This window comes from Buteo buteo, chromosome 12 (genome assembly GCF_964188355.1).
Source record: "Buteo buteo chromosome 12, bButBut1.hap1.1, whole genome shotgun sequence".
Classification (NCBI taxonomy): Eukaryota; Metazoa; Chordata; class Aves; order Accipitriformes; family Accipitridae; genus Buteo; species Buteo buteo.
In genome coordinates, this window is record NC_134182.1 from 34,091,117 (window position 1) to 34,146,090 (window position 54,974).

At 43.6% G+C, this 54,974-nt stretch overlaps 1 protein-coding gene across 1 annotated transcript; it reads right to left on the reverse strand.

Annotated features, from left to right (window-relative positions):
• Positions 1 to 10,262: 10,262 nt before the first annotated feature.
• TSNAX (translin associated factor X) lies at positions 10,263 to 33,562 on the reverse strand. Its single transcript, XM_075043291.1, has 6 exons — positions 33,487 to 33,562; positions 31,746 to 31,853; positions 28,635 to 28,749; positions 26,839 to 26,969; positions 12,574 to 12,701; positions 10,263 to 10,907 (listed from the first exon to the last, which is right to left on the reverse strand). Exons 1-6 carry the CDS (start codon positions 33,500 to 33,502, stop codon positions 10,533 to 10,535), a joined length of 873 nt encoding a protein of 290 aa, XP_074899392.1. The 5' UTR covers positions 33,503 to 33,562; the 3' UTR covers positions 10,263 to 10,532.
• Positions 33,563 to 54,974: the final 21,412 nt, after the last annotated feature.

The following is a 54,974-nucleotide window of genomic DNA, read 5'->3' on the forward strand; positions in this document are numbered from 1 at the left end:
CAGCGCAGGGGGACGGGGAATGGGGTTTACGGTCAGTTCATCACACGTTATTTCTGCTGCTTCATCCTCCAGGGGGAGGACTCATCACACTCTTCCCCTGCTCAAGCGTGGGGTCCCTCCCACGGGAGACAGTCCTCAACGAACTTCTCCAATGTGGGTCCTTCCCACGGGCTGCAGGGGAATCTCTGCTCCGGTGCCTGGAGCACCTCCTCCTCTCCTTCTGCACTGACCTGGGGGTCTGCAGGGTTGTTTCTCTTACATGTTTGCACTCCTCTCTCCGGCTGTCGTTTCTGTGTGCCCTGCAACTTTTTTCCTTCTTAAATCTGTTATCCCAGAGGTGCTACCACCATCACTGATGGGCTCGGCCTTGGCCAGCGGTGGGTCAGCCTTGGAGCCAGCTGGTATTGGCTCTGTCAGACATGGGGGAAGCTTCCAGCAGCTTCTCACAGAAGCCACCCCTGTAGCCCAACCCCCCCACAAACCTTGCCACTGCAAAGCCAATACATTAGGGAAAAGACCTGTGAAGGCAGATTCACTTGGCAGAAGCTCAGGTGGCTGGTTCAGAGGCAGGCAGGAAAGACTTTACGCAGATACAGTGGTTTCTTCCCATTGACATGATAAGGGCACAAAAGATTTAATGACCAAGGGCTAATCCCACCCTTGCTCTTATCTGAATGAAGAAATTCAACAGTGGCTGCTTCTGGACCAGTCCTCCTCTCAGGTTTCACTTGTGGGGGCAGGTCCCTGCTGTTGGCAGGAGCTGGGCTTATTTGCATTCTTCTATCTGAATTTTTATAAAAAATGAAGACAAACTTTTTTCCATTGCCAAAAATGTGGAAAATTTAGCAGGCTGGGAAGTGAACAAAAATTAGAAAATCTTGCCAAAAAATGGAAATTTTCCATGCTTTACACTTGGATTTAATCCAAAATCCATTTGGAGTAAAAGTACTTGCCAAATTATTATCAGAAAAGAGAGAGTTAGTGAAGAGATCTACCAGGATTCAGAAGGAGCCCAAGTTAGTGGAAAATTATCACATTTGGGGACCATTTACTAGAATAGTAACACTTATGATCTTATATTTAAAACAACAGCTTGGCCTCAGCTGTCTAAAAAAGCTCATTGCATTACTGCCAAGTCATTAGCTTACAAAGCTCCAGGCCCTGTCTACACACAAGCCTGCCATCAGTTTAACTAAAATCACTATTTAATCCATTTAGAGCAATCAGCACAACCCTTTTTGGGGGGGTAACCAAATTAATCTAAATCAATACAAGCCTGTTACAGAGACAAACAATTTAAGGACATCGACATCAAAACCTGCGTTAGCTCAAGCGGTGCGAGTTTTGCGGCGAGGCGAGAGCTCAGGGCAAGCGCGGGGGATGCTGCCACGGTCCCGTTTGCACCGCAGAGCTGTGCCTGAAGCACGTCCAGCAGTAGCTTTGCATCGAGGTGCCCAAAGTGATCTCTCCTGGATCCCCACCGCTTCCCCAGGGCCGTGCTCTGCGTGAGGAACCCAACCGCTTTGCTGGGGGAGCTTGAGGTGAAAGGCGTTAAGGCATAGCTGGCTCTGGTAGAAAGCATTTGGCTTCGATGACCCAGGAAACCTTGTTTAAACTCTGTTCTCCTGTGCCGAAACACACGAGAGCCTAAGGATGGCCACAGCAGTCTATGCCAGCATCCTCCCTCCCCATGTTTGTGGGTGCCTCGGCACAAGGGAGACCTCCTGCATCCCCCCCTGGGAAGGAGAAGGCGAACACCAGCAGCTGGCCCAGAGCACGGGCTCTTTTCCCCCCGGGGTGTTGCACGGTCCCCGTTGCTGTGGCTGTGTTCAGCCGCTGTGGGGGCTGCCCAAAGCCGTGCAGCGCTCGCCCACGGTGGGACGGGGGGGGCAAAGCTCCCAGAAAGGAGAATCTCCAGCCCAAAGCAGCGCTCGCCTGAAAGGAGCCTGGGCTCAAAAGGGGCTCAGGGGTTTCCTCGGCTCGGTTCAGTTTGCTGAGTCAGTAACCCGCAGGGGCTCTCACGCTCTCCAAGTGCTCGCCCAGCCTCCCCTTGAGCCCGCTTCAGCTTTTGCCCCACGCAGCATCCACGGGTGAGGGGTTCCCCGGGTCTCACCCGCTGCGGGAGGCACCAGCCTCTGGTGCTCGCTCTGAGCCTGGCTATGGCCAGCTGCGGCTGATGGTCTCTAATTCTTCTCTTGGCACAGACAGTGAGCGGTTGCTCCAAACCCACCTTCTTTATGTCACACGTAACTCTGTAGACCTCTGTTATACCCTCCCTCGTGTCATTTTTTTCCAAGCTGAAGGATTTCAGCCCACTGGACTTCCATAGTTGCCTTTCATAGAGAAAAAATTCCCTACCTTTGGTCATCCTTTCTGCCCTTCTCCGGACCTTTCCCTGGTCTGCTATATCCTTTTTGAGATAAGGGATCAGAGTCACACTCAAAAGCAGGTGACCCAGAGATTTATATGGTGACATTTATACAGCATATCCTTGTCTTTATTTCTAGTCTTTTCCTAATAATTCCTAACATTTGACTGGCTTTTTTGCTTGCTGATAAGCATTGAGTTGATATTTTCATGGAAAAAAATCCCAATATTTTGATCTCAAAGGGGCTACACAGAGATTGTTTTTCCCTATGTGTATGGCACCACATCTATCTACACTCAATCTGTTTCCCCATCCTGTCACTCCGCAGTCTCATAATGCTCCTCTGCATTTTTTCAGTCAACTGTTGTTTTTACTACAGCAGATATCTCATCATGAGAAAACTCTCACCTCCTTTTCCATGTCTTTACAGGTATGCTCCGTGTGTGTGCACAGGGCAGTGGGGAGGAAAGTGCGCAGGAAATAAGGCAGAAACACGAGTGTGTACTCATATACCAGTTGTTCTATTTTCAGGTGCTGCATCAGCAAACCCCCATGGTAACACCCTACAGCAAAATGCAATTCCCAAAAGCGAAGGAGCCCAGAATCAGAAAAGCAGCAGGGCCACAGGCAGGCCAGGGAAGGGCTGCTGAAGTGCAGAGACACCTTCACAGTTGCCCCTCTCCAGGTTTTCCTGCTGCATCGCGTTCAGCTCAGAGCTCCTGATGACTTCAGGAGGCAGAGCTGCAGGATGTAGCTGCTGAGTTTCGGCAGGTGCGGGATGCCACTAACTTCCCCGCCAGAGCTAGGGATATTGAAGTGTTTTTTTCTGAAGACACCAGCTGGAATCTCAGCTGAGTTTATCCAAAAGACTGAGAGGACTCCAACTCTCTCCGACTTTTATACACAGTGCAAGTTGGGTCCTATACGTTCAGAGGTTCGTATGGAATCTCAGACTTTGTTAAGCTGTGGTGGAAAAAGGACGGAAATCCCTCTGAAACCTGTGATCTTCCACAGGCGAAGGAACTGTTCTAAAACAAACTAGCATCTCCTTCCTCCTGTGGCTGTCATCCAGCAAGCAGTTCATGTTAATGGGGTATCTGGCGCCCAGCTAAGCTACAAAAAGCCGAAGATCCTTAGATACGACTGACAATATAATGTAAAACAGGGCTAATTTTGTATTGCAGAGTGCCTGGGTAGCAATAGATGTCTGTAGCCCTGTGTCCAGACACACCAGCCTTGCCCAACCGCTTCCAGTGTGCCAGCCCACCACCCTGGAGCTGGGTGTAGGACAAGCAGGAACCGTGGGTGTAAGAACAGGAGATGTGCGCTGTTCAATGGCTTTCAGTCCCAGGGCAGGTATCGTGCAGAAGGTACTCAGTAAGGAATGGGCCCTGTAGGAGAAGGACCCTTAAATTACCCTTGAACGACCTTCAGAAGAACAAATAAATCTCTATAGTGGCAGTGCCACCATTTCTAAGTCTATTGATGCAATTTTATGACTGTTACCGGTGCCTTTCCGCCGAGGCAGCCCAAGTAACAACTCCGGTTGTGTTATCCCCCCTAAAAGCCCACGGCGGTGTCTCACCACCCCTCTGCTGTAGGGCATGCCAGGTCCCCCCCGGCCCAGGGCAGTCCTGAGCAGCACAGGGCAAGGGAGAGCTGACGGACCAGGGCGAGGAGAGGGACCGACTCACCTTTAGCATCAACTGGGCAATGTGCCGGGGCTCAAACACCAACCCCAGCCCCGTTCTGTTCACAGAGCACGGCAGAGCTGCTACGGACACAGTCTCGTGGGTTTGAAGGCACTTGTGCTTTCTACCTGAGGGTTTTCTGTGGCAACCACGGTCACGGCAGGGAAGTACACAGGCACATTCGCGCATGCAGAAGCATTTGATTTTATACCAGGAATTCAAGAGCTAAAAAAGACTTGCATTTTCTTGTACGGGTAGCATGATTATAATATAAATTAAGGAATTTAGGACTCCAGTCTACGAATCCTTATTAGCACTGGTACTCCTTAAAAGTGCTAGTTCAAAGAAGAGTATTTGTATAATCCACAAGTCTGCAAAAACACGTCTAGCCAAAGTTTCTCATGGCTTTTTATTTGTCTTCAAAACACCATACACACATATGATGAGATATAAAATCAACATATGCTATTCCCTGGTGCTCCCAAAATTTCCAAATAGTAGAAGGAGCCGAGTATAATTTACTACTATCAGAGGCCTACCTAAGTCTAATAATGAAGCTTACACCGCACCGCTAATTGTGTTTATAAGAACTTAAAGAGAAAACAAGAAGTAACTTGTAACTCAAAAACCCCAAAAAGCTTGTTTTGAGTATTTCTAAAGCTGGACACTAGGTGGCAGAACAAATATATGTTCTCTAATAATTGACAAATACACATCCTTTTAGTAAGAAGGCAGGCCCAGAGAAGTTAAAGTATAGCATGTATCTAAAATAAATTGAAAGCTTATAGCTGCCCTGCTTTTCCTGATCAGTTCTTGTAGAGCACAGGCCCTCTAAAGGTTGTGTGTAAACCTTTTATGTTCTTTACAAAAAGCGTTACAATTTAGTCACAAACTCCGGTCTCTCACCACAAATGCCCATGGCCCTCCTTTCCCCATACAACATATTTTCAAAGTAGGACCCAGGCAAACTCTACCCCAACATTTAATAGACAACAGAAGTTTTTATAGAGGTAAGAATCTCAAATAAGCTCAAGTGATTTAGGAACATTGGTGTAACTGCAAGTTGGTAGGACACTGCAGAGGTAGCTCAAATGAAGACAGAAGAATCTAAATTATTTGCTAATTATCGCTTTGCTCCTGTAAAGCAACATTTCCTCAACAGCCTATCAACTAGGAGCCACTGTGAGTAAAGGCTGAGCTGAAAAGGCTGGAAAAAAAGTCTGGGAAGAAGGGAAAGGAAATATTTTGTACCACGAGGTGTCAGCACACAGCCGGCCTGGCTGCCTGCGCACTGCCGGAGCTCAGTAAATGGGGAAAATATTAGAAAAACTGGTACTCTTAAATTTGCTATTTGATCTTGCACTGCTCCATCTTACTCATTTTCCTTCACAGCCCTGGCATCTCCTGTCTGTCACCTCTCCCTTTAGGGGTGATGTACGCAAAGCAAAACATACCTACCAACAGCCCTTGCTGCAAGGAGAGAAACAACCCCCACTCCCTCCTAAAATGAGACTGCCAGCGCTTAATAATATTCCTGTGACATCAAAACACCCAGGACTGCCTCTTCAAGTGCGTCCTTCGCCCATCTGGCTCCTGTCCCCACGCATGCAAAAGCTCATTTTAACAAAAACCTGGGCTACTTCCAGATGAGTTTTGTCAGCTCTTCTTGGTTGGGCCATCAGAGGAGAGGGCCTTGAGGACAAATTAAATAGAAGGACCCTTCTGGCTTAAAAGGGACTTGCAAGCCTGCAAGGAAGCACAGGGCTGTGGGAGAAGTGCCTGAAGATAGATGATGTCCTATGAAACCTGCACTGCACCAGTAGCCAAGAAAGAGTTTTTGATGGGGTCAAGAAGTCATCTGACCTGTTGTGGCAGTGGAGGAGCAGAGCACATACAACAGCTTCTTTCTCTGGGAGGAACGAACATCTGCGTGACAGGAAAACACCACCACTAGGGGACAAAAAAAAAAAAAAGAGGATGAACACCCATGTCACTGGTCTGCAAAATCCAATAGTGGAAGCTCAGAGTTCAGCCACCCTGGGTGGCCAGATGGACACGCGAGCCAGCCGGCCCGGCCTGTGGGAGGAGTTGAGAAAGGAGCCATCACATCGCTTCTGGCCAGCGTTCAGGAAGGCACCGACTGGCTCCAGAAGAAGTCATAGGGAAGTCTCTCCTGCTACAGTTCTGCAAACAGGCCTTTCACAGGGATAACGGGTCAGGTAAACAGAGGTAGAGTTGGTGGGCGCTAATACTCCTGAAAGACAAACTTCCTCAGAAGTGGAGAAGAAACTTCTTTCATGTTTGTAGGCAATTTACCTTGGCTCGTGATGATTGCAAACCACAGAATAACTAAGGTTTGCACACCTGAGAAAGCAACACGAGATGCGCCCACCCACCCATCCCGACACAGGGCACCATGGCTGCCATGGGACGCACGCACCAGACCTCTCCCCTCACAGCCAGAGCACGTTTCCCCACGCGGAGGTGCAAGTAGACAAACCTTCCTAAGAAACCGATTCCTCTTCCTGCACGGAGACGTTTTACACCAGGATTCCAGCTAAACACGGAAAGGACCGAACCACTGGATGGACACGGGCAATGGCTCAAAAGAACGGTGCAGCCTAAGAAAGGATAAGTAAAGAAAAGGGAAGAAACCGAGAGGGGGTTGAAGCAGCAGTGACAGCGAAACGGACACGTAAACAGCACACAAGGGGAAAACAGTGGTCACCGTAAGCATTCCTTTACGTTAAAACCTGTATCTAACCATGTCTCTAACAGCTGCAGATGGTGGTAGTTCACGCATCGAGGTTTGTGGCTACCAAGATGGGCGTGAAGGGAACGTGCCGGGGAAGTCGGGTGGTACGGGAACTAAGGGCTTCTTGTTGATTTGCGCCAGCACGGCTGGAAACGCGCAAACCCTGCTCGGTCCAGGGCCCGCAGGTTCTCAGCTGCTCAGAAAATCAAGTTCCCCTGATTTAGGACCCCAAGGATAGAGAGATGCTTTGGGGACCTCGTGGTCCTTTTAAACTCCGTTCCTACGATCAACTCCAAGTCATTTTTATAGCTGAGTCACCTGGTTTCGAAGCGTTGTTTCCAGCTCCTGGCAGGGCTGTCTTCCTGTCCCACGTCCTCCCCAGTCCCACCCTACTCACATGCGCACCCGCTGTCCCGCTCTTCCTCCATGCTGTCCCGCTCCTCGCCACTCTTCCCCCCTTTGTCTCTACCTCACTTCCTTCCATTCTGCCTCTCCACTGCCTTCACCCTTGCCAACTAACCCTTTACTGTCACAGTCTGGACTTTCTGAAGGTTTGACAAGTTTCTTTTCCGAAATGGGAAGTGGTAAACCAACCTACTACCACACACAGCCTTCTGGTAAAAATCCTGTCATTTCGCCTCCCTCCCTTTCTACCACCTTCCCTTTGTTTGTCTTGGCTACTCTTTTGCCTACTCTTAACTTGCAAACTTTTGAGGGCAGCGCCAGAATCCGGTCCACAAAATTCCATAAGGCACCTAATATGCTAAATATTATAAAAGGCCCTATTTTAATTTTCATGCTTTTTATTTTCAATAAACTCACTGAAAATCCAAGTAAGCAGGACTCTAAGTAGACAGACATACGTGTCCTGTCAACAGGAAGTTTCTCTTGCATAACTTCTCTGGCAGTTCTGGAAAGCTAAATGCGGTTGGGTTTATTTTCCTCACTGCAAATTAACAGCCAGGACAAAAGTGAACCCGTAAAGAAAAATCATTTCTGAGAAAAGAGATTCTAGAAAGGCAGATGATTTTTAGCACGCAGAGCTGCCCTCGTGAAACATCTGCTATGACGTAGTCCTGTTCTGGCCGTAGACCAAGCGTATCAATAGCTCCACAGAGTAATGGGATAAGAAATGGGAAAATTGCCATTGCTTGTTTAGCGGCTTGTTTTGCTGATAAATGTCTGTCACTTTTCAAATAGCTACAGTGTAATTGTTTTTTGGGGAAAATATTTCCTTGAGCAGGAGGTTTGCAGGCCATTAGCTATTTCCCATATGTGCTGGTGTTTTAATACACCACACATACACTTTGCTCCCTATTAGAAGTTACTCACAGCTTTTGATTATGGGCAGGCAGCCTGAAGTTTAGAAATCACGTCTGTCATTAAAAAGTTTTCTCTTGCCTTACAGAAAATTTGAATCTCAAAACAGAACCAATATGTATTTTTTCAAAGAACCTCTACTTATAAAGTTCGCTAGAAAAAAAGTACTCTTTTTAGACACCTGTCATTTTAAAATAATGAATGACTGTACAAAAGCAAGAGCTGTTTGACTAAAGCAGTGGCCACTGTGTGCTCGTTCCATGGCTAGAGGCAGAAGATCCCTCGGCCAAGCACTGCCATGTACTGGAGTTCATCTCATCCCTTTTCAAACTATGCCATGAAAATTTTTAAATTCCACCTGATAACTGCTAGGTCAGACAAGAGACAGACCTCTGTTTAGTATCACACAATACCTCTAATAATATCTGCTTTCACTTCACACACAAACACTCAACAAGCAATTACTTGCAGTAAATGTAGCGGTGTCAAAAGACACAGAACTATACTCTTACCTGCATCAACTGAAATACTAGATGCATTCATATGGGGGGGATCCATTCCTTATTAATAAGTATCCTTCTCCTTTCTTTCCCCTCCTCCCATCAGAAAAAAAAAGCAGAGAAAAAACAAGGAGAGATGTAAAAATGCAGGTACCATTGCCGATTTATTCCAGCGATAAACTTGTTTTGTGAATTAAAAAAATGCAATGCATTCAGATGATGAGGATCACACGAAGTTTCTCTCCTAACTAGATTTTTGACTTCACAGAATAAAGTTAAGGGAGAAAGAGAAGAGAGATTCAAGATTAGAAAGTGCCCCTCAAAGTATGAATATAGGAACGGAACAAAACTTCCAAGTCAAGTCCTGCACAGTGGGAAACTTGCACCATTATTTATCGCTGGGACCGACAGGCAAAAGGACCAATGTACAGGCAGTGACTGCTTTTCAGAATTTATTGTAAAAAATAGTATTAAACAATAGGAAAAAAGCCACTCCTTGTTCAGCCGACCACATATTGCTTTATGTGGAAACAATGGAAAAATGTGACAGAAACGTATTTACCCATTCCTATCCATATATCAGATTATCCCGTCTACTCAGGACATGCTCATGGGAAAAATATTGGCAGTATCACAGCATATGGAAGTGGAAATAAAAAACATGCAGTATTTTCAATTGCAGTTGGGAGGCCTATTTCCTGGAGTCTAAAGATCATGTTGTTTTATCTGTTTTCCTTTAGCATAATGTACATTATCAGACTTTCATAACTTCAGACACCGGCAGAAAGCCCTGATTTTTTGCCAGTGGTGACATACCCACCTCAAAGATAAATGTGGAAGTCAGAATGTCTGCCTTACTTCTGTTTGCAGCTTCCTTTCCATAGGAACATGCAGATGATATAGTTCCTGCTAACAGATATTCAAAGCTTGGCTAGCCCTTTTTCACTTCTACCAGTTCAACCCCACTGGAGGTCCTCAGGGCAGCACAAACAATGGAGAACAGACTTCCAACACCACACTGCATTTGTTTTGGCCAAAACCTGCTTATCCTAACACCAAATTATTCATGTTAAACACACTCGGTAGGTCTTCCGCTTTTGTCTACAAACAGAAGGATGTCAAATTCTGCATTAAACTGTATTACAAAAAATGTAAACCAATACATTCCACAATTTTTTTTGGTGTGGATTTTCTAGCTCATGTCAGAACTGTGAAGTACCAGTGTTAACTTGAACAGAGCTCAATTTAAACGGGGCCCCAAAATAACAAGTGCGCAGTAGTATTTACCTGGTGCAATTAGCTTCACTATCAATTGGCAAAAAAGTTGACTTGGCTTCAGTTTCATGCTCAAAAGCATTAATCAGAGAAAACTTAGGTTACACGGCACCTTTGAGACCACCTCAGTTTCAAGTCAAGGGAAGAACTTACACATACATAACTGCATTGTTTTAGGTATGACATGAGTATAGAACCCAAATACTCAGAAAATGGGTCAGCAGAAACCTATGGATAATGCTAAATAACAGTACCTAACCACTTTTTTTCCAGTGCTGTGCTTGCAGAAAACTGGTAACAGCAACCACAACAGTTTGAGGTGACTCACACAACTGACAGACACTGGTGTAGGGTGCAGTGGAAATTTTGGTCATTCTGAAAGAAGATACAATGGAGCAATGCAGGAAATTCCATACCGAGGGGACAAATTCAAACATTTGTTCTCTTGCACATCATAAAAATTATTTCTGGTTACAAATTACCACTGCAAACAATCTTCTCATAGATAAAACTAAAAATGTCTCTACCTAGAAAGTTTTGAGAAGGGTCAAAACCCCACAAACCATAACAAAAATCTTTCTCTTAAGTCCTCTTCCCTTCCGAGTTGCAACAGTCTCCTTATTTTAAGAAAGGCCCTCCTCTTGGTCAATCAGTTCCGTTTTGGTGGAGAACACATCAGCCAGCATGTGCTTTGGGATTTCAGACCCCCGAACTTTTAACGTGTAGCAGGCATTCTCTACTTTTGCCAGACTCTGTTTCAAGGTATACAGCTTCTTAGATACTTCGTAAGGTCCAGTGTTGCCAATGAAAGTAAAACCATCATAAATCTGACGTAAGAACTGGCTCAGTTCGAAAGGCGTGTCTATGTCACCATTTCCGACACTGCTGATGCACAGCCGCATCAGCTCTCCAGTTAGATCAGCCACTCCCAGCAGGTAATCTACAGGTGTTACCTTCAGGCTCCAAGTGTGTGGTTGTTTATCGTGGGAATTGGAGGTCTGAGGATAGAACAGAACAAAGTCCAGTAGAATGAACTACGAAAAACGGTTCAAATACACACTAACTTATCTAACATAACTGGTAATTAAAAACATTCTGGAAAATTAAATTGCATGGCACTTCTACACAGTCTGATTTCAGAAGTACTAATCTCTTTCCAGCACACCAGAAGGTATGAAAGCATCATTTCGACTTGAGATGTGATTTCCATTCTAGCATGCATGATAAACATACCCTGCTTCTAGCATCTCTATGTGCAAACAGAACTATCATGTCTTTGTACCAACATTTATTTGCAGTTGCTTTTTTTTTTTGCCTGACAGATCTCAGCCTAATAGATTTAAATTTTCCCTAAAAAGTCTGTCCAAAGCTACCAAAGCAATCAAGAATCAAAGAGTCTGCATTATGAAAACAAATTGTATCATTTTGTATTAGTATCTTGAATTTCAAAATATATTTTCTACAAGAAGCTGATAGGTTTAGTTCTCAGATCCATTTTATATCAACTGAACTCATAAAAATAGCTAAAAAAATACTTCATGAAGAAAACTCATCACAAAGTTACAAGTTTCCTCCTATATCCAAGTTTCCAATACTTTTTATTGCTAAAATACTGGTAATGTGGGAGACAACACAGGTTTCTGTTCCCTTGTTCCCATAACATGCTATCCACCCAAATTCACAAATCTGGTCAGAGGTGTGTATGCAGGAGTTAACAACTTCACAATTTGTTAAAACAAGTGTGCCACAATGGGTTTGCCTCTGGTAAGAGCAAACAAACTTATGCTAAAAACTTGGCTTCTTTGCAAATACCTTACCAAGAGGATGAAGAAAGAAGTGCTTTACAGCAGAATCTCTTCAACAGAAGCAGACTCAGGAATTCATCTGAAGCAGCAGTGCTGTGCATTACTGGACATTGCAAGTGTACTGCATGTGCATTTCTGCACATTACTACAAAATCGCCTTATGTCCCATCAACAATCAAACTGTAGTCAGTTTACTGTGGCTGGTGGCAGTAGTTCATCCCTATGCAAATAGGTCTGTGTAGCGCACGGTAGGACTATGGGCAAGTCAAGAAACAGCAGGTATGGTATTAGGGCTAAGGTATGATGGGACACAAGCTTGTCCTCTGAAGGGAAGCACCAAGATCAATCCCAGGAAAGTTACAAATGATCAAGCTAAGACACAGGCAGAGTGCATTTTAACAGAAGGTGAATACAGTGCCTCCTGTGACTGGTTCAGTGCCAGCAGTAAGATTTCATTCATGGTGTTCATCCTGCCTTGGATTCATTTATCTCCCCCAACTTTTGCTACATCACTATACAGCAGTAGGCCTTGCAGGCAGTCCCAGACATTAAAAACCCCTCCTCTACATTTGTTTGCTAGTATTTCACTGTCTTGGATCTTTCCCCCTACCAGAAGGAGTTCAGTTTGCTCTGAATAAAAAGAATGTGAAATTTATAAACTTGTATTCCACAGATTCGGTTTACCACTTGTCAGAATAAAAAGCATTTTTTGAACAAGTCAGTCAAAGCCCACATGTATATCTAATACCATACCGCTAACTGGCCTTATTTAATCAGATGCCAAAAATGTAGCTAAGCCTACTCATTGCATTTCCATCCCAGAAAGATGTTTGTCACATGAGAAAAGAAGAACTTTTACCATGTTTGTTGTTTCTTCTCTGTCTTCTGCTGTAAATATTAGTTGTTTGTTGATCTCTTCAACACTAATCAAAGATCGTGTTCTGATAAAATACTGAAATGAGACTGCCTCAACATATTCTTGAAGTCCTGCAAAAATAGCAGAAGAATTAACCTAATGATTCAAACTTTCCAGCAATGATCCATGCTCACAATTATTTATTTTTTTTAGAAATCTTTTAAGTGAGACTATTTTAAGGTTACTAGCAAAAAGTGCAAACTCAGATAATCCTGAAATAACACTGAAACATAATCTAACAGCACGCTTTGAAGTATGAAAACCAGACCAAGAACACAGCAGATAAACATTTTCAAGTTCTTACTCCAACTGCATTTTTCATTCAGAACCTTCTCTAATATCAGTATGAACCATCATGTTACTCTCAGAAACACACTGAACAGCAGCTCCCCATCATGTCCCTCAGGGGTCCGTACTGGGACCAGTACTGTTTAATATCTTTATCAATGACGTAGACAGTGGGATCGAGTGCACCCTCAGCAAATTTGCAGATGACACCAAGCTGAGTGGTGCAGTGGACGTGCCTGAGGGACGGGATGCCATCCAGAAAGACCTGGACAAGCTTGAGAAGTGGGCCCATGTGAGCCTCATGACACGCGACAAGGCCAAGTGCAAGGTCTTGCACCTGGGTCAGGACAACCCCCAGTATCAGTACAGGCTGGGGGATGAAGGGATTGAGAGCAGCCCTGTGGAGGAGGGCTTGGGGGTACTGGTGGATGAAAAGCCAGATATGATCCAGCAATGTGCGTTTGCAGCCCAGAAAGCCAACCGTATCCTAGGCTGCATCAACAGCAGGGTGGCCAGCAGGTCAAGGGAGAGGATTCTCCCCCTCTACTCTGCTCTGGTGAGACCCCACCTGCAGTACTGCCTTCAGCTCTGGGGTCCTCAGCACAGGAAAGACATGGACCTGCTCCAGCACGTCCAGAGGAGGGCCATCAGGGGCTGGAGCACCTCTCCTGCGAGGACAGGCTGAGAAAGTTGGGCTTGTTCAGCCTGGAGAAGGCTCCAGGGAGACCTTATTGCGGTCTTTCAATATTTAAAGGAGGCTTATAAGAAAGATGGGGACAAACTTTTTAGTACGGCCTGTTGCAACAGGACATGGGGTAATGGTTTTAAACTAAAAGAGGGTAGATTTAGACTAGATGTAAGGAAGAAATTTTTTACAATGAGGGCGGTGAAACACTGGCACACGTTGCCCAGAGAGGTGGTCGATGCCCCATCACTGGAAACATTCAAGGTCAGGTTAGACAGGGCTCTGAGCAACCTGATGTAGTTGAAGATGTCCCTGCTCATTGCAGGGGCGTCGGACTAGATGACCTTTAAAGGTCCCTTCCAACCCAAACCATTCTATGATAAAGGAGCTTTTAAAATAAGGCATTTGTATGATGGAGAGTTCAGATTACTATTTCACAAGTTCACAAAGACACAGGACACAATGCAGAGAAAAAGACTGCAAATAAATCAAAAGCAAGGTGGCTCTCCTACAAAAAAAAAAGAAGTTTCCTTTGTTTCATCTTATTAGCAACAGTAGATACTTCTTTAAGACTGAATTTTCCACTTCTCTATTTTGTGGGAATTAGTGAACAGGCTCCTTAAAACATGCAGGTCAGGTGAAATTCACGTTCGGGACAAAGCATCTGCTGTTACAGATCACTCCATCCCTCCGCCCCCCCCCACCCCCAATCAACCAGAAAGGGCTGTGATGTCCAATAAGAGGAATATACTGAACAACAGCTCTGTCCAAAAGAACTTATATTCTAAAAACAAGGCATGCAGGAGGACAAAAGGAGGTGGCATGTTGGCAAGGAAATAAAAGACGGGATAACAAATGTAGCTTGTACCAGATTTGTATGCCACCTGCAGCCACCTGCCACAACTTCCTCTTGCTACCTACTTAGCAGATGGTGATTTTCTGTATGCATTATAGCAAAGGTGAGATCTAAAAAAGAGCTTGAATGTCCAGACAGTGATTTCACAGGTTCTGTCAGTTCTTCCTTATGTGCAGAGAGCAGATTTGAGGAAAGCATGTGGGAAAACTTCATAAGCAGAAAGCTGAAGTTGGCAGTGTCAGTGGAAAAAAAGCAGAAACAAACCTGGAACAAATAGCCATGGCAGGACCAAGCTAAAAAAAGTTTTGAAGACAAAATCAATGCATGTGTATATCTGACCTATGGACAGAGAAAGCGCCAAAGGATGACATTAAAGGAAGAGACTGTAACATAACAGAGATGGTTCTTGCAGAGCCATTCTGAGCCATTTTAAGGGGATGGTTTCACTTCAAAGAGAAGCAAAGAGGTGACACTGCTGTATCACACTGCAAGGGGGTCAGGATTAGACAATAGTTTTGCCAGTGCATAAAGTGAGAGAATGTGGAGGTACCCAAGAGTACCAGAAGTAGAATCCCAGTTTCATTAGAATACTCTTAAAATCCTCAGCTGACCTCTTCAGCGCCAGGACCTCAGCCTACAGAGATATGCAGGAAGCAGCAAATTTAGACTTCATCTGGATCAAAGAAAAAGTCTAAATCAAAAAGAACAGAACATAGATTTGAATAATAGATGAGAGTGGAAATACCCCCAAAAAACTAGCAGTAACCTCAAGGGAAAATTCACTTGTAGAAGGCTTTCCACATTACAATCACAAAAGCATGATGAGTGAGCTACGTTTTTTTCCTTTTAAATATGTATTTGCAAGATCAGTGGAGGCAATTCAGAATGGCAATTCAACCTGCACCCTTTATGCTTCTGTACAGCAGCAGTGGGAAAGGCAGAAGAACCATGCAGCAAGCAAAGCCACACTCAGCACTGCTGTTCACAAATCAGAACACACACAGGGAGCTGCAAGGCCAATTAAATACAATAATTTCATCAACTGAATTCAGGTAAAGCATTCTGGGCACAAGCAATAGAAGAATACTAGATAAAAGCTACTCAGGATCTTCTAAGATAACTTCAGAAGTTGCAGAGAGGTAGATTTCATCACCCATTCTTTTCCTGACTTACCCTCTGATGTAACATGGCCAGTAATCCATTACGAAATTTGGGCTTTTTCTGTGGATAAGCTGTAAGCTACCAGATATAGCAGCACTCAACATGACAACATCTGTGAGAATCATTCTCTGCTATCTGTGGAGAAGACTATCACATAGGAAGAATCAACTTGGCATTTTCTGCGAGTTCTCGGAGATCAAATCAGCTCTCAGACTTTCTGGTAAACAGTCTTCTTGATCAATCGTAACTTCCAGTTTCAGCTCACTCCACTTTACTATTTCTCCACACATGTTTTGTCCTTTTCCAGGATAAGTGTTTGGCTCCTCAGTTCATTTATTTTTATGTATTTTTTTTTTATATAGGCATACTTATATGTATGTATACACACACACATTTTTGCTTCCTCTCATCCCACAACAGCCGACATGTTCCACTCTTCTCCTCGCTCCTTCTGTTTAACACCACCATGCAAACGTTGCGCAAACTGTCTGGTTTGTCATTTACTGTCACCCTTTCACAATTCAGGAATCTATCTCCCACTATTTACAAGGAAGCCTTACAAAACCTCATTTAAAGTTGTTACCATTACAAATAGACTGGTAACAAATCCTGGTAACAACTACTTTGCAAAAAATAGTAATGTTTGACTTTTTCTTTTTTTTTAAAGTCCTTCTTCCAAAAGTAGCTACAACATGACACTTCAGTGACCCAAGACCTTGAAATAAGGTGTTTCCATGTGCAGGTAGAAGGATGTTTAAACATGTTATGTTTTAGCTTAATGGTAGGACATCCGCTATTTTCAGCAAATAATCCCCAAGGTGAAAAACCCCATCCCATTTCATTACACCATCCAACAATACCTTTCCCCTTATGCTTTTGTTTTGGATTTATTCCAAAATTGGCTTATTTACAGACTGAGCTGCCAGTAATGGAATAGTTTGTAAGACTGCCTTTTATGTAATTTTTTTTTCTAGTACACATACCGAAAATCCCAATTAAAAGCACTGTATTATTTCTACTAGCACTTCTTCAAATTACCGAAGGTAACAAAATACTGAAGTATTTTGGTATTTTATTACATTTACTCAATATAAATAGCTTGTACTAGTGACAAGTTACAGTGACCCAGTATAACAGCTTCCTCCTATATTTTGAAAATTTATTTTCTACATAAGAACTAGAAAGTTACACTGAGATATCTTCTGAGCAAATATTATCTATAAAGGAGGAGATTTTGTGCCTGAATGTTAGTGCGCTTTTTTTGCCAGCTCTATCAGCTGATATTCAAGACATTTATCCTTATCTACACATGCAAACTCTGAGAAAGAGCTGTTAAGCAGTTTCTCTAAGAAACTTAGCAAGAAATCAGGTTTCTTCAAAAACCAAGTCACTGGAGCACTCAATCCAAGTGTCAAAAGAATGCATAAGGGGTAGGAAAAGATAGTGCTATTTAAAAAATGAGTAAAGAATAGAAATTCCTTAATTGCAGGAGTCAGGTTAGGGTAAACAGAATCTAATTCCACCCGAGATGTATATGCATGCATGGACAGAAGTTTTAACCCAGAATGACAGATCAAACAAGAGGTGAGAGTTTCCTCCTAAAATTTTGTTTACTTCATTTCCTCCTCTAAATATCTGTTCAACAGTTAAAAAATGGGTTAAAATGGATTTCATGCCTCTCAGTTCTTAAGGTTAGCAATGCCAGTGCTACCTGCCATCTCCCCAAATAAGCTTCTTCTCTCCCTATTTCTTCTCCAACTCATTTTCCTTCTATCCCTTCATCCTCTTTCTTTCCTCTTACCCTGTATCTTTTTGTTCACAGAGCAGCCTGGGCTGATGGTTAGGACACAAGCAGATGACAGCCTGTCTTCTCTGACCCAGCTCCTCCCCTAAACTGTGCAGCAGCAATCACAGGCCAATAGCAGCCACTAGAAAGATGGTAGGAAAATACACACAGCAAGTTTCTTCCAGGATCACTATATGAAGGGTGGGGCACATTATTTACAGGGCAGGTCATGTGAAACTACCCACTTGCAAATTCATTACAAAATCAAAACAGCAGAGCCACAGCTCTATCTTAACATCATGTTTAGGCTGGCAAGTTACATTCTCATTAAAAAACAAAACAAAACAAACCCAAACAAACAAACAAAAACACCAAAACCCACACAACCCAGAAAAAAAATGGAGTCATATTCTTGTGGAAATCCCAAACAGAGAAAAAACAAAGTTAAACTGGAGAATCCTTATTACTAAGCTCTGCCAAATATGGGGAGGCTGGTAAACTTAAAGAACCCACTTCTACAAGCATATTGATCAATGAAGGGAAGAACTGGTAAAATAAGCAAATAATTAACCAGGTACATCAACTGAAACAAGTACAAGCAATAAATTTAAAAGTATTAATACACAAATTAAACCATTTTGCTTCAGAGTCAGCATCCTATTGAGATGAAACTGACAATTCACAGCTCAGTCTTTTCCACTGAAGTGCTTTCCAGACTTGGCAATGATTCCTTAGACTCACAGGTCTCTTTGCATGCACGAGTGATAAAAACTTAAGTAATTAAACCAAAACAGGCTGTGAAACAATCCAACTGCTTTGTTGATTGTAAGCGTGAAGTCAAAGGTTAATTTTATAACAGTACTCTGAAAGAGCATAAAGCCAGCTATCCTCTGAGACTGGCATGCTCTGGACATCCTGTTGTGAAAATGGCTTAAAAGAATAATTCCACTCAGGGATGGATTTTATAAAATGGGACCAACTAACAAATACAAGCACTAAAACAAATGTCCATAAAATCTTACAAATGTGAGGGGAAAAAAAATAAATCTGTTTCTATTCACTGAGTAATACGTCAAAAGCTGCGTCATTATGGCAGGTAGGGCTACAAGTAGTCTGAATTTTTAAGGGAACTGGGGAGAGAAAAAACATAGCTAAGTCCACATCCACATAAACAAACTGCTCCATTTTATCAGTCCAGTTTTGAAATTACTTTAGTAATCAGTACAAACCCAGATGTGAATATTTGTCAGAAAAACTTATTTTAAATAACCTTGAACTGACTACTAATGGAATATAAATAATGTATATTACATCTAGCAGTGATTTGTCTAAACTGATTTACTGTTATATCAATAATTAAATTGATGCAAATTTCTCCTATTAAGTACTGAATGCTTTGTTGATTAGCCAATTGCTACTTGACACATCTATGATCACCAAGAAGTTCTGTTCCCTTCTAGCTGCACGTGGTGATGTATTCCAGATACTGAAGTGTTAACATTGTTTGCACTTTCGTTTAAAGTTGAATACACACCAACTGTAAGGAAAAGGTAATCCCAAGATTAGTCTGTTTTCCCAATAACTACAGAAACAAATACAGGTTCCCTATTTAGTAGGCACAGGTGCCTGTGAGAGTTAAATTATTTCCCCAAACAGGCACAAAAACCCCACAGAGAACTGCAAAGAATATTTTAATCTCTCATTGCAGAGAACAGTTTAATCAAGCCTTTTTGTTATCGTTATTAGAAACACGTGTACATATGACAAATGCTAGGTTTTTTGCAGATGACTCATCATGGCTGAGAAATTCACAAGCTTTCATTTTGCTCCTACTTGAAGACCTGAGGAATGTACTGTGGTTACTTTTGTAACCAAGTTTTTTGTTCTGAAGGGTTGGAGGTTTTTTGTTTAATTCTCCCCCCCCCAAACGTAGTAATTCTGAAGAGCAGCCAAAGTTCTACATGAGTTCTTAAAAAACAAACAAAAAAAGCCCAAACTATTCCTGTGACAAGTAGTCTTCCTGATCTAGTTGACTACCTCCAATTGCTTTGATAACTGATACACAGTTTTAAAAGTCATTCAGTTAGATGACAAATTCTATACTACTAACAGCCCTGAGGGCAAGTGTTCAAGATACCAAGGAAGGGAAGCTCTGACTCAGTCAGGATGTTCAATGATCAAAGAAGGAAGAGCACCTAACACAACACAGCTTCTTCACTTCAAACCCCAGTGAAAGTTCTCAAGGTGATGTTGTTTCCATGAGGAGCCCCAACTCACTACCATGTCAGAAGTACCGATGGTGGCCGTTTATCCTCATAAATACAGAATAGTAAAAAAGGTACATCAACACTCACCAACCCCTCTTTCTCACCACATGACTGCAAAACAAAAAACTAATCACGATGCGCTATACTAGCTGTTTCCTGGAATGGAGTTCCTCTATGACACATTCTCCTGTGTAATTTTAAACAAACAAACAAAAAAGGTTCATAGATCTTTCTTGCTCTTCTCTCATGTTCCACCTGCACTTGGTTCCTATAAAGGCTGGAGAGCTCTGGTCTGTGAATGACTGATGTTAACAGCTGCAGGGTCAAAAAAAAATGCTGAGCCAGAGCACAAGGTCTCCTCCATTTGCTAGCTATAAACTGAATTAAAAGACAAACAACATCACTAGTTTCAGATTGTCATGTAAATAACCGCAGTATTTGCCACTGCAGGACTTTTGGACAGTTAGGTCCTAAGTTAGAACTAGGAAAGGACAATCTTTATTTGGCCTGATCCACAGCACGCATCTTTAAAAGACCATATATAGCTTCTCTTACAGACTTATGCTGCCCTCAACAGCTCCTGCTGAATTTACGGCTTATGCTGAACTCAACAGCTCATTCAGGGATCAGCTGATAATCAATGCTCACATACTGCATGCCCTGTTTGGTCACGTCTGAATTCACATTCATTTTCCAGGGTTTGTTTTTAGTTTTTGTGTATGGACATACAAACCCTGCAGCAGAAAGTAAAAAAGTGAGAAGCTTTGCAGTTGCTGATTTTTCACTTTCCCTGGAAGAACCTAGGAAAAAGGCATGAACAAGAAATAATCAAAGGGTAGTAAACCACAACAAACTGAAGGTATCAAGTTTCAAATAAGCAACTTGCAGTGTGAAAAAAATCAGTTTGACAAACTTTGTTGGCATACTTGGTGATGTGAGAACATCAGAGAAACAGAGAAAATAACAAAACAGAGAAACAAATTAACAAAATTAGATCTGATAAATATTAGCTTATTCACTGTAAATTCTGCTAATTTTCCAGTATAATCAGGAAACTTTGTTTCCATTTCTGGCCTTTTACCTCTCACCCACAACAGCAAAGACATTAACTTTAATTCTTCAGTTACATCCTGTTCCTGTGTTATTATGTTTTCCTACCATCTTGCAGAAACCTGATTGCTTCCTTCATGGATAGCTTTCCTTTCAAGTTTTAGGTGTATTCAAGCCTCTTCCTGGGTGAGACATTTACAATTCATGATATCTTCCTCATGCAGTAAAAAGCTTTTCCTTTGTATTGCCAACCTACAATTACAATTTTATTACAGTTTCTATACTTTCTTAAGAAGAAGAAAATGTCCTATTTCTACTGTTCCTGATGTGCAGAATAGTTCTTTATCTTGCTATTATTTTAGAAATGCCTAGGTGTCTACAAATACAAACATAGCTAGCACAGCTCAAGTATGAGTTGTTCTTTCCATATTATGAATGAAAAAGTTACGAACAAAAAAACAGGTAACACAGAAATCATTACGTGGACAGTTCCTTTAGTGCGTGTTCTAATCCAAATCCTTCATACAATACCAAAAAAATCCAGTATTACTTAAATAATCAGTAATCTAAATCTGGCCTGCTTGGATGGACCTCACTCAACTCCATAGCATTTCTTACAGCATCATGTCTGGTGGTCCTACATACTGCAGTTAAAAAACAGTATTCTAGCACCATTAAAAGTATTTCCTTTCCATCCACGCAGACTTAACTGACTTTGTCCAATCCAGCAATGCAGCTTGTTGCAGTACGATTACACACCTAAGTGACTCTAAACAGCACAAGGCAGGAGACAGAAATAAATTCCATTATATCATTCTCTCAGAACACAAATAGTGCCTGCACAAGATAAATTATGCGTTAGACTGCGTCAATGCTGAACTTTTACACAGAATTTCCCACACGATCATCAGCAGAAGCAGTCACAGAGCAATAGTTTTGACAAGGTGCTGACATTTTACAGCCTCGTCATCTAATCCTATTGAGAGCAAGTGCAGACATGATAAAGAGCTAATGAGCTTCTCTGTGCACACCACTCCACTCACCACTGCTGCTAGCACAAGCACACAGCAAACAGAAAGGTCAGCCAACAATGCTCCAGTTGCATCCATCATCATCGCTCTATGCCACACTACTGAAGAAGCCCCAGAAGAATTATGGGCTCCTCATTCCATATTTTGTCTTATGTATGGCTATCAGCTGTGAAGATAATACCACACCTATACTTGCTCCTAGCAGAATCTAATGACCTCATTCTAAAAACATCAACATGTAGTTAAAACTATCACTCCAAGAGGTTTTTCAGTCAAGCTGCCCTACAGAAAATAATTTAACACCTCAAAAGCCTTACAATTCTCTCACACGCTCTTATTGTTAAGGCACAAAAAATTGAGTAAGTCTTCAAATAGCTAGGTATTTCATTTAACAAAATCACGTTAAAAAGGTCATCAATTCAATCCCACACAATGCCAACCTATCGAGCAACTCAGTTTCCCTCTGCACTACACAAGTTTTGCATTTATGCAGAGTACATTTCAAACATGCTTAGAATAATTCCATAAATCCTAACGTGTTGCAGAGCACCCTCTTTCTTGTCTTTAAGGCTTGTACAGGTCTTTCTTGTATGCTATTGAAATTGTCTTTAGTATTTTAGAGTTAAATATATATATATACACCCAAAGACACATATATACATATAGAAAATCCTGAAAAATTTCTTCCTCCCCTTCATAAATTCATATAATCTTTTTCAGTCCTTTTCTTGCACAGTGTCTCACAATTATTTTAAAGAAACAGTACACATTTCCTCACAGGATATATAAGGTATACACTGCAAAGTGGGGCAAAGGAGCAGGAATTCTATATTACAAATAGTAAAGCTTTAAAAATATCAACAAAGCAGAACATTCTAACATAACAAATGAAGACCTCTACATTAAAAAAAGACTTCATTATTTCAGTATCTCTCTGTTTGCTTATTTAATTATCCCCTGGGACAATCTGTACTGTTAAGAAACGTGTAGAAAACAGTCATCAGTTTTTGTTGTTGTTCAATTAGTGCTATACTCAGTGCTTGAGCTCATGCAAGTGTCCTTTGGGGAAACGTCCTGCGTGCCATTAGCACTATTCTTAATGAGGGAAAGCATGAAACTCCTTTAGTGCTCTGCCAGAATTGTTTTATCTTCAAGTCAAAAGAACAACTGCTTGGAGTAACCCCAAAAAAAGCATCTAACAATTACAAGTGGCAAACAATATTCCCAAGCATTATACTCATAGCACTCTTCTATTTATAGGCTAACAGTTATTATACTGAATAAAATATGTATTAGGCAGCTTTATTATGCAGACAGTCATGATTCCCCAGTTAAGGCTGCTACGAAGGTTTCCATTATAAGCCCAGTTTTGATCCCTTCTACTTTTTCTGTGAGAGGTAGGGTGGGGAACAGGAGGATGTTTCATGTTTGGTTTCAAGACAAAGGAGAATATTTTTAGGAAGTTTGAGGTTAATTGGACATGCTGCTTTTGAGATATGGGACAGAGGCGTTTCTTTATTCTTTTTTGAAGAAAAAAGCAGTTTAATGGCAATGTTTTTGTTCATAAAAAGCTTTTTAACTAGTTCTCCAGAATTTCTTTAAAATACAAAATCAGAACTGAAAACTACATGAAAGGAAGGTCAAGACTTACAGCTCTAGGAAATACTTAAAGACAAAAGATCTAGCACTTTTCCTAGCTACATTTATTTTCAAAAAGGCATGCAAGCTTTTTCCACTGTGAAAAAAAGCAGAGCAACAATTAAAGAACACTAGACTTAAAAACAAAAATAAAAGCAACATTCTTAACTCTTAGCACTGTTTCCCTCCCAATTACAGTTCTTCATAAACAGTGGGAGGCAGGGGGAATGTAGCATTCCCTCTCACAGTTGCTCTTTATCTAACTGTCCCCTCATTCTTCATGTCTCTAGGTTTTCTATCTCAGCTTCATAATCCTAGCATCAAGCATCTTCACATCTCTGACACCTCCTTAATCCTAGCTTCAGCACGATCAAGATCTACAAGTCTTTAAGCCTGCATATTCCTTTTTCTGCCATCCCAATGACTAACTGGAGAGTGGAGGATTTAATAAACAAGGTAAGAGTAAAGGTCTGGCTAAAAGTCTGCATTTCATACTTGTCATACACTTGAGCTCATTTAAACAATGCCTAAAAGCATTCCCTGTCTTCTCAGTGACATATTCTAACATGCACCCTTACAAAACATGCACAATGGACACCAGCTGGCACAAACTCCCCTCACAGAGAAGCATCATGTAGAAGAGCTAGAATTTAAGTAGGCGCTGTGGATGACCTACAGAAATGGAATGAAGGCAACTTATTTCAGTTGGATTTTTTATATAGTCTTCTGAATGAGGCAAGAACTGCCTAATTACAGAAACTGTTCTAACGGTTTCCCAGTCCTAACTCCAGAAATGCAGTGGGAGGCTGTGTGTTTCTGTCTTTTAGTTCTGTCCACAAAACCACGAAGTTCAGGCATTTCAGAGACTGCACACCTGATTGCTGGAAAGATGGACAGCAGAGTCTACTTCTTCTCCCCCTATTATTTAGTGTACTAATACCTCTTTGCCATCCTTTCTTTTTACCTAGAGAAGTCAGTAAGATTCATTCTCTTAAGTTGTCTCAAGACTGTAGTAAGAAAATTCCTTAATTTCATGACAATTCACCCACGTCCCATGTAAGCGTTCGGGATCTGCTGTTGCATATATAACTGTGCAGTTCCGGGCACCACAATTTAAGAAGGATGTCAAGGTCCTTGAATGCATCCAGAGAAGGGCAACAAAGCTGGTGATGGGGCTGGAAAGAATGTCCTGTGAAGAAGGCTAAGGACTTTGGGCTTGTCTAGTTTGGAGAAAAGGAGGCTGAGGGGTGACCTCATGGCTCTCTACAGCTTCCTGAGGAGGGGACGTGGAGAGGGAGGTGCTGAGCTCTTCTCCCTGGGATCCAGCAATAGGACGCGTGGGAATGGTTCAAAGCTGCGCCAGGGGAGGTTCAGACTGAACATTAGGAAGCATTTCTTTACCAAGAGGGTAGTCAAACACTGGAACAGGCTTCCTAGAGAGTTGGTTGATGCCCCAAGCCTGTCAGTGTTTAAGAGGCTTTTAGGCAATGCTCTTAACAACATGCTTTAACTTTTGGTCAGCTCTGAAGTGGTCAGGCAGTTGGACTCAGATGATCTTGTACATCCCTTCCAACTGAAATATTCTATGCTATTCTAAAAGCTTTGCAGCTGTGGATACGTTTGAGTCATCATACACATGCAGCAGGCCTCTAACTTCCTCTACGAGAGGTCTAATTTGGCCTGCTCTACAATGAACAAATACATCTTAGTCATTTTAAGAGGCTGAGATTTAAAATACTGGGGAAAAGTTTTAGAAATGCTGACTTGCTTCTGATAGCATATTTTCAGTTGTTTTCTAAAGAGTTTATTCAGGTCCATTTTGATATTAACAGATATCTTTATGCAAGTCAGAAATTGATTATGCAGGAGAATCAACATAGCTGACTGTGTGTGAGTATTTACCAAATATACAAAGCAAACCTGAACTGAATTTTTTTCATTAATTTCTTTATTTTCAGGTTGCTATGGCTAGCTTAAGTTTACATATCTTTCATATAAAAAAATCTAACTTTTCAGGTTGGAAAATATGTATTTTTTAAAAACCGAAACCAGTGATTTTTTTTTACTCAGAGGAGAGAATCTGGAAGTAGAAACCTAGCGTCAGGTTTTCAGCTTTTTTAAGCAGTAGTTAAAATGAAACTCTAAACACATTTTCAGCATGTCAAGATACTCTGACTAGTATTGTTCACAGTTAGAGGTCATCTGTAGTTTCAGAGTTTTGAATTATCTCTTTCTTTTCATTGCCTCATTACAGTATGAAGCTATAAATAGCAGCAAGGCGCACACAGATTAATTGGTTCTTTAAGAATAACTACTTATATTTAATTGGAACAACCCAATGCACCACAGGTAAGAAGACTGTGGAATTGAATTAGAGCCATTGAAGATTAGCAAGGCAAGCTCCTTCTGGTTCAAAAGTGCCAAACTGAGCTTTCACTGAAGAGCTGGCTCACTCTTAACAAACTTAAGTTTGTGCAAGACATAAGTACAAGTTAACCTGTGCACTGTTTGTCTTGTAAAGTACATTGATGTATTTGGTGCTGATTTATCAAATCAATCCCATGGATATTTTTAAACAATTAAATCATTCAGGGCAAAACTTCAGCTCTCCTCAGCTGATGAAGTCTTACCTGAACAAGGAAAGATATACAGGATTACAGGGTTCCAATGTGTTTAAAAGAAGATTGATAAACACGAGACGCTTTTATGCCATGACCAAGATGTCAAAGAAGCAGTTACATATTTTACTCATGTGTTGCCACAAACAAGGTGTAACAATTTTAGGTAAGATTCAGATTGTCAGCAAAGATTCAGCAAAGAAATACAATTTGACAGCAAGAGTCATGAAAGCACTGGGACTTAGTATCTCAAGGATGTTAGTAAAGACTGCTATTTACAGAGAGCAGCAGAAAAAGATGCAATTGAAACAGATATAAACGCTGATTTAATGCTTGTAACACAGAGGCAGAAGCACATTCTGAGTCTTTGGAAGAACCAAAATGCTAATCTAAGGGTTTTAATTTATTAACTTTATCAACTCAAAATGGGATCATTTCACAAGACAGTCGCTCCCCCTCTCCTCCCAGAAATTATAACCCTTCAGGTGGAGTAAATGAGTGTGTTGCACATACTCCTCTCAGTCACAGAAGACTAGCCAGTACATTTGTTAGAACTACTCCCAACTTCAGTTTAGGTCAGGGTCCAAATTCTTCCAGTTGTAAATTTAAATCTTTGTTTAACTGCAACGATAAGAATACTGTAGGGCAATAGCCCCTCTAATACCAGAGCTAACTTTGCCAACAACAAAGATTAATCTGAGTCCTGATTTATAACAATAGAAATATGACAAAATTCAGACCTGCAGCATGAAGAGGAACCACTGCTACATAAAGACAAACTGAGCTTAGTGCAAAACAGCATACTTTCCCTATTTTAAAATAATTTACCTGGAGATATAGCTCTGTGGAACTGATACATGTCTTCTCCAATCAGTTCTTGTGCAACCTGCTTAATCTTCCGTCGGACAGCATCTAGCTTGACTTCAGATTCATTTAGTATTTCTTCCCCATTGGGAGCACTGCAATCATAAAACAGAAACTGAAAGAGCAGCTTTCAGAACATGAGCAAACAATTAAAAAAACATTACACATTTTCTTTTACTAACCGATATATTTTCAACGGCTTCAGGAAAAAGCAAAGCTGATACTGGAATGAGAAACAGTTTAACTTTCATTGACACCTACTGTAGATTCTGAAATTCTGTAGATTCTTACCATGAAAATTATCAACCGGCCAAACACAGTTCTGGTAGCATGATGCTTATGCCAGACTAGAATTTTAATTATTGCTTAAGTAAGAACAATGAGAAACACATGCAAAGGCTTCAAAAAAAGTATTCTGGAAAACTAGTAGTATTTGCAGAAGTCCTTCAACTTCTTTAAAAAAAAAAAAAATCAATATTTTGCAATACATTACAGTATTGCAAAATACAATTCATGATCTACTTCTATGTGTGATTTTTTTTTTTTTTTTAGGAAGTAATTACGCTATTCAGGAACAGCTGAAATATCTGATTCACAACCACAATATATACTTGGCATTTAAAGTTTAGTTTATCTAATTTCCTTCAAACTTCCCCCTCCCCCACCCCCAAATAATCTATATGCTGTATTAGTTTACAGTCTATTTAAGGAAATACTGATAGGCTGGTCTTGAGAAAACATTTAAAAGCAAACAGATTTCTGAAAGTAAAGCCACAATAATAGTGAAAAAGCAAAGGAGAAGGAAATAAAAATACAGCATGGAAAGCTTCCACTCTCACAAAAACAGGAATGTCTTACAAAACAGGAATCTAAAATTCGGAGTAAAGAGGAGTTTTTTGTTGTTCTTTCCTCTACCAGTTCCCGGCTATCTAGCCCCTGCAGTGGGAGTAGCTATTTACAGTCAAGGCTGTAGCTGTTACTAGAATTATCACAATGCCTCTCTGCAGAAGACAACCAAGTTAAAAAGAGCAACTTCATAATCCCTATTTATAACTGTTACTGTGGTAACTATAAATAGTTACTACTACAGCAGAAATGCATTGATAAGCAACAAAAAATAAATTAAATTAAAAATAAAAAGAACAGAGAGCTGTGACAACCATAACATGCAAGACCACTGTTTGACACACACAGTAGACATTTTAGACAACAGGCTATGCAAAGCTTCAAATTTTCCCGTTATTCTTCTAGTTCAACTGTGGCTTCCAAAGATTGCTTGAAGGCTCATAAGAACACAAAACATGTAGAAGCTCAAAACTTCACACAAAAGCCTCGTAAGTTGCAGTATGTACTGAAGTAAACAGAACCCAGGCCACCTCCTCTTTGCATTGATGACCTAGGGTGGGGCTGTAAAAACCAAAATGGTGAAGTAACTGCAGAGGCAACTAACCTGAAGGAAGGGTGCACGCTCTTCTCTCCCAGCTTGCTGAAAGCTGGAAAACTCTCATCTGCTGTTATACTCTACTACTCTGATCCTGTTTAATACATCAGCAAAACCAACTGAGAAACCTGAACCAGCACCTTTTAATTCTCTAACTCAAGTGTGCATTCATTAGCTCACATCCACCCTAAAGGATGTTTATGCAAAGTTAATTAAATTCCTCTCAACAGAACATTGTAGCTATTAATCACAAACACAGGGAACACTGCAAGGCAGCTTCTAGGTTTCTATGAAGACTTCCATGCTCAATGTGACTCACCTGGTAAACCTGTGGAGCAGAAATATTGTTCTTTTGCTTTCGATAGTTATATCACGACTGAGCTTCACAAGCCGTTCATATTTATCATGCCTGGTGTCAAGCTCCAGCTGAAACGCTGCAGAATCATTCATTACAATAAGCATGGTTATCACATGTACAGAGCGTAGGGGAAGAGTAGAGAGCCTGTGCTACAGTAACTGCTCATGGGCCCCAGCCCCACCAGCCTCTTCCCTGGGGTGCCTTTTCCTAAGGTGGGCCCTGCATGGGGCACGGCTGCGGAGGCCACCACTGCCTACCACCCGCCAGAGCTGCAAAATTAATCATTAATACTACTTTTGTTTATTAAGTCAGGTTTAAATATAGATCAACGCTGATGATGCTTTAAGGCAGTCCAAACAATTTTAAGGTAAAATACATGTTTTAACTAGTAAAATCTATTCTGCAATACTGCTGTTCAGGAAGCTGACTTATAATTTCACCCAAATTCAGCAAGATAAATTAAAAAATAAAACCCTACAATCATTAGTAAGGAAGATTCACCAGTCTCTAAAACAAAACAAATACAATTGACTAAGGCACATATACTGTTAAAAATGCAACATTTAGCAAAAAGAACAGTTGCATTTCACATCCCAACTAGACTTGGCCGAACGTCAAGTATTTTAATATCCTAAGAACTAGAAGTACTAAAGCAAAGTGAGATCAATTACTTAAAATAAGATTTCTGACTTACTGATGTAAATTGTCTTTGTTTAACTACAATGAACACAAAGAAGAGAGGATGTGTATCCGGTTATCACAGTCAAACATTATGAATGTTTCACAAATACCATTAACATTTTATAGACCATTATTCCACTAAATAAACCATTAATAGGTACTTATAAGAAATCCAACACATTTCCTGCATAACTGTTGGAGGTGTTAAAGTGTCCGTGTGAGAAGATGGTGAAAATAAGCTAAGAGGTTACAGTTTTAAAGGGTCTGAGAAGTGAATATCCTTTAGAAAAGCATAGCAGAAAGGTCAGATGAAGCTACAAAAATAACTGTATTTCTCATCACCTTGATAAAAACTTGGTTGCTCCTATTTTGTTCTGTTTTCCCCAATCTTCTGAAACTCTAAGATAAGTCACAAATGCTCCTACTCATCTTTTAAATCTTTCATATGTCCGATCAGTGTGTCTCTTCCAAATTTTGAGAGTCAAGTCCCCCACTGAATTTTCATCAAGAAGAAATCTTCCCTCAGATCATAGTGACAGGAACTTGAGGGAGGGTGACTGGTACATTCCTTCATAGGATGCCATATATGACATTTCCAATGACCATTCACAAATTTCATTTACCAGGAAATTCACTATTCTGAAGATATTAGCAATGCCCCAAATCTCCTCTGGATGGTTGTGGCTTTTAGACTTTTACGTTAGATTTTAGACCTGTTAGGGACTACTAAGAAGTGTTTTGTGACCTGAAGTAAAACATGGACAAATACAGTAATCTTTAGCCTAGAAGGATGCAAGAAAACCTACTGTACTGTTGCCTAAAATTGCAAAGGATTAGAACTCAGGGGATTCTCCAGGCTAACGCATCGAGACCACACAGCCATATCCTCCACACATTCCACGTTAATGTCCAATCTATCACTGAAAGCAAAGACTCAAACTATTGATTTTGGTGGTGTAGAATCAGACCATTAATAATGACACTTAATAAATCTCAACCTTACAAACCAAGATACTATCCACTCTTTGTATCACTGAGCTGCCATATTTAAAATGTATTAAGCAAAAAAAGGTGTAACCGAATACTCCTTGGTTTTTGATTAATTATTATTATAGAAGACAATTTCTCCTTAATTTTTTTAGAAATCTTTGGTGCCAACCAGATAACGATGTCAATTCAAGTACAACATTCTTCCAAAGAGATGAAAAAGAGCAAAGTGTGTATAGCCGTTTAATTTCACACATTAAGTTGTTTGGATACAGGCAACATACATAGAAACAGTGCACCACTCCGTTTCACCTTACACAGCTTGCTCAGTTATAAGCCACCTGGAGCACACCTTTTCTTAATGCTTGTGTCTGACATGGGAGACAAAGACCACCAGTGTCTCCATCTGGGGCTTATAAGCACTAGTGCAGCACAAAGAGGGGATCTTTAATAAACCATGTCACTTACATCCCTTCTGAAATTAACCAAACACTGCTGACTGGATCTCATGGGAAAGGAGGGAAACAAGTGTTGTTTTGAATTTGAATTAATGGCAACCTTATGATAAACTGATAAGCTTAAGGGTGAAAAATTAAAGTTGAAAGTACAGCTGCACTACTCCTGTCACAGCTTCTCATTTCTGAAGCTCAACTTTGCCTTTTTAGGGCTTGTCTAATGAAAAAGTTCAACTAAATTTACTGAAGTTTAAATCTGGTTTTGTGCAAAATCCTATAAAAACAATTTGCTTGGAAAGAAGTTTACGCTTGCTTATTTAAAGAAACAAAAATATAAGCTAACTTTAAAAAAGCACTGAAACTGAAATAAGCATCTACATACAGGCCTATATTAGTTAGCTAAACTCTTATTTTTAAAAAGTGCATGTATAAGCAGCTACCAACTCACAAATCAATGCATCCAGATTTACACTGAAATAGCTTAGTCATCTATGCACCAGAGCTAAGGTCAACAGCTAAGAGCCTTCTCAGTCTCCCCAAAGGTAGCCATCTCTTCCTCTTATCCCCATGGCTCAGATTCTGCATTACACCTCTGCAGATCTTGCCATTTTCTGCCACCAAAGGGCTTGCTCACCTTTTGTCTGGCTGAACACTTAGGCAGTTTGCTTAGCATCAGGTTCAGCACAAGCAGGGTGGGGATGGAAAACAGCAGGTAGGATGAAAAAGGAAGCAAGTCTGAGTCAGGTGGAGCTATGTGAAATCCCACTCTTAGGACTTTATTGCACAGAAAGCAAAACACCAAGCTCTAGTTGTATGAAGCATGAGTCCAACTAGTTTCAAGTTTCTCCCCCAGAGAAAGCTGGTTTAGTCCATCACTAAATACTAGTAATTTCCTAGCAATTTCTACACTACACGTTTTTATAATCTGGCTTTCCAAATGCTTACTTACATTTAAAAGACGTCATCAAAGCTGAAGATGGATTAACATTTTCTTTTTCCTCTCTTCTTTGACCATGTGGAAAATTGTCATGCTTCCGTTTTCTGAATCCACCCGATCCTATTAATAGAAGATACACATGAAAAAATACATTTCAAAATAAAGTAGTTTTGCCAGATCATGAGCAGCGTCAGAATGCTGTCTTCAGAGCATTCTTGACTGTAGCCATATTTTACAGGACAGAGTAAGGTAACTGGATGAACCTTATTACCAGCTGACATCATGTTAGCATGCCACTTTTTCCACGACATTCCTAGTGAAAATTAGAAAAAAAATCCTAGAAAAAAATTTCAATGGATGAGTGTGGTAGGAACCTAAGTCCTTTTTTTTTTTCTTCTTGTAAGGTCTTCACACCCTTTTATGTTTCCTTTCTGTAAGGGAACGGCTGCATGGAAATTCTTGTGTGAGCAACGGCCTACAGGATTAGACCTTCCCCCCCCCCCTTTTTTTTAAATTATTTTAAATATTCAGCTTGACAGGAGTCATTAAAACTACAAGTTTTTCATTACTGTAATTATTCATCATGGGTCTTCAGTAATCAGAAAAAGCAGCAAGGCATAATTTAAGTAGACTACCATTATCCAGGTACGCAGGTTTAGCTCCTGCAGCGTAGCATCTTAGGTCCTTACACTCTGCCCATTAACCAGTTTCTTTTTTCACCCAATATAGCTGTTCCCTTCAACTGGCCTTATATGTCTCTTCCTTAGCCTCCCTTTTCAAACCCTCGCCCAGAACTCATCTCTCTTGGACTGTGTTTTACTCCTGATTTACACTTTGTACTGTTTCTTCCTTTTGTCCTTCCTTCACCTAGGACTGACTCATTGTCATTCATGTTTTAACCATTCCTCCCTCTCACTACCTCCTTTTTGTGACAGCTGTACATTTTGTGTTCCTAAGAGAGACCAAAATTTGGCACATTCTTACATACAAGCATACGTTTTTGAATATGTGGAGTTCTCTCAATTTCCTTCAAAGAAGAACAATAGGAAGCTACTTAAAAGTTACAGAAGAACACTGGATTTTTAAATGTTTCCGTTTAATTGTTTATTATCCCAAACCAAAACCAGAAGTGGGCGTAGTTACTTTCTAAAAGAGGAAACTGAAAATCATTTTTTTCTTCTTTTCTGTTAGGACACAAGTTCAGGGTTTTGTTCTTCCTGTAGCAGCTGAAAACATTACAAGCACAACCCCTGAAATAGTGCAGAGAATTAAACTCTCTACAATATTCCAAAAGTTGGGAACACTATAATGACCTACCGGAAAAAACAGGCCCTCCTGAAGTGGGGGTGGTGGGGTGGGGTAGAGAGAGAATTATAGACAGAAGAGGTTCCACTGAATAACCAACAATTTGAATCTCAGAAGACCACAGACTGCAATAACAGTAACTTAGCCTTAATTTTAAATAAAAATAAAAAAGCCAGCTTCCTTGTCCTAGAGCCTACTTTCTGGCTGAAGGGAGGTCTGCGTGACAGCCTAGGCTAAACCCACCGACCCACAGGCCTCAAAGCAAGCGCTGCGTTACTGAAAGTTGAGTTTTACCCCTACGAGCCCTTTACAGGCCTAACACACACTCAGCGTTTGGCTGCAGCAACTCCTTTTTTTTTACTACCAAGGATGAAGATTTCTAAAACTACATTCACAGACACATCTGTAAAGCCCAGAGGAGAGGAGGTACGCGCCCCGCCACCATCACCTTCCTTGCCGCTCATCTCGGTGCCGCCGCCGAGCCAGGCCGCGTCCCCCCGGCAACCCGCTCCCGAGGACCCCTCGCCCCCGCCCCAACGGCGCCGCGGCAGGGCGCCCGCGCCGGTGCCTGACGGCAAGAAGCCACACAGGCGGAAGGCGCCGGCTCGTCGCCCGCGGCGTGGGAGGCGGGGTGCGGAGCTGTGCCCGAGCGGAGGGTGATATCGGGCCTCGCTCCAGCCAAATCGGGGGAGGGCCGAGGGCGGTTCAGCGCTTTCGAGCAGGCGGCTGCCAGGGCAGCTAGTCTGCGATCCCGCCGCGGGGGCCTCCCGCGCCCGAGGCACGACGGGACATGTAGTGCTGGGGCGGGGATGGCGGCGTTGTCAGGCCGGGGCCGGCTGGCGGGGCTGCGGCCGGCGGGGAAGCCCCGGTGTTACCGGCCCGCCGTCCCCGCTGACAGCCGGCGTGTCCCGCCACCGCCCTGCCCGACCAGCTGAGCGGGGGGCGTTGGTCCCACCGACTTTCCTCAGCCTGGACCCGCAGAAAGTGGCTGTCGTGTCGCCTTCCCCTCACCCCCCCTCTCAGGCCCTCTGTCTCCTTACTGCCCTTTTCTTCCCTGGCGTATCAGGGCCACGGTGCTTTCCTTCCACGCGAGGTGAATTAGAGCACGTCAACAGCCCAGCATAGCCAGTGCCCAGCAGGGAGAGGGCCCCCCAGCACCCAGCCACGAGGTGTACTGGGTGAAGGAGGCCAAAGAGGATGCTAAGTGGCAGTGGGACGGGACCTGGAAACTGGAGACACTAACTGTACACCGAAAAGATCTGATAGTGAAGCCACCTGATGCCTGGAAAAGAAATCCAAGAAGCAGCAGACGTAGCTGGCAGGTGCTGCCACAGGGGAGGCAGTGGCCACAGCAGGAGAATAGAGGTCCCTGGCCTGCAGGGAGGGAGAGAGGGGCATAAGGGGGCTGTGGTTTGCTAATCTGACCTGGCTTGGGACTGCTAATTCCTGAACCCTGGTTATTTGCATCCTCTGTTTTGTCAGGCCTGGTAAAAATAGTGTTTTCTCTGCTAGGGATTTAGTGTGAGTGTGCATAGGAGACATCACAGGATTGAGCAGAAGGGAGACCAATGCACACAGTAAATATCTCCCTGCACAGAGGGCACTTCATATTTCAGTTCTTACGGCTATGGGCTACAAAAAGTCTGCTTGCTCCACTGGATTGTTGATGCTTTTCTTTCCTATACGTGCATCCTGATGTGTTCCCCCAACATGTTTAAAAAAGGGATGGGTCTTGCAAATCCCAAAACCAAAAGGCTTGTGAATCATCAGTCTTGTTGCTCTGCCGCTAGATTTCATTTCTTGTCACAGCTGTTGCCTGTTTTAGTAGCTGGATTCCCAAGGAAACAGCCCATATGAGCACAAAGGCAGAGTGCTCACAACCTTTGTCTGTGGGGGTGTGTGCGTGTCTGTCCTTCCTCCCCACCCTTAATAATTTTTTAATCTGTTGGTCAATTGGTCGATCCGATTTGACAGAGAGAAAGAGCCTCCAGGAGTGATTATAAACATCCTGACCAGGGCAAAAATTTTGGGTGGAACTTGCACCTTGCTAGAACCCAGATAAGCCCAGCTGTGAGATGTGAATGCTTCAGAATCCAACGTTAGCAGAGCCTGGCCTTTGGGAGTTAGCAGAGCCTGGCCTTTGGGAGTTCTCGCAGAGCAGGGACACCAGCCCTGGCTCAGGCCTCTGTGTTTAACAAATAAACAAATACAGCTATTAGCAAACTTGAATACCAGGTGAATCTGTCAACAGATTCAGGAGGACAATAAATCCCCTAAGTCAGATAATAGAGGAGTAAAGCTTTGACGATGAGCTTTTATACAGTCTCTAGGCAGCCAAGCAGGAGTTGCTAAAACCTGCTATTTCCAAATATCTAGAACACATGACTCTGTCATGCAGTGTTCAAAATTACTCAGAAGCATAATATAAAACCTCTCTCCAATTTCCTAATCTAAGAAAACAGATGTTAATCACACTTGAAAAAAACAGAGTACAAAGAGGATCCCGGCAGAACTTCCTCGGGCCTGATCTGCATATTATGTTGTGCAACAGCTTGTATGCTGCCCTACCAGCTGCGCAGGAGCTTTCTATGTAGCAAAATCAGAACGTGAAATGATTTGCATCAGTGTTATCACTGCACAAATTTAAGCACAGCCTTTTGTTTTAGAAGATGTACAAAACTGCTCCCAGTAGTGGAGAATTTTCAGCCAGTTGTGGGGAGTGGAGGTTTGGTCTTCCACTGATTTCTGTTGGACTCAGTGACACTTCACACGTGCCCAGATGTAACTCAACAGCTTGCTTGACTTCCCTGAGATGTTGTCATGAATAAGAACTGGGGTTTTTTTCTGAGACAATCCATTTAAATGTGGCAGTGTTAAACTTCTTCGGCAACAGGTTATTTGCAGCATCTTTGCCTTTCTTCTAGCTGATAAAGGTATAACCTTTCCCTCTCCCCTTCTGGTAATGTTTCCTTTATGCCTGAAGAGAATGACACCTGCAACTGCACAAATGTGAAGGAGGAATAGCAACATTTTGAAGGAGTAAATGGTAACAGAAAGGAGGTGGGTAGACTTAGGGTAGAGCAAAAAACCCAAACAAACTAACAACCCAAACAAAAGACCAAAGAGGTTTTCTCAGAGACTTGAGGTTACACGGAGATGTTGCATATGGGTTGCATATGACTGTGCTCCAGATCCTAAGACAAGGTCAGTAACTCAGCTTTCATACGGAAAAAAAGTGGGTTTTAAGACTCACGGTTGTTAGGACAGAGCATGAGTAGGTGGACCAGATATGATCTGTGCCTTTCTGAGTGGGCAAACCAACTGAAAACAACCACTGCAGGAGGTAGGAACTTCTTCATTCATTATATGCCTGAAGTCTGCTGCTTTGGGCAATGACCTACTTTAATAACACTCCTGCAGAATACTTTTCAGCGAGGCTTTTGCTCTGCTGCAATATTGTCAGCAGAGACCACCTTGAAATGATGCTCAAGGGAGTGGAGAATGAATCTTTCCTTCTCTGGAAAAGCCCAAGTCTTAATATCGACTCAGCTGAACACTGTGAAGGGTAGACACAGGAGTGGTGGCAGGTTCAACTCGAGGACCACACTAGTGAAGCTGCTTCAACACCTGCAGCTTCAAGTAGTGGAGTTGTACAGAGGTAGGGCCCAAGCGATTTGGCAGACACATAAGATCACCGTATCTGTATACCTGCAATCATTTCAGTGTAGCTCTTTGGAAACTGTTTAGGATCTCTGGGTTTACTGGCAGAGCTCACAGTGGACTCTTCATGGACCCGTATGGCTGGTATAGCTTTAGAGACAAATACTATCTTTGTGATGCTCTCCCATATTTAAATAACCAGCCTGGGAATGTCTCCTGAAGCCTTTGATAAAGCAATAGCACTATGGATAGTTAGAAGTTAGAGCTGGAATTATTTCTGCGTATCCTTTTGATTTTTGTTTTATCTCATGACATGACTTACTCTTAGAGCAAGGTTGTGAGGTTGCCTTGGAGATGGAGGGCTTAACCATAGGGCTATCTGTCATACTGAAACGTTCACATTAGCCAATGTAACTGTGAATGCTTTCAACAAACAATTGAGTGAAGTGACAAAAAGCTTACGAAACGGTCACAGGGGAATTGCATAAACTGGGGTCAGATGTTCAATTTGAGACTGTTACATGACCGAGGAGTTTTGCAGCTGGTTGACAAAAGGAAGCTGGAGGTCAGCTGGTCTCTAGTTGTTATAACAACAACCTGTTATGTTTCTCAGGCAACAGAGATGCCCATAGTCTTTTGGCAGGATGGATCAGGAGGATGATTTCCTCTTTTCCTGGAATAATGTTTGAAAGCTGCGAATGTTTTTCAGCCGGTTGAATTTGGGATTTCTCTTGGAAGTGGCAGGATCCTCCCAAGTGCTAATACACCATGGTGCAGCCTTTGAGTGGATCAGCAGGAAGACTTTGGGAATGCACCATCGATGTAGCCAACTTGTAAATGATTGAGTGGAAAAGAGGAGGACAGAGAGAACCTACAGTTTTGCTGCAACATCCAGCTGGGGGAAAAAAAGAGACCCAACTGTGCATTGCCTTTATCCCTAATGTTTAGTTTACATCTTGCAAGGGAAAACTGGCAAGTGACCAGCTATGAATAATGTACCCATGGGGAAAGTTTGTTTCTAAACATGAACAGTTAGTGCCTGGCTTATGTCTGGGTGGGTGTGCTGGCTATTTCATAAAGATTTCATTCTACTGAGGCAACCACATGAAAGAATTGCTTTGGAGGAATTCAAGGTGAGAATATCTTTATTCTGCATCTACATCAACACCAACACCCTTAATGCAGCAGAAGCAAAGTGCAGAGACTAGCCTTTCTCCCTCATCTCTCCCATGCCCCTCTCTGTGGCTGAGCCCCTTGCAAATTATAACTGAAGTGGTATGATCCTTTATATTTCTAGCTGCTTCAGTTTGGCCCACTCAATGAAATGCTGGGCTTTTCTGCCATAGTGGCAGGACAAAGAAAAGGTATGGGCTCATGTTATAGTTTGTAGTAGTTTAGGAGAAGATGCTGGTGGAGTTAAGAGCTGCAAACAAAGCAAAACCAAAACATTTCCTTCAGCTATGGGAGTCACAAAAGTGAGGGAGCCTGAAGGTGCAGTTCTCATCAGAAATGGTAAATCTGATCACATAATAGCAGAGTTTGCTTTGGTTTTGTTTACACATACCTAAGTCTCTCATCTGAACCCTACCAACCTTAAGGAGTCTCAGATGCTCTTCAGTACCTATGGTCCTCAGTCCCCCCTGGATAAGCAATGCCAAATACATATTCTCCTTTGCCCTCTTGGTCCTCTTCAGTGTTGCAGTTTGAAGGTAATGGCTCTTAGCAGAAGAGTTTATCATCTGATTCATCTGCAGTTAACCTTCTCTAAGGAGTCTGAGAATGGTGTTTGTGTCTACATGTGAGAGAGGCAAAATATTACATTATATATGGAAAACCCTCATTCATGCCAATGTAAATCAGTAATAATTCTGTTTAAATTAGGTGCCATTGAGATGACTATCAGGTCTTGAGAATTCCCAATGTACGGAATATTTTATGCTGCGGTATAGGTAGGGCCAAAAAAACACAGCAAGGCTCAAGTAGTTAGAGAAACACTTTCCTAACAATTCCCACCAAAAAGTTCTGTTAAAAAGCAGTTAAGGTTGCTGCAGGGCAAAACACACCCACACAAGAAATGACAGGTTAGGGGAACCTTCTTCCCATAAGCTATCGTGCACGCCTCATACTAACCACTCCCAGTGACAGACTCCAAACCCCAACAAGAAGCTTCCCTTGTTCTGCAGGATAAAGAAACAAACTAAATACCCATCCCTCCTACACAATTCAGTGCAAAACCCTCTGGCTTCTGTAATACTAACATTAGCAGCTCGTGCATGCATAGAGGCTATGGTGATTATGGGAAAAAAATTGAGATTAACAAGTGTCCCCCTGAGCATGCACTCTGCTGGTACTGCTGGTCTCAGGGACCTTCTCTGACTTGGTCAGATTCTCTTTTCTCTGTGGTTGACCACTCCACTCAGTAGACCCCTTCCACAACGCAGAGCTGAAGAGCCGTCTGTTGCTTTTTATTAGATTGGAGAATGAGTTATTTGTTATATTTACACCAGAGTAAATCTGGTTCCCTTGCTGCAAAAATACCTATACCTGCACCAGATATTTGTATGGGACTTCTTCTAGATGATTTATTCCCAGCTGGCCCAGGAGAGATTTTACGTGAAAAGGGTTTTGTCACCCAACACTACAGAGATTCTGGGCAGAATGATGACGCCACTAAGTTGTAGTTAAAATTAAAGCTTTATTTTTTTAACAGAATTTTATGATCGCCATAGCATACAATTTTATGACCAGAATAGCACAAGACTTTTATAATCAGAATCAGAGTACCACAATTTTATAAGCAGCATAGCACATTTGTAGCACAGGTTAGCTTACGGTTCATAATCACCTGGACCCTCTGCAGATCAGGTCAAATCTTGATATTTGGCTTGCACTATCAATATAACAATCATAATATAGACTCAAAACATGTAAAAGAATACGAGTCACTCAATCCTTGGAGGAAGCAGATGGTGGAGGCATCCCTGACCATTGGGTGATCATGGGTTTTGCTGTCCAGCAGCAGTTGTGGTCCAAGTCCCCCTCAGGACTTGTAACTGCTTGATTTTACAGACAGTGCTCTGTGTGCTGCTACGCTTCCTGTTCTCTGATGGGGTCATCACAACCTGGTTGGCCGGGTGCCTGGGACCTTCAAGGCTGGTAAGGAGGGGAGTAGTCAGCCCAGTGCCCAGGAACATGGAGGCTAATGCGGACGGGGAGAAGAAATCTGCCTGGTGTGCAGGACCTTCCAGGCCTGATGAGAAGGGGAAAGGGAACTGGTACACAGCCAGCTTGGTCACAGAGAATGGCCATCTGCCTTATAAAATGGCATTAGTTATGCTAACCATATTACAAGGGGTCAGTAGCAGGGAGTACCAGTTACAGATTTGCCTTGAAGAAGCCTTTGCTTCAAAGTGTGTTGGTGGTCTTCCATCTACCTTCCCACATAGCTTTATACCTTCCCACACCTAGCTGCTACTTTCATCCAAGTTTCTTCTGCTCCACAAGGTCACGGTGACCAGTACTGACCAGGTTTCATGTTGTTGTTCAAATGCTAATACAGAGTTAGTTCTGCCTTTTTGTACCCAGGTGCTCTAGGAACAATGTCTTGGCATCACACTAACAGAATTTACCCGCTACCTCTGTGCTACTGGGGGCTCAAGAGTCTTCTCATACTCTGCAGAAAGATAAAGGTGTGTTGGTCCAGGCACAGAAGCCAGGTTTATGTTGGGCCTCAGGGGAGGGTTTTGATGCCGCTCCTATACAAAGCTGTATCAAAACAAAGAATTAAAGACAAGTAGATGAAGTACAGTAGTGCTGCAGACCTTTGTCCATTGAAAATGAGCTGGAGAAGACTTTGTGAAGATGTATTAGTCTAAGAATGTAATTTCGTGTCATGGGTGATGACCTTGAAGATGCTGAGGACGGTAAGACTGAAAACCTCCTCGACGAAGCTACTGTACATATGCCAATGCTGTGACCTGGGCATAGTCTGTTACTTGATCAGGTGTCTCCAAAATTCTGGCCCGGTTCTCCCTGGCTGCTGTGCTGTGTGATCAGATCTGATCTGGAAAACTGAAATCATAATAAAACTCTGCTCATTATGGACTGAACATTTTATAGTTCTGTCACAGTGCAAAGATCCCAGAGGGCAAACTAATAAAGGTTTGATATGCATTTATAACCTCACCTTTAAAAAGTCAGCGTGAAGTTTTTATTTTCCTGTTCCCCAGGAAAAACTATTTATATCAACAAATCCCAGAGAATCAATAATCATTTAGAAAACTGTAATAACTGAAACATTAATCCTAATGCCTTTTTAGTGTTAAATGCCTTTATTAATGGTTTCTAACTTTACCATGGTCTATGTAAGGGTAATACCCAACATAAACTAAGCTTGGAGCAGGGGGCCTTTGAGGATACCTATACATGACACACACGTCTCTTTTCACTCGTCTAAGAATATGATATCAAAACGGGTGGAATCTTCTCTTTGTTTCCATGACAAGAATACATCCCATATGGAAGTCATCAGCATCAATGCTAAGCTTCCCTGTAAGCTCTTTTGAGCCACCGTTATTAAAAATACATTACACATACACCTGTACAAGTCGAAGTCTTGGAAGAACATGTCTATTCCCCAGAAATCAAAGTGCTTTCAGTGCGGATGCCTGAGGGGGACAGTGATCATAAAGCAGCCAGAGAGCAAAAGGAATGCTGAGATTTCAGAGCCTGCGTGATTACCCACAGCTGTACAAACAGTACAGTGGAGAAAACAGATTGACCTTGGCCATGTTTTGAGAGTGCCAGATAACCAGGTCCTTCAACAAGCCCTGTTTCAACATGAAGAGGAAAGAAGAGACGGTGACCCTGAGGAACACGAGGAAACACAATAATGACTAAAGCAGCAACATCGCAAGTCAGCAACTTGAACATCTTTAAGGGACAGGTCTGGGATAGAACTGGTTGGTGATGACAGACATCTGCCTTATGTACCTGGCAGTGTGAGAAGTGGATTAGACTATATAATATATGACAGCAATATCTCAAGTACAAGCAGACAGCACCCTTCAAAACATGAATTATTGTGGCTTAACCATCCCATAAATATCCATGGCAGTGAAATTTTTAGCCTGTTTGCAGGGAATTTGAAATAGAATTTAAAAGGCAGACAGTGTTTTGGTGTATTTCTAAATCCACAGGGTGACAGCTATCTTTTCCCAGCTTAGCGGTGCCTGTATCCTTCTGTATAGAGAGAACATGGGAGCCCCCCATACTAACAAATAATTGCAATGCTCATCTCACTGACCTCCCCTTCACCTTTGCAAATAAGTATTTTCTTTGCTGTTTCCTCACATGACTGGGGAACACACCCTCCAACACCAGGATCACTTGCAAAAGTGCAAACACTATCACTAGGCTGGCCATCAGCATCCCCTCTAACTCTTATCTCGGGCTGTGCCCCACTAAGGTTGTTAAGTTAGATGCTTAACCTCGGGGAATCTCTCCCCCTGCTCGCTGTGGTGGATGAAACACAGTGGATCAGCTAACTGGTAGAAAGCTCACTAGACGTTAGGCCCATGAACCACGGAGGCTTGTTCCAGGATGAAAGCTAGAAATGAACTTCCTCCAGAATCTCCAAAAACTCAGAGCAGGCTGTGGAGATGATCCTCCGAATGGTTGTGGGAAACAGCTTGAGGATTGAAGGAAACCTTATCTTTGCTGTGCTGGAAAACTGAGTGTTACACAATACTTGTTTTTCTCACCTTGTGAATTCTGCCCTTGCAATGTGCAAATCCCCAGGCAGACATGTGTTCACTGCCATCCAGTGTCTTGGTAACTAACTAGAGAATAAAGAAGAGATGTTTGGAGAGCTTGTGAAGATCACTGCGAAGAACATTACCGTAGTTCTGAAATGACAAGAGTTCCCTAAAGAAAAGGGGAGGGGGGGGAGATGGCAGAAAGGAGGTGGAAGGGGATCAGAAGGTGAAGGTCACTATTCTGTCAGTCAGTCACTGGCGGAGGGCTCCCCTCCGAGCACAGGGACTATGAAAGTGCTTCCCTCTTAAGGCTTCAGCTATAGCTGCTGCCAGCTTGGCAGGGAAAGCATCTCTCTGATGAAAACAAATTCCTGCGCTCCCCTGACATTGAGTTGCTCCTGCAACGCTGCAGCTTTCAGAGAACCTGAGTGACTCCAAGGAGAAACACTGCATTTACCCTGGCTGTTTTGCTGTCCCCTTTCAAACACTAACTTTATATTCTACAGTTAGCCAAGCAACTCTTTGCAAATTTTACAACCCGTTCTCTGTAGAGCCTAAAGGCATAAAGCATTCATGCGGTGCACAACCTGAGAACTAAAGTATAAAATACATGAAAACACATAAAGCCTATACGGAAGGTCCTGAATAAGATCAGTGAATCTGCCTACACCTTCAGGAGCAAGCACTCACCTGACTGATAAATAAAGAGTTAAAAATAGACCACGGTAAAAGCTGATGAAAGCACAAGTAGGCATAGAATATTATTTAGAACTGTCACACAAAAATCCTGTATCTGATTTATGAGAAAGTGTATGGAACCTGTCCTCACCAGATATCTGCCAACTGCATATTGAGACCTTTAGAACAAATTTAGAGGAATGAATAATTACAAATTGCATGTAATGAGTCGCTGGGAAACAGGATAAGATGCAAGATGGTTTCTTTCAAAACCAGATCGCCAAACTAAGCAATTACCTTTCTTAGATGTGATAACTCAATCACTTTGGCAGAGGAAGCATGGTAGGTCTCACCTATTGGGCTTCAGTAAAGCATTTGATTCACTGCCACTACTTAGGTGATTAAAAGGCAAATGGGAGAAGATGGAGGTTAGTCGGCAAATTGTAAAGGGGTGAGGAACTGCCTGAAGGGAAGGAGATAAGAAACATTGGAAAGGTGCCATGCTGGAATGAGGGGGTTCCACAAAGACCAGTCTTAGGGCTTTCAATATTTTTACTGACAGTTTAGATATTAAAAAAACAGGAGTGTTGTGAAATATGACTAATGTGTGATGAAATCTGTCAACAGCAGAAAGCTGGAGGGTGTTGCTGGTACTCAAGAAGTTATGGATATCACAGGCAGAGATCCCCAAGAGATGAAATTATACAAGTAGAGTCAAACACTGTAGTAAAAATCAGATGGAAAAGAGGTGGAAATAATGCTAATAGCATTGTAAAAAAGACACTAAAGAAACTTCATCTGGAATACTGTATACAATTCCAGTTAGCTCTATTTTCAGAAAGCCCTCAAACTGGAACAGGTGCTGTGAGGAGATGTCCAGGAAAATTATGGGGAACGGACAGCCTGTCCTGTAAGACACGGGAAGAATTTCAGCAAAGCAAAGGATGAGAGAGCTTACTTTCTCTCTATAAACACCGGGGGGGGGACAGGAGGGAAAAAGACAAACTATTCAACTTGACGGACAATCTGACCCAAAAATATCTGAGTGCAAGCTGGCCATCAACAGACCGAGTCCTGAAATTAGAGGAAAGTTCCTAGTTACCACAGGCATGACCAAAGAGGCTTCCCACAGAGGAAGACAGCAGCAAATGTTGCCGATTTTTGGTATGAGGTGTATGTAGTTTCCAAAGAGCCTGTACCACATGGCTGCCTGCAGCGACCCAGGCCAGGCTCAGTGCCCCAAGGGATCAGTTCCCATCCCTGTCCCCGCTCCTGTCCTCAGAGCAGCTGCCAGTGATGTCCCGGGAAGGCGTTCCTGGAGTCTGGTCTTACACAAGCGGGTGTCTCACCGGTTGCACAGACTGGGAGGCAAATCTTTGAACCTCTGTCTCCCAGCCCTCAAGGAAGGTCGCTCCCTTTTCTCACAGTGCTGCGCAAAACACAAAATCCTCTTCTATTTCTCCAGCTGCACCGGGCATTGCTTAATACTTGCCAGTTTTCCAAAGGCGCTCTTCATTTTGATCTTAGGCAGTAGTTCAATGGCTCATTTCTCCAGCCCAGGTGCTTCCTCCACCAAGGCACCAGGGAACAAGCAGGCTCTGTGGCAGGCAGGTTGCTGAGCCCCTGTGCGGCGTTTCTGCCCCTGCCCCTTCACGGCTCTTTGCCCCGGGGCCGCAGCGTGCCGTGCTCTCGGCTGCGGCAGTGCAAGTGTCTGTGGGGACCTACCAGAGCAAGAACCAGGTCTGGCCGAAACACACGTGCCAGTGCGGTTGCCAGGAAGGTGGACGCAGGCTCATGGGGAGAGAAGGAGGAAGGGGAGGCACGCAGCTACTGGTGATTATCCATGCTATGGCTATGCATCCATAGCGGGCCAGCCGCCTTTCTCGCTGGGGGTAGGAAATGTGTATTTGCAAAAGTTTAACATGATCTTTTCCGGACCCGACTACTTTAAAAACAATATGTTGACAGTGGTGGATGGCCAGGTGCTAAAACACATCACAGAAGCGCTCTTTCGTATTTATGAACTCCAAAGCCTGATTCTTGAAGAAGGGGCAGAGAGTGTGGGTCAGGCAATAGGACTGATCTCTGACAATTGCACCAACACATCTGGAGCACCTCTGACCTCCAAAGCCATTGATCATCTCCCAGGGACTGGCTTTCTACTTGTGTTCATAGTGATGCACATTTTCTTCTCCACTTGCTTTGACATGCAGCTGCACCCCCACCCTCCCCAACCTCAAGGATGACCACCAGGAAAATGCCCTTTGTCACCTTGGCACTGCTGGCCACGCCAGGTTTACTGAACCACCCGCCTTTTTTCTTCAGCATGGTACTGGCCTTGCAATAACTGGAACTTTTCCAAATCCTCTTGAAGCTCTCCCGTCTCTGCTCTCCCTCCTACTTGCTGGCAGTAGTTTTCTGTGGCCAGAGGAAGGAGTGGGTACCTGCAGGGTGTCCCCCCGGGAAAGCAGCGTCTGCTGGGAAAGTAAAAGCTGACTTTTCCTTTGCACACATTGGCATCAAGGAGGTGCACTGGACTTGTCTGTCTGTGCCGCTCACGTGGCTGTAAGACCCGCTGGCACCGAGGAGTCCCGTGGGATTTGAGAAGGGGATCTGGCCAGTTTTCATAGAAAGTGTTAACAGAGAACATACTGCGAGCAAGCTCATGGAAGGCAGGGGATATGGGACAGGGCTATATTTTGAATTCTCTGTTAGCACAGTACAATCCTGGCCTGAGCCCAGGGCTCCTCAAACCCATCCAATACCTATTCAAATGCTGACAGCATTCAGAGGTAAACCTGTTCCTAGGCAGAGGGGACACACAATTGTCCCAATAAATAGTTCAGGAGTCTATCTTTAGAGCAGAGCTCCGGCACACAGGGAGAAAAGTTGCTATTTCTTCCACTCCTTTATATATTGGCCCTGATGTCCCAGTCTGCCTGACCTTTCACTAGTGTAAAACCTCCGAGGGCTATTTTCATCCTAGTGTAAATCAGCGTAGCTTCAGGGTTGGCATCACAGGAGGTTCTTATCTCATGGGGACTGTCCCAGCACAACCTTCCTCCTGAGCACACCTCTGGGCTGGAGATAACAGGGTCTGCTGTGCACGCTGACTGCTGCTGGCTGTGGCTGGCATCCCTCCGCAGCGGAATCCTGAGCCAATCATTTAGGATTTCCCCCTTCCCTTCCTTAAGAGTGGCCCCAGACAACTACCAGTATCTTCCCTTTAGGCGGTGTTTCTGCCACCCTGCTCCCTTGCTGGAGCTGGACTCCTCCCAGGTGAGGAGTGTGGCTCATCTTCTGTGGTCGAGAGAGAGGGAGGTGCCTGCAGAAAGCAATTTATCCCTCCTAAAATCTGAACTGCATCTCTCTCTGAGGGAGCACCCAGGACGACTGTGCTCCTGATATTGATGCTTCATTTAGACACCTAAAATGAGGTGGGGGTAAATCCACACCTTCTGCTTCTCAGGCACGATGTTTAACAAGCAGAAGCGTTGTAATTCTCCTCCTGCTTGTTGCTCTCAGCCGCTACGTGTTAGGTAGGATGTTAGATAACGTACATCCTCCCACGTTCTGGTAGAGCTCTTTCACCCAACTGGCATAAATGATGACTTTCATCTTGCTACACTAGATATTCAACATTGCTTAGTGTAAAGGATGCGTATTTTCATATCTGGCCGTGATCAATAAACAGTTCCTATCTATGGCAACAACTGCCTGCAACAACAAGTGTTTAGATTTTGTTACGTCATAGTTGTCAAAATGGCTATCTTTTGTAATCAATAGCCTGAGAGTCTTTCTCAGGAAGATTTGCATTGCATGATCAACAGCAACAGTAGTCGAAGCCAACTTGATGAAAGGGACAGTTAATCCCAAAGAGCCAAGTAACTGGAATGTGCACTGCTCTGGGCAGGCATCACGCAGCTACGTGCGTGCAGCTGGGTATGGCTGGTGTAGCTGAAGCTGGTAGTTAGCCAGAGGTTTGGGGGTTGGTTGGTGTTTGGTTTGTTGTTTTTTTTTTTAAGTAAGAAAAACATCCACAGTTGTTGCACAGGAAAAGAACAAGTAATCTACCCACGTGGAATATACGCAGTTGTCCTTGTTTCCTCCTTGCTTACTTTCACCTTCTGCTAATGTAATTTGGGTGACAAGATTTTTCCAAATGCCAAATTAGGATAAACAGCAGTTGGGTGCAACAGATGAAGGGGAATAACCGGCAGGCTTTTAACAAATGAGTAACACGTGCATAGGGCAGATACTGAAATGCATAAACCTTGCAGTATTTTACAGAAACAGGCAAAGGCATTTAACTCATCCACACAGGTAGAGTCCTACAGCTGGAGGGTCTCTGTGCTTCACTGCCCACTCTCCCCTTCCCCTGGAGGCAGCTGCTGCTGAGGCAGAACAGCTGAGCTGCGTGTGAAGCAGCTCCTAACCCACTGAAGTCTACAAGCTGACGTGTTAAAACAAACTCCCCCTCACCCAAGCAGAGGAGTGAAAAGAAGCCCAAGGTGTGATTCTCCATGAAGGTAAAACACCCCAGGTGACACAGCCCCTGATACATGAGCAGGGCCATTTCCACATAGGAACAGCAGTGGTTTGCACCTGCTTTGCACAGATGCACGTGCAAGACGCAGTGCCCGGTGTGGTGAGGGACACGCTCTGAGTCACGTTCAATGCAAGTCAGGTCCGAGCTGACCCCGTGTGAAACACCTGCCAGAAGCCAGCCTGTGAAGCAGGCTCTCCTCGCGGTTGATCCTGTGGAGCTGCACACACCCTGGCAATGGAGCAACAACTCTAAAAAGCATCCCAAACCTAAGAGGAAAGAGCAACGACAGTCAAAGCTAGAGCCACGTGAAACTGCATAGGTAGGCAATATTGCCTATGCTGTCTGAGCACCACTCAGCTGCATGCAAAACATCTGATTGACAAGTGCAAAGGCCTCAATTAAATGACTTTTAACATGTTACCGTCCTCTTAGGTGAGGTCCAGTCACTGACTGTACACACTTTCCTAGGCTGCTGCAATATGAAGGAAAATGGGTTGGCATTAATTGTAAGCGAAGGTACTAAAACATGCCAAGCCCATGCCTGGTGCTTGGTGGAGCAGACCCAGGGAACGCTGCATTTCAGGGCACCTGGTTGGGTCTGTCTGGCCAAAGCCATTTCTCTGGGCTCCCCAGCTGAGCCGGCAAAGCTGACTTTTGCCACCCCAAGGATAAAAGGCCAGGACTGGGACTGGCTGACATCACTCACAGGAAGATGGGAATGGCCACGCTGGAACAGGGAGCTGGCAGAAGACCTTGGACAGTTGGGTATGCTGTCCTACTACCATCGCAGAAGGGGGAAATAGCAGAGGTGGGAGCAGGGACAGTAGTTTGTACCTTCCCATTCCAGCTTCTCAAGCTCTGCTGTAGCTAAAATACGGAGCAAAGCCACCACCATTCCAGCTGCTTACTTTGCCAATGGTGAGAGCCAAACTCGACTCACGTTAGCATTCCCTGTGTCTCGCTGCCTCAACGCCCAGAAGCGGCTCCTTTTCTCCTGACGAAAGGAAGACGGTGCTTTTATTTCTCTGTCAGGCCTCGAAAAGCCACAACACAGCAGAGCAGACGGAAGGAGAGTTCGGATAAGCCTCACAAAGTGGGGAAGAGCCCGGGCTGCCTGTGGGACCAGGTGCCCGGGATGTCCCCACGCCGTCCATTTGCAGGTAACCCAGCAGGCCCCTCGCGAGGCCACCTGAGCGCCGGTGGAAACCAAAGCGTGGGGCTGGGCAGTAGCGTAGCCGAGAGGGATTAACACTGCTGTGCCCTACGTGCTGTAAGCTTCCACTGCTTACGTGCTGGGAGGGAACAAGTTCCTCCTGCCTGGCATGCGGCTGCCTCAGCCCTGGGCTGCTCGCTGCCGAGCCCGCACCTCGGCCCCGCTTGGATTCACAGGCACCACGCAATACCTTCAACATAGATATATTTATCAAGCTAAAAAAAAAAAGTTCTGGTTAACTGGTGTGTTGACTGTGAGGCCTGTGCACTATCTAGGGGGAAAAAGAGGCCACTTGGAGCTGCAAAGATCTCATGAGCCTGCAAAATAAGGAGGGCAGCACACTGGTGGGAGGTTGGATACTTACTGAAGTGGCAGAATTCCTGCAGCAATACAGAAATGACTCATTTTCACCTCAACCTTCCCTCAACCATAAAAAAAAAATAATTACTTTTTACATATTTCCTGGAATATGTGATTTTACTAGAAGTGCACTTTACACTCATGTTATGAAAGGGAATCCAGTCCAGTGGGACAAAGTCATTCTTGGAATAACTTTCAATGAAATCAAGAGTTACAACTGGACTGGCTTTGGCATAACAAGTCCTCAGGATGTTGGTGGCTGCTGCAGTCATGTTTTTGTAGGCAGTCTGGATCTACTAGTTTTCCTAGTATAATAATTGCAGTAAGAACTGTGATGTTTTGTAACCGAACTAGTTTATACTGGCAAAAGCCCTACTTTGGATGATAGAGAGGTGACTTATACCACTAAATTTCTTCCAGTTCTTATTTGGGAATTGCTATTCTATTATAAAATATCTTTATGCTGTCTCCAGAATAGGTGGAGATGATTACTGCTGCATTGTTACAACAGTACCATTTTGTAGCACAGACAAGCTAAAATTTCTAAACTTTTATATTTTGTAAAATACTAACGTTAGAATATGGTTTGGGGAAGAAAGAAACTACTATCTTAAAATAAAGTAGACTGATGCCCTAGATTAGCCTGCAGGGCAAATTCTGTGTGACAATAAGAGAACAGAATTCACAAAAAGATCTAGAATATTTTCTTTCATTATTTCTATCAGGCTTCGGATCTTTCTTTCCTAAGCCCTCTGTATAACTATCTGTATGAACCCAGAGCCTATATGTATCTATTTTAATTTCTAAGACCCGAGTTACTCTTTTTTGCAGCATGCAGAGAAATTGAGCAGTATTCTGTATGTGATACCACTTAGCGTCATACCCATTTAGAAGTGCAGTAGCACTGTGGTATCACTGCCTGGCCAGCCCAAGGGGCAGTGGCACACCAGCCGCCTTGCCATTGCCAGTTTGGCTGTGGACGGGTCTAAGGAGCTTTTGGGAAGTAGGTGTTCACTGGGAGCATCTCCTGAAAGGGAAAGGCAGCATGATAGAGACCACAAAGTTGCAGGGATAAAATCTAAATATGGGGCAGTATGGGGCATCTCCTTGAAGGTGGGATTTCACCTTGTATTTTGTCACAGGGAGAATGGAGATAGACTTGGAAGGCTTTGAGAGCAAAGGCAAGCAGCTGTGCGTGATGGTTTAAAATTAGGGGAAATTCAATCTGTGCTCGTTGAGAGCAGCTTCACAGTATTTCCATATGTATAGCATGTCCCTTAGAAAAACTGCAGATCAGTGCCGTACCGTTCCTTAAAATAAGCCCCCAGATAACTTGCACAACATCTCAGCAGAGGCAGGAGAGCTGGTGAAGGAGAAGGAGTCTATGTAGGGTCCTAGCAGGCGATCTGTGGGGCAAGAAGGGGCTCTGGGCTACTTGAACGTGCAGATTGCTTCTGAGTGGCCCATCGTGGACAATACTAACAAAAATCAGGTTGTTTGGCCTAGAGCCTCCCTTTGACAACCTGTTTCTTGAGGCAACTTGGAGCTCACAGCAATTAGACTGCAGGCCGGGAGGAATTTGCTCTGGGGGTGGCAGGGCTATTCTGGCCCCCTGCAGCCATCTGTCCCCAGGCCTCCTCGCTCTCTTGCCCATCACGGGAGCGGTGCATATCCTTGATGCAACAGCGATGGGGCCTTGGGACACCGGGAAAGGTGGTGCTGGAAACAAATAGCCGCCTGCGGCTCATTTGGAGCGAGCCCCGAGGGGTGTGCGGTGCCCCGGGGGTGTCGCAGCAGCAGGGTGCCTCCGGCTGAGCTCCTTCTTGCAGCAACCTGGGGCGCAGCAAAATCTGCTCCACCCGCTGTGCATGTGCAAATAAGTCCATCTGCATGGATAGGGTCATACCGTCAGCAACAATATAAATGGGCTTGTAGAAATTGGGTTGAGTAGTACTCCTACCGAGATAAGGGTGTCAGTGGAAAGGGGTGACAAAACGGCAAGCGAAGAGAACAACTTTTGCAGCAGTCCTGTGAATAAATATCCGCAGGGCAAACGTGTATGCGTCTCACAACCAGAGAAAGGACGTTGCGGCAATCAAGGTATAAGAGAAGGAGAGTCTGGCACAGTTTTGGCTGTGAGGCTGGCTAAAAAAGACTGTATCTTGTAGATATTATCCAAAAATACTCTGCAAGACTAAAAATAGCATGGACATATCAAGGTTTAAAAAGAAATCAGAACTGAAGCCTGTGAAGATCGAGAAAGTCATATGAGAGACAGAAAATCAGCATGAGCTTCACAGCTTATAAAAGACAGAGAAATAGAAATTATATTACACTAACTCACACTACCTAGTCTCAGTCTCCAGTCACCCGAGCCAAAACAAGCAGACAGTTTTATTTACTGGTTTTTCATTTTTCCTGGGATGTACAAACTGAAGGTGCTGTATGCCAGACCTCCCATGCTTCTCGTGTACGGACCATGTTTCTTGCTTGCACAGGCCTCGCTCTTCTGCCAGCACCTCAAGCATGTGCTTTGGTGGCTACCTCAAAAATTGCCTGAAGGACTGAAAAGGGGAGAAGCAAGAAACTGGCTGTGGCTGGAGGAGCAGGCTGTGCGTGAATCCCACTGCTTTCTGCAGGTCAGGCACCTGCCTCAGGTTTGCAGGGTTTTGCAAAGCATTTCATGTGCCACTTTCTTCTGCCGGCGGGTTAGGATGCCCACCACGCGAGGCTGGTGTCCTGGTCTGGAACGGGCAGGTGCCAAGCTGCCCAGAGAGCAGCAGCTCTGGCTGTGAACAGGGACGGGCAGCTCCCACGGGCAGCTGCCTAGCAAGTCTTGGCACCACGAGGGGTGTAGCCAGTTGCCTGGGGGCATTTGGGACTTTAGTTTTAGGCTCGGGACCCTTAGTTAAGCATATATCCTGCTCAGGTACTCTAATCTTTCATCTGATTTAACCCTCCATCCCTGCTCAGGGGCATTAAGGGTTTAATTCGGCATTTGCAAGGGGACCCAGATCGATGAAGAGCTTAAGGTGAAAGGACGAGGTAAGCAGAGGGGCTGCAGCAGGAGGCTGATCCTTGTCCCGTCTGGGGGGACAGCACAGAGCCCCGTCATTCCTGCTGCGTGTTGCTGCAAGCGCTGGACACAACCCAGCTCAGCGCGGTGTGGCCAGCCCCTGCGCTGAGGACGCGGTGCTGGGTCCTGGGAGAGACAAGGGCAGCCATGGGAGGAGCAGGCAGGCTGCCGGGGGAAGCTGCAGCACCTCCTGGGGTGGCACGGGGAGAGGACGGGGGAGTCCTCTTGCTTGGGCAGTCATAGCCTGTATGCCGCCGTATGGCCACAACCAGTCTGCAGACCCAAGTCTTCTTCCAGCTGTAGTTGAAGGGTTAATGCCCCAGTCTACCCCACCCCGGCTGGTCACCGTTCTCCCGCTGACCACAACTACCCTCATGGGTTTGTCAGCAAAACTGCTCGTACGTGCTTCCCTCGGCCCTCTGGAGTCGAAGCGAGCCGTGCTAGCTCAAGCAGTTGAAACGCAAGGTCTGCCTGCATCTATTTCATGGCTAGTAAATAGGTCAAGGAAAGCTGGCGGGGGGGGGGACACGACGGGCACGGTGTGCCTGAGTGCTGGGCGAGTGGTAATCTCTTCAGCCGACAGACCTGGAGTTTAAATATTGGTTTATACACCTCTGTGGTGATTTGCCCCATGCACCCAGAAGCTAAGGCAGCTGACATTCGCTTTCCGTGGCTCGTTGTGTTTGGCGTGAGCTACACCGAGAGGGCGAGTCTGGTCAGAGGAACTCCTTTTCTCATCCCCACAGGCTCCTGGACTGCCTTTTCCTCACCTTGGCAGTTATCTACAGCTAGCATATAGGTCCACCCGGCGGGGGGCAAGCAAAGCCACGCTGCCCCATGCACGTTGCCAGTGTGAAAGCAGGGGGGTGCAGACGGTCCCGGCGATGCACGGCGAGCCTTCCTCTGCCGCGGCGGGGGAAGACAGCGGTGCCGCTGAGCTGCCTTCTCGCACCAGTGATTGTCGTGCACCTCGTTGCTTGCAGCTACGAAGAAAACTGTTTCGGTGCTGCTTTAGAATCTGGGATCTTGGCTGCCGAGCCCTGGCAACGCAAAGGAGAAGGACATGCTCTCCTCATACGTGTAATACATGTCCTGTGGTGTAGATGGGGTTGGGGTTGAGCCTATGAGAGCACAGAATTTGCAAGTTCTCACCTCTTCCTTCCTTCTCAAGCACTCTCAAACCAGTATGCTGCACGCTCAAAACCAACCACTTCCTTGCAAGCATCTGTACTACCAAGTTTTATGTAATTCAGAGCTGCAAAATCACTTTCTCCGGGTACCTTAGTGAGCATCAGTGTGGGATACTCTGACAAGGGATCCGAGGAGACGTGGCGTTCACTTCTCTGGACAAGCGAGAACCTTATTCTCTCTAAATAAGATGATTATCAAGGGGGTGTTTGTGCCCATTCTTGTTTTTGGGGACTCTCCTTTCCCTTTGCTGCCATGACTCATAAAACTCGTTAAACCAGAGTATGCCTAGCAGGAGAACATTTAATTACATAGCAGTTGCAGGGTAGTGATGGAATTTATGTTTGACAGGCTGACGGCAAGATGGCTTTATCTACAAAGCTGTTTAGATGTCAGTAGAGCCAATTCTGTCCATAAGGCTGGGCAAGCCATACCAGGCACCAAACCAGCAAGGAGGAAGGTAAAATACGTGCCAGGAGCAGGCTCGGGACACTGGTGGTTTGCATAAACAGCCTGAAAACGTGCCTGTCATCACCGCGTCTGGGTCAACGTGTGGAAACATTATCTGGTAAACCAACAGCCTGGCACTGCACAGTGACCTAGATAGGAAATATGATGCAGGGAGGGAGAAGGTGAGACTGTGCACTGTTGTAACACATGGATCAGGTTATTTGCTGCTGCTTTTATCTGGCTATAAGAGTTTAATAGTCAATAAACCACTTGGAAACAGGTTCTGGCCTCCCCCTTCCTTCTCAGGCCCTCTCACACGAACACAGCGTGCAGCCAAACCAATCGATGAACAACGTATTTCAGTACTTAGCAAAATATTAACAAAATATTCTGAAAACCACTGTACACATCTCAGCTACATGTGCACCACTTCAAGAGTACAGCCTTCAGGTTTCTGTGAAGCTGCTCAGAGGGATTACACCAACAGTGGAGTGACTACTCTTCCCTTGTGTGTAAACAGATTTGTTTACATGAAAAAACTCCTTCCACTCTGGCCTTTGAGATTGCAGTGGACAATTCAGTTGAAGCAGGCTAGGATAGGCTAGGATGATTTGGCTCACTGGAATTAAAAAGCAAAGGGAAGTGTTTGGGAGCTAATGCATACTACTGTTTGAAATCCTTTCCCATTTGTACATGTTTTGTCACGGCGTACTTGAAAGCCATATGTATGACCAAGTAATTTGACATTAGTTTTGGGTTGGGGTTTTTTTTCCTTGTAATTTACCTTATAATTAGCACATTGTATCATACATTCTAGCCCATCTAAGATCAGATTGTTCTGATTTTAAAACTCTACCATAAAACCTTAGCACGCTGAAAGAAGTAAGTACTGTTCTGGCACGGAAAGCACATCTCCCTCACCTTTAAAGAAATTGTATCTGGATGACACTTTCAGGAAGGCAGAGGGATGATGATAATCTTGTAGGGCAATGGCTCAGTGTTCCTA

What these genes read in the sequence shown, in the direction of transcription:
- TSNAX (XM_075043291.1), bottom strand. An exon ending in TTTGATGACGTCTTTTAAAT is followed by an intron (nt 28,750 to 31,745) that starts GTAAGTAAGCAT and finishes ATGATTCTGCAG; the next exon opens with CGTTTCAGCTGGAGCTTGAC. An exon ending in CTGCTCCACAGGTTTACCAG is followed by an intron (nt 26,970 to 28,634) that starts GTGAGTCACATT and finishes TTATGATTGCAG; the next exon opens with TGCTCCCAATGGGGAAGAAA.